Below are 71868 nucleotides of genomic sequence, written 5' to 3'. Positions count from 1 at the left end.
ATGAAAACTGCTGTATGGTGACATTTATGGCATCAGCATTATGTGTCTGACATCCTACAGAGTAGCAATTCCTTTAGAAAAGGCTTGTGTGTCTGGAAAGCATTTCCTCCCCTTAAACTCTTTAATAGGCAACGTTTGTTCAACACTTGGGCACACACATTGAATCCTTTACGCTGTCATTCGCCGGGGAGCTCTTAGAGGCACCAAGTAACTTTGAGCGGCGGCTCCTAAGCTCCTGGCATGCCAGGTCTCATGTGCCTTCCCACTAAACAGAGACATTAGCAAAGCCCAAGCAGAACTAGCTCTTACTCCCCAGAAGAAGGGTGTTCTATGCTGGGGAAATCCTGCTGTCACATCCAGCTGGAGGCCAGTCACTTGTGGTGTCCCTCAGGGATCAGTTCTGGGCCTCATCCTGTTTAATATCTTCATTGACAATCTGGATGAGGGGATTGAGTCAGTCATCAGTAAATTTGCAGATGACACCAAGTAGGGAGCAGGTGTTGATCTGTTGGAGGGTAGAAGGGCTCTCCAGAGGGACCTTGACCAACTGGACAGATGGGCAGAGTCCAACATGATGACATTCAACAAGTTCAAGTGCAGGGTGCTGCACTTTTGCCACAACAACCCCATGCAGTACTACAGGCTGGGGTCGGAGTGGCTGGAGAGCAGCCACACAGAAAGGGACCTGGGGGTACTGATTGACAGCCACCTAAACATGAGCCAGCAGTGTGACCAGGTGGCCAAGAAGGCCATTGGCATCCTGGACTGCATCAAGAATAGTGTGGCCAGCAGGAGCAGGGAAGTCATTGTGCCCCTGTACTCAGCACTGGTTAGGCCACATCTATCAGCCCTGTGTCCAGTTCTGGGCCCCTCAATTTAAGAAGGACATTGAGACTCTTCAATGCGTCCAGAGAAGGGCAACGAGGCTGGGGAGAGGCCTCAAGCACAACCCTATGAGGAGAGGCTGAGGGAGCTGGGATTGTTTAGCCTGGAGAAGAGGAGGCTCAGGGGAGACCTTATTGCTGTCTACAACTACTTGAAGGGTGGTTGTAGCCAGGAGGGGGTTGGTCTCTTCTCCCAGGCAACCAGCACCAGAACAAGAGGACACAGTCTCAAGCTGCACCAGGGGAAGTTTAGGCTGGAGGTGAGGAGAAAGTTCTTCACAGAGAGAGTTGCTAGCCGTTGGAGTGTGCTGCCCAGGGAGGTGGTGGAGTCACTGTCCCTGGAGATGTTCAAGAGGGGATTGGATGTGGCACTTGGTGCCATGGTGTAGTAGTCATGAGGTCTTGGGTGACAGGTTGGACTTGATGCCCTTTGAGGTCTCTTCCAACCTGATTGATTCTGTGAAATCAAACCTTTCTGAATCCATGAGTTTCGGAGGCTTGAAGAGGAAGCTATGACTCTGAGCTGTCTCTCTTCCCAGCAGAAACTCCTTCTTGCACAGTACACTTCCTTTCGTTGCATAATGCTGGTAGACTAGTCTAGATGTGACTCCTCTCTGGCAAAATTTGTCTTAGGTCCCAGTATAGGGGGTGAAGGGATAGCTGGAGACTCTGCTCTAATTAGAGAAGCCTTAGCTTCACTCCCTTTAAATAGAATTCAGGAGGAATCTGGCATTTTCAGGGCAAAGGCGGTGGGGGGGAAGAAATTTGAATTTCTAGAGGACTTGTCAAACATAATTAGAACTTGGCATATATTTGCAGGCATCAAATGCATGTGGAGACAGCTTGTGAGCAGTGTCTTGGGCCTGGCTGCTGGGCGGGCAAGGGCTGGGAGGAGGAGAGCAGCAAAAGATGCTCAAGAGGAGTCTGTGTCTGCCAGCTCTTGGGAGTCCTGTTTGTGTCTAAATAGGATATACAAGCAGTGAAAAATGTCATGATCGAGATTTCTTAGTGACAACTGCCAGCCTAGCAAAAATCAGAACATCCAATCAATTCATCAGGATTAAGCTGTCTGTGTCAGTTCATGGGCTTGTGACCTACAGAAAGAAAACTTCAACTCTTCCATTCTGCCAGTTCAAATAAATATTAAAATAAATAGATCATTGTTCTTTTATGCTTTTTAAAAACACAGCCATGCCTTAGCCAGCTGAAGGTTTTATTATAGAGCTAAAATAAGTCCTATAGGTCCGTTTGAAACTTGATTATGCAGGGTTAACCTGATCTGCAACTTCTATCTTGGGTTAGTCCTTGATAGAGAAGGAATTTGTGCCTCATGCACCATTTTAGCTGCTTGTGTATTTCTGTTGGTTTCTGATTAAGCAAATGTGTGAAATTCAAAACAGGAGTGCTGACAGCTATTGTACAGAGGGGGGGAATAGTGAAACATAGGCTCTGAAAATAACAATACAATGTCTTTCTGCACTTGTTTAGGTGGAGGCTGCCAATTGACAGCCGGTGGCCCAGGCTCAGCCTGTTCCTGAGTAGTTTTTCTGCTGTTATGTCGTAGTATAAGATTCCTTTTCTTTCTTTCTTTATTTCCCCCCATTAAATCATAGAATGGCTGAGGTTGGAAGGGACCTTAAAGATATCTACTCCAACCTCCCTACCACAAGCAGGGATGCCACTCAACTGGACTCGGCTGCTTGAGACCTCATCCAGCCTAGCCTTGAACACCCCCAGGAAGGAGGCATCCACAGCTTCACTGGGCAACCTATTCCAGAGTCTCACCACCCTCGATGTATAGTAGTAGATGAGTTGGACATCCTGACTTGCTTGGTTAGAAGTAAATGCAAACTTCTGTATGCTGCTTGGTGTGTAACATGGCTTCTGTAAGCACCAAAAAAGGGTGAACGGCCTCGAGCACAAGCCCTACGACAAGAGGCTGAGGGAGCTGGGGTTGTTTAGCCTGAAGAAGAAGAGGCTCAGTGGAGACCTTATTGCTGTCTACAACTACCTGAAGGGTTGTAGCCAGGAGGGGGTTGGTCTCTTCTCCTAAGCAACCAGCACCAGAACAAGAGGACACAGTCTCAAGCTGCACCAGGGGAGGTTTAGGCTGGAGGTGAGGAGAAAGTTCTTCGCAGAGAGAGTTGTTAGCCGTTGGAATGAGCTGCCCAGGGAGGTGGTGGAGTCACTGTCCCTGGGGATGTTCAAGAGGGGATTGGACATGGCACTTGGTGCCATGGTTTAGTAGTCATGAGGTCTTGGGTGACAGGTTAGACTTGATGATCTTTGAGGTCTCTTCCAACCCTATTGATTCTATGAAAACACTTTCTGAGAAATGATGTTTGCAAATATAAGTTATTTCTGCAGTTGCAGTAAAAAAGTTCTTAACACAGAAGAAATATGTAAACCAAGGAAAGATTTTAAAATAACAGCTATTAAGGTTGGTTGGTTTGGTTTTCCCCCCATGTTTCTTGGGGTTTCCTTAAAAAAAAAATAGGAATGTAAAGAATTCAAAGGAGATCAAAGACATCCACCACACCTTGGGTTTTGGGTGGTAAGACCTTGCTTCAGCCAGGAAGGCTGGTCACTTGCACCTCCAGGAGCAACAGTCTCAACTGTGGGCAATCTGCTTGCTCATGCCCACAAATGTGGTATCTGTCCCACTCTCACCTGTCAGCATTTCTGACCCTTTCCTAACCCTTATCAACAAAGGTTCATCAGATCTAAAGGGCTAATGTGCTTAAGCTGTCACTGTGTAATCTCCTCTCTCAGTTAGAGCATGGTCTCTTCCTGACATTGCCCTGATGTACCTGGGCAGAGGGAGGGCTGATAGCAGCTGCCTTTTTGTTGGCTGATGCCTTTCCTGGATGCTGATAGCTGCCAGCATTCCCAGAACAGATCTTGTCTGCACAGGGTAAAAGCCCAGGAAGGTGACTGTATTTACTGACTGCTTATCCTTATAGGATGCATCTGGAATTCTAAAGTGAATTCTTGATCCTCGCCTCTCCAAATACTACACCCATCTCATCTCAACCTACCCACTGAGCCTGGGAAGAAATTCCTGTCCATCCCACTGGGGTGAGTTGTCTGCCTTTAAGACAGGATTTTCCAACCTCCAGTCTGCCTGAAGTGCAGGGAGGATGATCAAACAGGAAATAGTTTGGGGTATTCTAAAATATGCCTGTGTCTAGAACTACATTTTTAGGACATCAAAAAGCGATGCTAACAGTTTCTATCATTTACCTTTGCTGAGACAAACAGTGAATCTTCCCATCTTGGAGTTACTACTTGTGGCTTTTATTACTGACAGTTAAATTTCCTTGTTTGTAAATCATGCCCTTTTGTCTTGTGCAATACTGTTTCCTTCCCCACTGGCCAGCTAACCACTCTTGTCTTGCCTGCATTCCAGCTGTGGTGGGAGCCCTTGAGCGGGGCACCTTCTGTGCCCACTCTTCTGTCCTCCTCCAAGAGGTCATAATTTCAATACCTTGCTTTGCTCCAGAGACAAAACACCTCCAGAAACATAGTTTCAGTGATTTAAAACACTGTGTGAGCAAAACCTCCTTTATCAAGGAGGACACTCTGAAAAGCCAAGCTTTCCTGAAAAGTAAAAGCCCTTTTAAAGTGTCTGTGGTGTTGAATCTCACAGGGACCTTGAGGAGACTATGAGTATTAGTTTCTCAGATGACGCTGGATGGGCTGCACTGATATGGCTGAAGCTAAACTCATTTCTGCCAGCCAAAGGTCTGGGCAGTTTCTATGCAGAAGCAGAATGTCCTCACACTTTGGCTCATGCAGGAAGGCAGCCCTTTACAGCAGACATGGAAGGGGAGCCCGACTGATGTAGATGCAAAAACAAATAGCCCTCCTCTCCTGAAAGGCTGCCCCGTACCCTTAATTACAAGCAATCAGTGCTCATACTACGAAGTTGTTAGAAGCAAACTTTGTAAATGTGCATTGTCATGGAGACAGCATAGATCAGCTGAAGGAGCATATGGTTCTTTACTCCTTCGAGCTATCACTGGAAGGAGTAGACTGAGGAATATATTTAGTGTTTTCTTTTCAACAGATGACTAAAGATAAGGAAATAAAATTAGTCTGAGAAAATCCTTCTCCTTTTCTATGGGAAGTTGGCTGCTCTTCACTCTGCATTAGAGAAATATTACTGAGATCTCTTGTTTTGTGGCTGGACGTTGATGGGCATTTTGGAAAGGTCATATCTGACCTCTCTTCACAAGCACACAAAGGAGAATGGGAGTAGTTTAAAATTATATGAATTTGCTGCTCTTAAGAGCAGGGCCTGAGTGTGATTTTTCACAGATAGAAGACAATTCTTCCTTTAAAGGTGACTCTTTTGATCATAACTGTACACTCACATCCACTTTAAGAACACTTCATTGCCTCAGGGCCTGGCTCAAAAGTCTTTCAACAACCACAGATGAGCCAGTGCTGGTATAGATGGAACAAGTGGTTCCCTGCAGCCCTGTGGACATGCCTCTTTCCTGGCCTGGCAAAGCCCTTGGCTGCCCCTGTGCCCTTCTATCCATATTGCCAGTTGATTTAATAGTGGAGTTTGTAATGTGATGTATCAGAGCCATGGTGGAAACAAGGAAGCCCTTTGTCCCACAGGGTTGGAGAGAGATGCACTGGGCTAAAAAAAGACAGTGAAAATGTTGATGATATCACCATTTCTCAAGAAAAGCTTTGTTTTAGAGGAGAAAAAGACACTTTTGTTGCAGAAACAAACAATAGTATCATGCAAAAATATTTTACCAGCCTTGCAGACCTCGTTTGCTACCCACTGGACCACTGTAGTGCACGAGAGTTGGATAACAGATGTGAACAACTAATTGCACTCCTTCAGCTGCCAGTCTTTAGACAGGATCAGCATTAGTGCATTTCACTTGCACTGAACAGTGGATTGTTCTGAGCCTTTAGGATACTTGTGCTCAGAATGTGTGACCTGACTGCAGTGTCCCAGCTGGAATTACTTGAGGGGAAAATATTCTCCTTTCCAGGCTGAGCCTCATGCTTCCTCCAGGAGTGCAGGTGGAGAAGGAAGATAGGAAATTCTTTCCACCTGGTTGTGGTCTGCTCAGGAGTAGTTCTAATCTTCCCCATAATGTAATGGTTAGCATGGTATCTTAGGAATTCCAAGGTTGATACTATTGGGTCACTCTGGAGGCAAGAGCACAGGCAAAGATGAAAGGGACATCAGCTGGGTGAGAAGCCTGGTGGGAACAGGGGAGGTATCATGTTGCTTAGGCCCCTTGATCCCCTGCTGCCATGACCAAGGATGGGCTGGCTGGAAAGACTTCAGTGGTTCATGTGCACCAGTATTGCCTTTTAACTTCTTCCATATTATCTATGTTCAGCAAGACAGCAAGTTGTCTCCTGAAGGGAACAGTGTCAGTAGGAGATTTGCATGAATATTTGAGAATTTAGTCTGCAGCTGTGCCAGGCAGTGTAAACAGAAAGGAGGTTGTGTGAATAGGAAAGGGGTCTGGTGGCAGCTTTTCAGCTGCTGGGAGGGAGGCTTGGTTTCTTCATGTTTCTGCTATTTTACTGGCAGGTCCATGACCTAGGGCACAAGGAAAGGTGACCAGAACAAAGTTGCTTGGACCTGCTTTCTGCTTCCTTTCTCTGGGTCCATGGTCCTGAGTGAGCTATCTCTCAGGGCAAGATCTTGTTTCACCTCTGAGCATGAGTCTGTCAGACTGGAGGGGTGGGGGAGGAAATTATGTCCCCCCACACACATCCTTCCTATAATTGAGCACATGCAGGTTTGATTTCACTGATAATAAATGCCTGGGTGAATTGTGACCTCTTCCTACTTTCTCCCTCAAAACTGTACCCATTTTGCACCTGGAAAGGTCTTTTTTGACACAAAACTATCTATTTTGGTTTAAATTTTGCCATGGTGTACTAAACCAGAACACAAAATAGGACATTCATACTCCTGCAAAGCTGAGCAACAACAAGAGAGGAGATGCTTGAATTAACATGGCCAAACAGTTGAATTCCAAGCATCTGAAAAACGGTGTTTTTAATGGGATATACTGAACCACTTCATAATGGGGGTGTACACCCCAAAAATGTGCATCCTGTGTGACATATGATAGAACTTGACCATTGAAACCACGTGTACAGTTAGCGATATTGCCTCAGTAACACCGAGAATGACTTTTTGCTGGCGCTTCATCCCGTTAAATTGAATCTTTCCCAAGGAGGAAAATCTAGGAGGCACTAGTCAGTCACTGACTCACTATCAGCTGCCTCCTTGCTAAAGCCTGAATGTATTCCATAGTAAGTTATTTGTCACAGTGACTCAGCATTGTAGGCTCCTTTTTAATTTCTCTCTCTCACCACAGAGCCAAGAAAATCTCCCACCTCCCCATGCCGTATGCTACTGAGATAGCAGTTTGTATCATCAGTCAAAGGATAACACATTTAAATGTGTGTGAGGAGCCTTATAAGGGCATTAACACTTGCCTCCAGGTTGGACGTCACGACGGCGAGCCAAGGAGAGGTGCCAATAATAGACTCCTTGTGTTTGTACATGCCGCGGTGACTATTTGTGCCACTCGTGGGAAACGGAGTGATATGCCAGACGGCAAAGTGTTTCATTTATCCAGAGTCACGGGGGTTGGTCCTGAGTGAGTCTTCTCTCAGACATGCAGCCCCGTTCCTGGAAAGGTCAGCGAGTGGATGCTGCCAGCCTGGGGGCCAGCTGCAAGACAGGAGCTGGGGACCGATCCCACACCCTCTCCCTTCACCAGGTAGCTCCCCTTCAGCCCAGAAATGGGAGGATTAAATGAGAGTAACTCAGAGCTGAGGCAATACCTGTGCCTTGACTTGTGTGCCTACACTTTGATTTCCCCTGTGTAAAGGGGGGCAGTAAGATGTGCCATCCTCTGCCAGCCACCCTGTGCTCTTCATACCCAAATGCTGGACCCGTTAATTGCAGGTGTTCCCCAGCTGGTGCCTCAAGACAGTGGGGGAAAAGCTGTCAAGCCCAAATTCCTGCTCTGATTACGTCATTCCCTAAACTACTGCTTCACCCATAGGGGATGGGGGAGGACAGTTGTGCGATGTGAAAAATGGCTGGTGGTGCCTGTCCTGAGGAAGAAACAGAGACAAACAAAGTAGCGCTGCTGTTTCTCTCTGCCCCCTACTGAGCCAAATACTTCCTCATGGCATCATCTCATGTTTACTCAACTAATGACCTGCTTGCACATTACTTTATCCCTCAGGCCCTATTGGCCACAGGTGTAACCTGTGGAGAATTTGTAATTCAGGCAAAGAAGCTACACACTTTTGTACTGAGAAATGCTGTTTATTTGCTAGGAATTGGTCTGTGTTTGGCCAGGGTGAGCAGTACAGGAACCAGATCAAGTAACCAAGAGCTGCAAGGGGGAAAGGTGGCTCTTATCCCCACCTGTTCTGAATGGGGAATGCCTTGCATAGATTACTTCTTGTATTTTAGTCTAAACTAATATAAAGTACTCAAAGCTCTGTCTAAGGATGCCTGAGGGAAGTTTGAGTCAAATCCATCTGGATTTTCAGTTTAAGAGTATGGCTTTCAATCAAAAAATTAGTGCTGCTGAGGTCCAGACAAAACCTATTTCCACTTTGCACCCTAGTATGAACTGGGTTACATCAGTATTTGGAAGCCTACAATTGAAAGCCTAAACAACACTGACCTTATTCCCAAGCTGCTTTAATAAATCAGTTCTTCTCACAGGTAGGAAAGCACTGTTCCTGTGACAGAGTAATCCCACCTTAAGCAACAGCATGTCCCCCTCTGATCGGTTTGTTGCCCGTAGGAAAAGCCCTGCACACCCTGCACCCAGATGCACTTGTCAGTACAAACAGAAGTGCCACACACAGGAAAGCCAGGCACTGGCTGCTACTGTGTGGCCAAGAGTTTTGCACAAACAAAATGATTGTGACTTATGCTCATCGTTTGGGCTCCCGCGCCGGCCAAGCGGGTGGGTGGATGGCTGTGTTCCTCTCCCTGACGGATGGCAGGGCTTCAGCTGCCGGAATTTTAAGGACCTCTTTCTGTGCTGGCAACTGCAGACAGAGCTCTTGCGAATGACATGTCATCCATCACACAAAACCTCCCAAATCACCTTTGTGTCAGGATGTAGTGACCAGACAGCTCTACAGAGTGCCACATATGCTATTTCCCCCCTGAATCCTTCTATCTCCTTCCTCATTACTTGAGGATTTACTTATGAAGATAGTTGCAGCGGGTGCAAAGGCCAAGTGTAATACCCTAGGGGTTAAAAGCTGATGTTTATGTAACACCAGCTGGAAAGGGAGGTGAGCTGGAAGCCGTTGGAAGAACCTCGTGGTGGGTCTGTGCCCCAGCCCAACCCATTTCAGAGGGGGTTACAAGCTCTGGAGAAAGCCTTCCAAGGCTGAGAAAGGAATAAATAATATGTCAGCCTGGCAAATCCAGGCTGCCTGTGCTCACCTGAATGGTAGCATGTGTATATATATAGCTATGGATGCATGTGTGTCACTGCTGCATTTTTTCCATTGTATATGCAGAACACTTTTGGTGCCTGTCCGTGACGCTGCATACCGCAAGTGTCTGGCGATGTGGTGCTGTGTGTGAGGTTAAGAAGTGAAGCAAAACATCTGAGGCGTGTTGCTGAAACACTAACCAAAAACAAAACAAGAAAGTCTGGTCCCCGGGTCATTAAAATGTTAGAAATACTCTTATTGCAGATCTTGGAATCTGTTGTTATCCAAAGCCTCCTCTGAAGAGGAGGGGAAATGGTGAAATTGAGGGTTTCACCAGAACAACAGTTCTCAGCTGATGGACAGTTTGGAGCATCACAACCCACAGCATCACTGGCTTCGTTGTTTCTCTGCAAAACATTCCTCAAGCCACCAGGCAATACAATGACAATATCACTTTCTTTTCCTGTCTTTCAAATGCTCCATCATCTTATTCTGGGAATCATTGTTGTTACTAAGAGTCTTCTGTGATCAAAAATCCCAGCTGAGGTGACATTTTCTAGCTTGTCCTTTTTTTTTTTTCCCCTGATCCTTCAGATGGAAATGTATAGAGCTTAGGCACTAGCTGTGTAAACAGTCATCTTGCACATAAAAAGGCAACACTGCAGGAAATCCTTTTCCAAAGAAAATGATAGAACAATGTTTCATGTCATGTTACTGCAGGAACTTTAAAGATGTTGTTTTTTACTCTATCCTAATTGCTAAGCATTTATTTGATACTGTTCTATTTTATGTGAGTTCCAGAATATGTTAAACGTTTTTCTCTGGTAAGTGACTACAGACACAGTAATCACTTGGAAGATGGTTCTAGTCTCTCCAATCAATGAAGGGAGAAAATGTCATCCCTGCAGTAACATTCTCAGAAGTAAGGCTTGATTTTATTTACATGTGGGGGTAGAAGTGACCCATTGCTGAAGTGAAAGTGGGAGTAGGAAAATGTTCTGCCCGCACCTTAGGTTTCAGGTAGGGATATTTCCATACTGAAACTTCACTGGTGGTTCTGTCTACTGATGCTGCCTCTCCAAAAGATTAGACCTCAAGAACAAATAGCAGGATTTCCTAATAAAATGGGGAAAGTGTGCCACAAAGATCCCTGGAGGTGTTCATAAAAGGACTGGATGTGGCACTTGGAGCCATGGTTTAGTTGTCATGAGGTATTAGGTAACAGGTTGGACTTGATGATCTCTGAGGTCTTTTCCAATCTGGTTGATTCTGTGAAGATGCAATAAAATCTCAAGTGGTTCAGCGGTTCCTCAAAATCTCTCTTTCTCCCTCCCCCTAAATGATACATTTCTGATTAACTTTGAAAGCCAATGGAGACTAGTAGGAAAGTGGTATCACAAATGACCCTACAAATGCCCATTCTCTGAAGGGTGTGGGGTTGTTGCATGATGTCCTACGAATTCATGATAACCTAGTTAGTTATTGCCTGGCAGGAAGAGGCAGCCTCCAGCAGCTCTGACAGTGGTGACTCTTGTCTTCCCAAGCATTCCTCAGAGACAGCAACACAGATGCCATGGTGGCACAATGGATTTCACATCCTCCCTGGAGGAAAACATCTTGGCATTGCCTCTGCAGCGCTAGGAACAGGACCATTATCTGGTACCAGCGTTCATCTCCACAGAGAGTGCACTAAAAGTGTTGTCTGTATGATTTGCGGTGACAAAATGGACATCAGCTTGTGAATGCAACCTTGCTTTTGAGCTTATGTTCTGCAGGATGGGCAGTCAGAAAGCAGGTATTGCAGCTCTCTGTTTTCTTTTATTTTGATTATGTGAGTGTTTTTACAGCTACTAAAAACTGAAATCAAACAGACAAATCAACAAGCCCTGAACAACCCTGATGGGATGCTGTAATGGCCACCTCAGCAGCAGCATGGCTCAGTCCTTACAGCAACTATGAGCTGACACATCTCATTAACCCAGTACTTGCAGGCTGGAATGGCTCACAGCTCTAAGGGATTCAAATGAGGGCAGAAAGTCCCTATTCCCATGGAATTTCTTTGAGGCTAGAAGGCAGGTATTACCTTTCCTGGAGCAGTTCTGTCACGGAGTGGGCTCTACATGAGGGTCCCTTGAAACGTCCCTGCTCTACCAGGCAGCAGCCACCACAGGGCAGGTCCCTCCTCTAAAATAAAGTGCATTTCTTGTTGTGCAGAGGGCTGTGTGGCAGGCAATGTGAAAGTATCCAGTGTGCCCCTCCCTTAGTTCTGTATTTCTGGATGTAAGCAGGCCACAGCTTACACAGTGCTGCCCATTCTAGCACTTTGCACTTTTATGTCTCCACCTAGCTGAAAGCCTCAAATCCATTTTCTTGAATAAGCACCCCAGAGAGGCAGCTTTTCCATTTCAGAAATAGAGGAACCTAATCACATAGATAAGGAAACTATTCATCTGCACGTGCAAGTGTTGTATGGGATGACAGAGCCCAGGTCTCTTAATTTCTAGTTATACACTCCAGCCACAATCCTGAAGGGAAGCTTTCATTTTTCCATGACCTGTTGGGATTGCTGCTTTCAGACAGAACCCAGCTGTTTGTGGTAGAGAAGTGCAGCTACAGAGGGAGCATCAGACTGTTGTGTAATTCAAAACCATTTTCAACCTACCACATTACAAAATTGATTGGCCCCACGTTGGGCACCTATAAATTTTTGTAAGGCAGTGGGTTGAAAATCCACACCCCCACCCCACCCCCCAACATTAAATTTGCCAGACCAGCTCAGTCAGAAACATACGGAAGCTGTATTTACAAGCAAAACTACAATCTACAATGAAATGCAATGAATATGTACAAAACATACAGTATTTACAATATTTACAGGTCTTTACAGTTAATGAACAGCACAAGGACCCCCCCTGGCCAACGATCAGGGGAAGCTAATAGCTTCCCTCTCCCCTCCCTGCCCCTTACCCTCCTGTACAAAAAAAGGACAAGAGAAAGGAGCAGAGAGATGTTAGAACTTAGCCAAAACAATGCAGCCAAAGTCAAGCAGAAGTGAGTTAGTATCTCCTAGCCTCAGGATGTGATAAGAGAGGGGAAGATTGTTTTGGTACAAGTAGTTTAAGTCCTTTATCTAATGGGACTGTTTAGAACTATCATTTTCCTTTGTTCTAAATGATGTTCAAGATCTATGGAAATTTTTTAAAGGCATAGCCTAAAACTACCCCATGCATACACTGAACTTTTCATCTACATGAGCAGAGTGGGTGTAAGAAGGTCTCTGTGAAAGTGAAGCAGTGAGAGGCTGTGGCCATGCAGGGATGCCAGCAAGGCTGGGGAATGCTTCACAAATAGTGGCTGCTTACAGGGCCCTGGGTCTAAACTCAAGCTTCTTCATGTCTGTGACATGGCAGCCCAGCACTCAGGAAGGCAAGATTATCCTAGCTAGAGATGAGCTTAGAGACAGATCCCTCAGCCATTGAAAAGCCTTCATTTCAGATTGATTTTTCTGTGGGTGAAGCAGGGTTGCTCTCTCACATGGCAGTTCTGTTCTGGGGGGTGGTTGGTTGCTCAACCCTTCCCCATGAATGCTGTCACTTTCTAATAAAAGCATTGATTTGTAGATTTGGGTTGGAATACCTGGGACAGCTGTCTCTGTGCCCCAAAGTCATAAATCCTCATGGTCCTCCTCATCTGCCAGTCCTCTGTGATTAAAGCAAGAGCTCCTTGGAGCAATGAATCACCAGGACTCATAGGTATTCGCTCGCCGTGTCGCCACTGCAGCCCACTCTGTGTGTTGCCCAGGCACTGTTTGCCTGACATAAACAATAGATAAGATGTCAAACATGCAGAATTGCTCTGGAAGGAAGCAGCAATGATCTTCAGAGCTCCAGGTTTCTTATTTCCTTTTAAGCTTTGAAATTAAATGTGGGGGTTCTCTCAAACTAACACAAGCACTGGAGTGGTTGGCAGTTTCCTTTATTTGTGCATATAAAACATGTTTTGGTGCAGCAGGGAGAGAGATGCCATTAATACCTAATAACAAGCACACGAATTACTACTGGATCTTGTGTAAGTAATTTAGATCCCCTTGGTTTTTTTCCACAGCATTCTCTTTTATTTATCAATTTCTTCCCTGTGTCTCCCGGTTTGCCTGCGTCTTCACTCATCATTCATTTACAAAGCCATTCAGAGTATCAGAAACCAATTTCCTCTATGAGCCTGGTCCTGTGACAAAACAAGGCTACCCCGCATTCAGGTGATGTTACAAAGGTGCATGCTGCTTCAAACAGAGGAAGGTGTAGCAGGAGGTAGATTAAAACTGAAAAGAAACTAAAGTCTGTGTTTCTTGAACTAAGCCTTGTCTTCAGCTCAACATCCCTCCAAAACATACAAAGGGAATCACGGAATCACAGAATGTCAGGGGCTGGAAGGGACCTTGACTGATCATCTAGTCCAACCTCCCTGCCAAAGCAGGATCACCTATACCAGGTCACACAGGTACTCATCCAGGCAGGTCTTGAATATCTCTAGAGAGGGAGAGTCCACAAAACCCCTGGGCAGCCTGTTCCAGTGTTCTGTTACCCTCATAGTGAAAAAATTCTTCCTCCTGTTTCCATGGAACTTCCTATGCCTCAGCTTCCACCCATTGCCCCTTGTCCTGTCATTGGGCATCGCCAAGCAGAGACTGACTCCATCCTCTTGGCACTCACCCTTTACATATGTATAAGCATGAATGATGTCACCCCTTAGTCTCCTCTTCTCCAAGCTGAAGAGCCCCAACTCCCTCAGTCTCTCCTCATAAGGAAGATGTTCCACTCCCTGAATCATTTTTGTGGCTCTGTGCTGGACTCTCTCAAGCAGTTCCCCGTCTTTCTTGCACTGAAGGGCCCAGAACTGGACACAATGTTCCAGATGCGGCCTCATCAGGGCAGCGTAGAGATGCTTTTCACTTTGCTCTCCTGAACAGGTCTGTAAACTGTCATGAAATCACGTCATGTAATTTCATGAGAGGCTGAATTTGGACTTGCACTTTTGTTCTCTCCTCACTCCTGAATCCTTGATTCCTTTCTCCAGCCAGGCAGCTTAATTAGCCCGAGCCCACCCAACAAGTAGCTGGCTAGCAGCTACCCATCCTGCGCGTGCTGCTCTGCCTCTGAATCACAGCCTTGACTGAGATCCAAGGGCTCCGCTCCACTCTCGCTCCGAGGCGTGCGAGTCCCAGCGTGCAAGCGCACTGCGGGCTGCTCGCCTTTCGCCCCCAGCTGCAGCTCACAAATGTAAATCACCAGGGCTCTTGCACAACCGTTACCTGACATCTGTGCACATCTGTGGGGCTCTTCACTCCTGCCAGTGTTTGCTCCGCTGCCTCTGCCTGCTGGATCCCCATGGTGGCAGGACCCCCACGTGTGCCCAGCAGACGGAGGACTGCATCCTCCCAACATCTCTGGGAGGTAAGGAGCTCAAGTGGCTCTTCATGTCTTCTCAGAGGTAGGATTGGGTGGTGTGTGGCTTGTCCTCGAGGGTATGGGGAACTGTGAAGCAGGTTGGGTTTAGGGTCTTCATGGGGTGTCCAGGTTCCTGTTGCTTGCTTCTGCCTCTCTCTCCAATATCTATGTCCTCCAAAGACCATGTGTGTGTAGGAGATGAAGGTAAGGGAGTCTTCAGATTTGTACAGCTGTGATGGCTTCTACATCCTGAGCTGCTCTAAGTTTATTGGGAGAATCATTGTAACTTCTTGGTGCTTGGCTACTGAGAGTGGTTAAGTGAGACTGACGCTTTCGCCAATCTCACCATAGATTGTGTGTGCAAAATAATGATTACATATTATAATTATTTCTGTCAACTTCATTATTTTGATATGATAAGACTGAGGAAAAATGTTGCCCGTGCATTTCAGATCCTGTCCTCACAGTCTTGCTTAGTCCTGTAAATGAACATCAGCCATGAACGTGAAAGGGTCACATCCATAGGAAGGCATGGAAAAGACATGGAGCACTCCTGACTTTTTCACTCTATCTCTTAGAATCTTCTCAGCTGTGTTCTTACTATAGCACCCCTCCTGGCAACCTTCCTCCATTGTATCTCCAAGGAGAAGGCCTCAGATAGCTCATTCCAACTTATAGGGCATCAGGAGCTGAGGAAGGTCATTTCCTGTGCCATTGCTCTCAGCCATGCTCTAATCTCTAGGCTGTTGTTCTCTAAATTGCCATATTTCTGTTCTGGTTTAGAGTCAGCCTCTGTGTGCATGAAATTATGTCCAGGTGCACATAAATATGTGTCATTCCAGTATGTGTACAGAAAAGATGGGGAGCACTAGTCTAACATTATGCCCAAGCTTTCACTCAGGGACATGACACTCCTATTTTATGTAGCCACAGTCCTCAGATCAATAAAAGTCTTTTCATTTGCCAGAGGTCTTCTGCCATTTCTGCAGATGTTATCCCATCTTCTCCTCTGCCCAGCATCCCTGAGGCTGATGGAGATGTGCAGTGGGGAAGGGTGGCCACATCCTACCTGTCTCCCCTCCCGTGAGCAAGCTGTAGGACTTGACAGAGCACAGTGCACGACCACCAGACGTGTCTCCATATGGTACTCTTAGAAAGTGTTGTCTGAGCTGCAGCCTTGATTGTTCTGGGAGAAGGGGAGGGTTGGAAGGGATGAGGTCCAAGCAAGAGGCTCCGATTTTAATCTCTTCCTAAGAATTTTGGTCGGCACTAAAGGCAACACCTGGAGACACCTCCTCTTGCCTGCAGTCCAGATGTACCTGAGATATTTGAGCTCTTGTGGTACCAAGTGCTGCACCAAGTGCCTCCCAAGTATTGCTGTACTGAGCTAGTATTGCACTTCCCACTGAGGCTTTCTGGATAACATTTCTCCCAGGCCACATTGCTGCCCTCTCTGCTGCTGAACCCAAACAAACACCTTTGAGCATTTCCTACCTTCCAGCCCGAAACCTGCAGAGCAGGTGCTGCCTGCATCTAATCCCACCCTGCTCCTAGTGCTCCAACCCGACCTTTTCCTTGGGAGATGCTGCTCCCGCTGGCTCCTTTGGCTGGCCCAGGAAGGATTGGTTTCCTACCATGCTTCATAAAATGCAGCATCAGCTCCCAGGGCTTAATGCCCACCCTGACATCAGGGCACAGTTATTTCAGGTACCACCTGCTGTTCACGGTGCCTACATAGCAGCAGTGGGAATCACTTAAGACATCAAATGTCTAAAATGGTGCATGTAAGGATGGAGAATGTCAGTGACAGAGGACAGCACCTGGTACGTACTTGCTTCATCTGACTATGAGCATATCCCTCTCTATACTGCTGGATTTCAGAGCCAGTGGGTTGTTCCTCAGCACTTTTTGCCTCTTTCTGTTGCTAAATGTAAATGACTGAACAAGCTCTGCTAATGAGTTTGCATAAAAACCTTTATCATAACAAAAAATTAGGTAGAAAATGGGGTTTAATTACCTTTAATTATCAATATGGACAAGCAATTGTTTGAACAGGTTTTATTTGGTTTTCATCCCTAGTATTTCTCTAAGAGGCCTGAGGTAGGTAAGACAGATCCTGCTCTGGTGCAAGGTAGCTCAGCTCCACAAAGCCATTGAGCTACATCAATTTAGGCATCTATGAATCTCTCCTGAACATTTCAAATCCCATTCAAGGCTTCCTGGGCACCTTTACATTGTTAATTAATTATATATAATTTTTGTTTGAATCATTTCATCTCACCATTGGTTTTGCTTGTGTTGCTCTACTCTCTGGGAAGACCCTTTAGCCCAAAATACATTGTTTGAGAGAGGTTTGGTGATACAGGAAGGTGTCACATTAAGATACAGTAATTTATAGGTTGCTGATTGAGTTTAAATAATTAAGAAGTACTGGTATTCTATGACTTTCTTCTTACTTGCTTGTGATTAATCATTTGTTTTTCAGACTATGGTTTTCCATCTAGATTTTACTCCACGTGTTTTATTCCTTCAGAGTACTGCCACATATTTCAGATTAGTGGGGATTAGTCCCAAGCAAGGAATGTTGAAAGATTTGTGAGAAACACAAGAAAAAGATAAATGTGAGATTATGAGAGACACCATCTTCACAGCAACTGCACCTTTAAGCCAAGAATCAAACCCACTGAAAGGCAGGGAAACCTTAGGCCAAGTTTCATTCCAGTCTCAGGTAACTGCACAGACCTCAAAGATTGAAATTATTAATGATATTCATCTTGAGTCTTCTTGACAAACAATTTGGAATTATATTGTAGTTATCTGAATCTTCACACCTCCAGTCCCTGGTAGTATCTCTGTTGTCTTCTCCTCATGGAAAACAGGCTCAAAAAGTGAGTCACCCATAAAAGATCAGAAAATATTGGCATACATCATCTGCTCTTCAGTCCTGTGCTTTGTCCCAAGTGCTGGTTGATTAAAAGTCTGATTAAAGAGGGAAGGCTGGCAGCACAGCACGGCATGTCATGGGATGGCTGCCACAGCACAGAGGGCCCCCGGCATCGCAGGGCACACAGGTGAGGCTCCCTGCCAGCACTCGCCCAGGCACATGCAATTCCCGGCATGGCACACCCCAGCACCATGGGGATGTGGGGGGACAAGCCATGTGCTCATCTTGCTATCCAGCTCCTGTAGCTCTGGGGCTAAGTAAGGGCTCAGAAGGGGACCCAGCCACAAACAGAGAGCAGACAACCAGGTGAGGAGCACAACCACTGTGGGCTCACAAGCAGTGACATCCCCTTGTCTCCATGTCCAGGTCTAGAGCACAGTTCCTGTGAGGAGTAGCTGAGGGAATTGGGGATATTTAGCCTGGAGAAAAGGAGGCTGAGGAGAGACCTCCATGAAAGGAGGTTGGAGAAAGGAGGGGATTGATCTGTTCTCCCAGATAACATGTGATAGAACAAGAAGAAATGGCCTCAGGTTGCACCAGGGGAAGTTTAGATTGTGTTTTAGGAAAAAAAAATATTATATTCATGGAAAAGGTTGTCAAGCATTGGAACAGGCTGCTGAGGGAAGAGGTTGAGTCACCATCCCTGGAGGGCTTGGGAAGATGCATAGATGTGGTACTTAGTGACATGGTTTAGTAGTAGATTTAGCAGTGTTTGGTGAATGGCTAGACTTGATGATCTTCAGGGTCTTTTCCAAGCAAAATTACTCCATGATTCTACTCTAGAATGTCCCACTTCTTCCATAAAACCTCTTCCAGTTTCCCTACCCCAGGCTGTAGGCCATGTAAATGCAGAAGAAAGTTCTTCACTGAGAGAGTCCTTGGCCATTGGAATGTGCTGCCCAGGGAGGTGGTGGAGTCACCATCCCTGGAGGGGTTCAAGAGGGGATTGGACGTGGCACTTGGTGCCATGGTCTAGTCATGGGGTCTGTTGTGACAGGTTGGACTCGATGATCTTTGAGGTCTCTTCCAACCTTGGTGATACTGTGATTCTTTGATTCTATGACCCACAGGTGAACATTAACCTTTAAGGCAGACAGTGTGAGTCTGAGAAGACTTAAGAGCCGGAAAAATCTGACTGCTCTTCTCTCACTGTTCTCCTAAGTCCTCTGCCTGCTTTACATACAAACTGAACAACTAAAGTCACTTTACCCCACCCCCCCACCCCCCCCCCCCATTAATAACTGCTCCTTTCCAATGTTATGCTGTTAGGTGATATGAATGAGTGCACAGACTGGATATTATGGTAACAAATATTTGACGTGGCTCTTTTCCCAGTGTCGGAGTAACACACCCGGCGGGCACAGAGCAGTCATTACATACTTCTTAGAAAAAAAGTGTCGGGACTGCCAAATCTTGACCGGCATTATTATTGTGGGCAAACTGCTTAGAGACTCAACTGCAACATCAGAGTCATTTACTGGCAGTTTAAGTGCTCTCTGCCTCAGTTTTTCTTTTTTCTTTTTTTTTTTTTTTTCCTTTTCAAAATGGACATTAAAAGTGTCTCTCAAAGCTGTAAAGATTAATTTGGGTTTCTGAAAGGTTCGCTATCTTTGCCTGAACTGAAAGAATTCTGAGTGTGATGCTTGTAGTGATGAGGGTTATGTGCTCTGCAGGTCCAGGGATAAGTTATTTGCATCCTTTTGTGGAAATGAGGGTTTGTGATGTTATTCCCCACCAGCAATCAGACTAGTAAACTAAAATAGGACATGATCTAACCCCCTGCCAAGAGAGATAGGTTCATTAAATCAAGCAGATTTGGTTTGTGTTTTCCCCACATCTCTATGGTTGTACAATTTTCATTGGGGGAAAACAAAAAAATCCCAATTTGCAGCTGTGCTTCCAAGTATTTATTCTGAGCTAAAGGAGCTGTATTGCTCTGCATTTTACCTTTGTTTCTGCAGAAAGCCGGGATGTGGTAGTTTGTGATGTTTCCATTCTGAAAGATCCTTAACATTAACCAGTTATTTAGAACCAAAAGCCTTTGCCCCAAGATACATATGGTTGCACTTAAAATGAAATCACCACTTTATGTTAGAAAATATTGTTTTCATCATAAAAGGTAAGTGTTCCCAGAAGTGTATTAAAATGCTCAGAGATACAAAAGATAAATATTGGAATTCAATCTTGGGTACCAATGTGAAAATATTTAAATACACTATAAATTCCACAGGTCCAGCGCTGTTCACTGAAGAATCTTTCAGGTTATTAAAATATTTTCTGTACAATAAGACACTAAAAGTAATCATGCAGTTTGTGTGCTGTTCAGTGTTAGAAACACTTCTAGGTATACTTGTTCAATAAAGTTCCCTGGGTCACAAACAAAAGTTACTTTGGCTCCCATGAGGAGCCATTAGGAGAGTTCATCAGAAAAGAAAGTGGAAGAGGAAAAGTGTAGACTACTTAGTTCAATTCCAGTAGAGGTGATGAAAGGCAGGAAGGACATATGTGGCTGAAGCGGATTAATTTGCAATGACATCTTTGTATGTAGGTTGCATGTAAGGAAGGTACTGAGTCGTAGATCCCATGCAGAACAACATCTTTAGGGTATGCGGGCAGCATTACGGGGGCACTAAATGAAGTAATGGCTCATCTTTGCCATTCTAACTCCAAGTCTTGGAAAAACAAAAGGCAGTTTTGTCATCTCTGCTGGAACAGAAGACTTGCTAATTGCTGCTCAGTGGAAGTTTTGCTAATGGCCCACCTCTTTGCCGGGTTATCAAGTAGAGCAAAAGGAAGGATGCTGCAGCAGTACGTGGGTTGTAAATGGAACAAAACCAGACTCTATGATGCAATTAGACAGTAGCAGTAGCAATAATATTTTTACCAACAACCTCTAACACTGCTGAGCTTGATGTGTTTACATCAAAATTCGAAATAAGCCTCCAGCAAAATTTTACTTTAGCCTTGCCCATCTTTGGGCAGCTTGATTCTAAAAGGAAGGGATCTCAGCTCTGCCACTTCAGATTGATTAAGAACAACAGGTTTAATTCACCTCAATAAGCAGCACATCTAAAGAGATCTACTTTGGTAGGTGTGTAACTGCTCTCATTAACAGCAAAGAATGACCCTACCAGAAGTGAAGCAGCAGCCACAGCACTACCTGAGGCAGCAACCACCCAAATCATCCTAAAACCAGGCAGGTAGTTAAAGCTGTGTGCCAACACCCTTTAGTTCAAACCCACACATGCAACTAAACAAAATGATTCTTTTTTTTTCTATGAAAATTCATCTGTGTTTTAGCTGAAGGGTCTACCAGTAGGCTCTGAAACCTTCTCATTTGGCATCAGAGGTCTTAACCCTGAGTACCACTGTTTTCTTCAGCAGCTTATTTATGAAGTTCTCAGCCTCACTTGCCAAATTGAGATAGTGAGACCATAGTGTCTAGCAGGTTTTTTGTCCCCCAGGGTTTCATATGCATTTTGCAGTAAATGTTTTCCAGGTACCTTGTGTTAAAGGATCCTTGCAGGAATTCTTACGCAGGAGAAGCTTTATTTATTTAGGTCAACATTAGCACTATTTCCTGGCTGTTGTGAATACTGTCTCAGGGGAGAATTTGTTTGTCATTTTAGTCAGAAAATGACAGGATAAAAATACACTGGACAGCTGAAAACATAGCTGGTGTGGGTTTTTCCAGTTAACTTGATGCAAGAGCCTGCATGGAGGTTATTATTTCACTAAATGCCCTCAGCTCAGTGGTAGCCTCACAAAAGTTTTTCTGCATTTCTACTTTCCTGTAGTGTTTTTCTCCTACATAACAATTGCCCTCTTCTTCTGTCGTCATCTCACCTTTTTTACAAAGAGAGAGAACATAGTTATATTTGAAAGAGTTCATCATATAAATGCCAGGACAATGTCAAGGGTTGATCTTACTCAGAGCTTGCCAGCGTCCTTTAGTAATCCTCACACGATATGTACCCACTGCTCACTCAGTGTATAATATCTCCAACGTATTCTGCTCCTAACAATAACACGTTTCCATCATGCTCAATGTGGTTCAAATACACAGCTGTTACTGAGAAATCACATGGAAGCTGATAGGGCATTTGACTGTCAAGAAATAGATTAATAAGGTTTGGGAGAGTTTCCTTTTAAACATTAACTTAGAAAGGAACTGAAGTATGTGTTTACTTTTCATTCATAAGTACGATTAGGGCTAATCCCCCTCAGTTTTGGAAGGGTATTTCTGTACTGGAAGTGCTGGGATTCTTTACCAACTCGGGAGTGCGCAGAACAGCCTATAAAGATGTGATGAGGTGGCGGTGTGGCTTATTTTGTTAACAGATGTGTTGTATGTTTGCTCTTTTTAAATGAAATTGAAGAAAGAATCAGTGGTTGGTGTGTCCAGAAATACTTTCCCTGTGGTTACATGAAACAAGATGTAGCCAAAAGAAAGGGTCCCTCACCACGTCAATGAATCCTGTAATCAGGTTGCAATAGTAACAGATTACAGCTGTCAAGTTTCCTTTTTCTCCAGGTTCTGATTTCTCTCCCTATCTCTGGTTTTCTTCTAGTAAGAGATACTCGGTGGCTCATTTTGCTCAGGTCACACAGGAGAACTTACATGGGCCAATAGTTTCCATTGCATTTATCTCATCTCCCTCTTTTTTTCAGCTAACCTAAACAAGTGCCACACAAGCAGGTAAGACATAGTCTGAATGGCATTTGTATCTGTGGTGGTTTGAGAAAAACAAAGCCCTCGCTCCAGAAGTTTTCATGAAACATGCCTTTTCCATAAATACCAAATATCATCTAAAGAAGCCTTTTTACAGTAGTTGATGGCAAATAAATACTTAACACAAAGCTCTCAGACTTGTTCTCAAACTCTCACTACAGCTCTGGTGTGCTGTGAAAGCAACGCAGGAGGACCTAGAGCCAGTTGAAACTGCAGAGCAAAGAATTTCCCCAGCATGAGCAAATTGGTTGTTGGCACAATGCTGGAAGACCCTGGTTTACCTCTGTCAGCTTTGTTCCCACTCTAGCCAGCACTGTAGCCTCTGTAGCACAGGAGCACTGTCCAGGGCACACGTCTCCAAACAAACACCTTGGATGATGGAGACCCTGATGTTACCCTGACTTATATCAGGTCTAGGTGTTCTCGGATGTTACACACTTGAGCCACCCTAGCATCACCCTCCTGGTTTTACCAAGCGTGAACATTAAATTGGCACAATTTGTGATTCTAAAAGAAGTCAATGTGCAAAATGCCATCTGTTGATGCTGCCACTGGAGCACCTCTCCTCGAGCACTGAGCTGAGGTGGACGTGAGCCAAGGCTCTGAACTGGCTATTGGGCTCACCGCCTCAGCTCAGGGGTCTGACTCTTTTTTCCCTCCAAATGTGCATTTGGAGATGAGTCCATGCTGAGCCATTCTCTGAGGTACAAACACAGCAAGCACATTTGCTGCTGCCTGCCTACTCCAGAGGATTTCCTGGTGCTTTCAGGAGACTGAAATCTATCTGAAATGTTCTAGCACTTTAAAGGAGGACTAGGCATTGGTGGGAGGCTTGTTTAGTATCTGAGTGGGATCATGACTACGATGTTCATCTGCATGTCACCAGCATGGAATATACGCAGTTGGGAGCAGTTTGAAGATGAGTAGGCACAGAAAGAAAGGAAAACTCTTCCAGGGAGGGAGGAGGCAGAGTGAAAGACTGCTAATGCTTGCAGCATGACGATCGGGGAAAAGATGGAGATCTCAGAGTGGGGTAATCTCCAGGAGGAGGAGATCAGGCACAGAAAATCAACACTAAATGGGAGACTACCCTAAGTATGTACTGAGAGAATGGTGTTTACCCTCCAGGCAATAGCAGGGCAGGTGCCAAATCCGCCTGTTGAAGAAGCAGGAGGTTACCAGCCAAACTAGCACACAGTGACCCCGGGGGACCTTTCTTTCAAACACACCATTCAATTGCTGGCATGGAGAGAAGCTGGCAGCCTGGTTTCACACCAGCAATGATGTCATAGTTCTTATTTCAGAAGCATCTCCATAAAGCTGACAGCTACTGTTATCGTCTGATTCTGTTCAGATTGCTGATGTTTGAGGTGGGTTTCAGTGATCTCTGGAGGAACAGCCCATGCATGATGAATGTAAGGTGTCTTAGTGTGTGCTTAGCAGTCATCCACATGCTTTGGTAGCCTTTCAAGTACACGAAAAGGCCAATCAATTATTGCTCATTGTTTTCAGAGATGTTTTAAGGCAGGGAATGAAGGTTTGTGGCTCGCTTAGTATTTGGAGTTGTTGGTGGGTTGGTTCAAGGCACTGTGACTTTCTAGCAATGCTCCTGCAGTATTCTTCACATTCTTTTGTCTGAGAGAGGGGAAAATGTATGACTGATTCCCGTTTAATTAGGCCTCATCTGCTAAACAGTTATGTCACTATTTACATATGAGTAGTCCCACCGAAGTCAAGTCCTACAGTTGTATACTTCATCTGGTAACAATGTAAACCCAAGATAAACAGACTTGGAACAAGAGATGTTCATTGCCTTATATGTATGAACTACCTGAATATAGCAAGTGCTGTGCCGCATCCCTCTTGCAAAAGCTAAAGGCTCTCCTGTTTCAGCACCCTATATACAGATCACCTGCTTATTAGTTTTGAACCATGGACCAAACTCTGCTCACTAGTCCAGACTTTCGCTGACATTTATGACTCGTTGAATGAGTAACTTTGAATCAATCGTGCCCCTCTACGGTAACCAGGAAAATAATCCTCCGCACCTACTCACATCAAGTGATTTTTCATGGCTGGGTCTCCCATGGGCCCTTCTAAAGGTAAAATCCATAGTCAGAAACAAGATGTAGGGAAAGGAAATAGCTGTAAACTCAATAGATATTTACCTTTAATGTTATTCTGTCCCCTTTCTAATGCCTTTCTTGCAGGTATCTCTCTCCCTTGTCTATCAGTGACTCTCCTTCATCATTTTTATACCTTGACTGTTGTCCCATCCTCAGCTCTGGTCCGTCAGAATGACTTGGGCCATTCTCTCACCATGTGAACTGCACAATAAGGAAAGGACTGTGATTACTTCACACCACCTTCTCCTCTTCTGCCAGATAATTTCCAGGTTGCATAGCATTCCATATTGCCCTACCAATGACCTTTTGTTCTTCCATACACTTTGGTACCATTCTCTTGATAACCGTGCCTGGTTGTTGGGGTTTTTTTCTCATTAATTATTTCATACTGAAGTGATTGAAGCAATGTGAAGCAAACTAACTTCTCAGCACACATGTGCTTAGTTTGGTCTAACAAGGGTGAGATAGGATATCAGTTTTCATCACTGAAGGGGGTGGAGTCATGTTGTGTTATCTTCCACAGAAACATGGACAGGGAGCTTTTCTAGTTAGCTCTCTAAAGGCGTATCTTTGCTTGTGGTTCTGTCAGCATGACCTTACCCCTTAGTATTACTGGAAAACCCCATCAATTTGCTCTGGAAATTGCAGCTGGACAGAGCCAAAATGGTAGTGTGTCCTGTTTGCTGTGATCTTGCTACATCAGTATCATACTGTGACCGGCAAAGGTTTCTTCTGAGTACCTCTAACTGAGACCTTCATCAGAAAATTAAAATATCTAGAAATTAATGAGAAGTAGAGGAGGAACAGTGCTGTAGATAAAAAACTTTCTTACAAGTGGTGCAGCTGTAATTACCTTCTCAACTAAAGACTGTTTCTTGAGCTATGAAATATGCATGTAGAAATATATTTTTAAAAATTTAACTGATAATGCATCTTTATAAAATTCTCTCTATCCAAAATGACTGAGGAGGTCCCTTCCAACCCTAACAATTCCATGATTCTATGACTCCATTGAGTCAGAAAGTCCTAAGTCAGACTTAAGTGTGTAGTCAAAATATTAACCATGTGACTTACTAGCCAAAGTAGATATTATGTTAGTTATTTTACTCCCTTGAGGGAGAGCCAGAAGGTACTCGTTCAGCAGAATGGGAGAAAGCAGAACTCATTGCTTGCAAGACAGTTGTTGAAACATTTGTGCCTTTTTTTTTTTTTCTTCTTCTTTTCTTTAATGTCATTTAAAAAGTTGTATTCCCGACTAGTATTAACACTAACTGTCAGTGTTTCCAACTGTTGGAAGAAAACTTCAGATTCCTGACTGAAGACCAATACTTAAGGATGGGGCTCGGGTGACAACTGATAGGGTGATCTATTGGGTGCAGCCTTACATCAGCAACAGCCTTCCTGAACGGCTCTGCCTGTTGCATGTCATAGAGCAAGTACGTAATGCCGGGGAAGCGGTTCAGCAGCTCTCTTCAGGGCAGCTTTCCTGGAGACCACTTGATTTTTGTTTTCTAACACCTTGCCCCCAGGGCAGCCGAGGCAGGGAAGTACCAGCTGTACCAGTCTTAGGGCAGCATCTGCTGGTTATTGCATGGATCAACATAAATGGTTGTCATGGAAGAGGCTGCTTGCTTTGGCTCCCAGGCAGAGGTACCTGGGACTTGGGAGGCGGGGGAAACGGGCGCTCCAAAGAGAACCGACCCGTAAATGCGATTCTATCCGTCAGGAGGGAACGGGAGCAGGCAAGGAGCTGCTTCTCTTGGTCTTGGTTTTCCTCTCATGGGATGCAGCACCCACAAACTTTGGAGGGTCCAGGTTCAGTTGGCTGTAGTTCGCCTCCACAGGCAAAGAAACCTCCCCACCACCGACTCCTCCCTGCCCCACACACACTCCGCGACGGGGTTTTCAGAGCCGGCTGAGGCAGCCGCTGACAAATAAACCCGAGACAGGAGACAAAAAGCGGGGCGAGGACTTTGTGAGAATTGGCAGGAAGAATTCCGAGGCTCGACCACCTCTCTCAAAGGAACAGACCGTACTTGTGCCCGGGCGGGTGTTTCTACACCGCAAACGGGGCGAAACAGACCGAGCGATAGAATGAACGCCGCGGGGGAACAGGCTGCTGGGACAGGGGCGATGTTGGGGCCCCGGGGGTGCTCGGCAGTGTGGGGCGGGTGGACGAGGCTGGCGGCGGGGACGGGAGGGCTAGGGGAAGAGGACGAGGAGAAGACAGGTCCCCAGGATGAATCTCACGCCCCCTTCCCTCCTCCTCCCCGGCGGCTGGGGCTCGGTGCGGGGGTGGAGGGGCAGCCCACCCCCGGGGATGCGCCTCCCTGCGAGGACAGAACAAGGAAAAGTGTGGTGGGAAGTTGCGGCGGGGGGAAGGCAAGGGCTTCCGAGGGGAGCGTCTTGGCGACTGTGCCATGTTCCTCTTGTGGCAGGAGCTAGTATTCAACAAGTCCCTGGAGCACTTCCCGTGTGAGCGAGAGTGAGCGTGACATTTAAAAAAAGCCAAATATTTACTTACCTGTCACCAATGCAAATCTCCAGAGCCAGCTCGTCTTGCACGACCCCAGGTGCGAGCCGGGAGGTGGAAGGAGAGCGGCCGGGAGTCAGGGCTCAGTGCACAGCGCCCGGCCGGGAAGGACTTTCCTCGGGAACTTTCTGTCCCGCTCCGGTTTCCTGGGAGGCGGCTGCGATCACGTTTTATACCGTGTTAGTTGGTAACCCCTCTCATTCATTAAGATCACGTAAGAACTCAAAGGGAAACGTGACTCTGAGCTAAGGCGTTTGCGTAAATCTATAGGTTTTTAAAACTCCCTGCTAGTTGCATTCTGTCTTCTGTAGGCACCAAGGTGGTGGAGAGTTTAAGCTTGCGGATATTGCAAAGGGTTATTAGATTCATAAGTCACACCAAGTGGTGGGCGATCCACTGAGCAAAGCAGAAGTTCTCACATGATGACTTCAAACAAGACACATTACCTTCCAGCATCTGTTGGAGAGACTGGATTTTAAGACACTTCTGTCTCAAGGACAGCAAAGAAACAATGGTGAGTATCAATAAAAAAGACTATTTTTATGACTGGATGGGGTGGGGGGAAGACAAACAACAACAACAAAAAAGCTGGAGATGTTGCTTAACGACAGTGTCTAGTATCACGATCTGGGCTTTCTAGTAGTTAATACAGCAAAGTGTGCAGCCCGCGGAGGCCAGTGGAATCGTGCTTTAGACAGTGTAACTTTAATTGCGGCGCTCTTTGATTTAGGGCTGCGATGCAAACACCGCGTTGGACAAACTTGGAGCTGGCGGCGACTTGGCCACAGCCGGGCGCTCGCTCCTCCCGGCTCTTTCCTGCCCTCTCTCCGAGCGGGCGCGGAAGGAGGGAGGGAGTGGGGAAGGGGGGGACACCCTCCGCGCCCCGCAGCGGAGCGAGGGCCAGGCATTGCCCCGGTGTGTGGAGGGTGGGGGGGCGTGCGGAGCGGAGCTGCCGCGGCACGTGACCGCGCGGGGGCCGGGGGCGCGCAGCGGGGCGCGGCGGCGGAGCGGCAGCAGCACCCTGGACAGAGGCGGCGGGGGCAGGGGGGCGGCCCGCGGGGGGGCGGCGTTGGCCCCGCACCGCTCCGCGCTCCTGCGGGCTCGGGGAGCTGCTGTCACTTGGTACCGACTGCCCCCCCCACTCCCTCCCCGCCACCCCCTGGTCCTTCCCCTCCCCTCCCCGCTCGCCGCCCTCTCGCCCCGCTGGAGCTGGGCGAAGTTGAATTGCTGGCGGTGCGGGCTGGAAGAGGGAAAGGAGAGGAGGGAAAAAAAAAACAACAGACCAACAACAAAAAAAACACAGTCTTGCAAGCTCCGGGGGCTGGTTTGACGGTGTCAACTTTGGGAAATGCCAGTGTTTATCTCTGCGATCTAGCCACTGCTCGTGGTGTTAGCTGGGACTAAGGTAAGCGGAGGGGTGAACCCCCCGGGACCCCCCCTCTCCGTGGCGCGCGGATGGGTGCCTGCTCTTCGCCTAGTTTTGTTACCTTGCTTGGCTGCCCGGGGTGTGGAGGCTAGAAAAGGTAGGAGAAGCTTTGATGAGATTGCACTACGAGTTGAGTTAAGTTGTGCCTGATTTAATCTGGGAATCTCGTCTCTCTATGTGCGTGTGCATGCTTTGGGCAGGGATGGAACTGATCTTTACCTAGATAAGCAGATGCGACGGATTTTTTTCTCCTAGCTTGCAAGTTGATTTTGCATAGCTAAAGAGATGCAGCTGAGCTGTGGCACCGTGCACAACGGATCTTACATAGATATAGAGACGCAGCTGATCTTTACCTACATGGAGATGAGCTGGTTCCCAGCTTGAGGGATCACTGATGGCCCCTCTGTGCATGCAACCTACGATTGAACGGGAAAGCCGTGCATGTATTGCTGATGATCCAATATCCGCATCTACTTTGCTATAATTAAAAAGGGGGGGGAAGGGGAGGGGGGGGAAGGAGGAGGTGTTTGACAAGCCTGAAACCCAAACGCAGCCCCCCACCTGGAGATCATTCGGATAAGCTTTCTGCTCATCTCCCTCTCTCTAGTGCCTTCCCCCCCCCCCCCCCCCCCCCCCCCTCGCCCGCCCTTCCGATTCTTCCTACGTAGAAATGTAGCTAATAATATTTAGTCTCCGGGCTAAAAATAAGCTCTGGAAAGTCAGCAGTTTGGCGGAGCAGCGGCGGTAGCAGCAGTGCTCGCAGGTAGAGAAGCTCTGGGGGTCTTCGGCTCTGCACGGCTACTGTGCATTCATCCTCCAGCCTTCCCACCCCGCACCACGCTACCGGGGAGGGGTGAGCTCCCGCGGAGGAGGGTCCGCACGGAGCCGCGCTGCCTCCTCCGCCCCGCTACAGCCAGCGTGCGCCTCCCCGCCCGCGGGGATCCCGGCCGCCGGGAACCACTTCTTTTCCCCGCCCCAGGGCAGCCGAGGGGCGGCCGGCTCCAATGCCCCCCACAGCTCCGCCACGGAGGGCGATCCCTGCGGCAGAGCCGGCGGCGCCTCGCGGCCAGCACCGCTGCGGCGCCGGGCCCCGCCGGGGAGGGAGCGGGAGAGAAGGGAGGGATGGATGTAAGGAGGATCCCGCGGCCCCGCCGCCCCCACCTCCCGCTGGGCTCCCGCTCCGGCTCGCACGTAGCGCCGCCGAGGAGGGAAACCCCCCGGCAGGCGGGAGGGGGGGCTGGGGGCTGGCACCGCCGGGGCCGCCCGCCTGCCGCGGGGGAGGGGGCGGCATCCCCATCGCGCAGCCCCGGCGGAGCCGCCGCGCAGGTTACTGCGCGCTCCGGACGGCCCAGGCCGGGGTCCGGGTTCCCCATACCGCTGTGTCCCCTCTCGCCCCCGCCGCGGTTGCTACGGCGACCGCCTTCCCCCGGGGGGCACCGTCCTGCGGAGATGGGGCGCGGTGCCGCTGGGGGGGGAACGGAAGGCCGCCCCTCTGCCGCGCTTTCCGTGTTCCCCCCCGCACCCCCGGGAGAGGCACGTCGTCAACAGCCCCTCCGGACGGTGCCGCTCGCGGCACCGGAGCCGGGCCGGGCACCGGCGCACACGGCCAAAATGGAGGTGCCGCAGGACGGCACCGGGGGGAACCGCCGCGGATCTCCCACGAAAGTCGGTCACCTGGCATCTCTTCCGCGTTAGTATCTACCGGGGAAGGGGCTTGGGGTCGGGCTTTTCGTAATGATTAAATTAAACCAGGCCTCTTCCTTTCCCGGAGATGCGCTCACGGCGGCCTGGGCTCTGCGTCGGGGCCCCCGCCCCCGGGCCCGGCGGCGCTGCTGGGTGGGAGCCGGAGGAAGGGGCCGGGCTGCACCCCGCCGTGTATTTTTCCATTTCCATTTAGAGAACTTGCGTTTGCCGGGGATACCTCTCAGGGGGCGATGAGAGACATTTCTCGGGAGTTCTAAGGCAAGGAAAAAGTAGCCTGAGAAGAGACGGGTCTTGGAAGCATCCATCATCGGCAGGCTGGCTAGAACTCAAAACACACCTAGGCTGCGTTATCACTTTCATTAAATTCGTAATGAAACCTTCTCTGACCTTTCTTTCACTTGGGAAAAAGTCAGATTCTAGGGCTAGTATTTGAATACATCTACTGTGATCTAGTGGTGATGAGCCTTACTAAAACCCATCCACTTCCCAAGATAAATGGTTCTGTTATACAGGAGGTTGCCAAGAAGTGTCTATTTATAGGAGGTTTCCACTCCATGGATAATTGTGTATATTTTCCTATATTTTAATTTTACACACACTACTCTCTTACCAGCTCTTTAAAAACTTTTGGTTCCAATACTTCCCTTTCTGCCTCTGGTGCCCTGCTTGTGTTAAATTCTACTCGTTCTCTGCAGAGACGCATGGGACGGACAGCTGCTAACAAATGACACTGGGCCATACTTGGTCACATTTGCTCATGGTGACTCATACCTTAATCTGCAAGTAGCTTTATTGATTTTAGTACCTACTATTTCTCCAAGAGCTGTCACCACTTTGGTGGTGGTTTGTCACCGCCTTTCAGCTCTTATGGTTATGATACTGTAAAATGTCCCTTCTCCTTCCAATCTCTCCATCCTGCAAAGTATGGATATATGGCAGTCTTTCTTCCTCATTTTTTGTAGTTTTCCTTTTATTTTACCTGAGTCTATGAGTATTGTCTTCAGTGCTTTGGTGGCTGTCAGATGTACATGTCCAGCATGAGATGTTTTTATTTAATGTGGTACTTGATGTAGGCATGGTCTTTCTTCAAGTTTGTAGTTCTCTGCATCTTTCCATTTGGATGACCACTTGATTTTCAACATATTTCAGTGATCTACTATTTCAAAGGGTCTGATAGTCCTCACTTTATTTTTGGTGGCCACCATTCACAGATATGTATGCTGGAGGATGACATCTAGCATTTCATTCATCTGAGGGGACTGGATGCATACATTTGCCTTTATAAGTCCTTTATTTTGTTTCTTTATCACACCTATATTGTTGGGCTCTCAGACATGTCCAAAGAAAATGCAGGCTGGCTGCCATTTAGCAACCATACATTGCTTCCTAAATACAGTGGCATTCTATTGCCCTGCCATGAGAAATTCTGGAAAGGTGGATGAATCCTGTGGGACACATTTTCCTCAGAGCTGTAAAGTCTTAGCATGAATCACTGTAGTAAATCACTGCTGAGCACTTGAAGATGTAGCTGCTAGATTTTTTTAATCAGATACACAAACAGAGCATCCATAAGATTTCAGGAGATCTAGTTCATTCCTCTAGCAAAAAAATAGTCACACCAAGTTCTCTAAGCAGCAGCTGTAAGAAACAGTGCCTCTCAAAGTTGTTGAAATCAGTAGGTTCCCTAGACCTGGGAAAAAAGTAGCACAAGGTAAAATACATATGGATAGCTGCGAAATCCCTCCCCTTTGAGCTAACATTGGATTTGGGCTAAGAATCTGGGGCTAGCAAAACCAGGCTTGTCAAAGTGGCCCTTAAAATGGAGCTGATGGCTTTGGAGGCATGAAGAACTAGAAAGAAAGAGCAGAGAAATGCAGGACTAGTTTTGTAATCCTTGTCATTCATGGCCATCAAGTTCAGCTAGTGATAAGGACCACAGTGTATGGACAGATGATACATAAAAGCCCACTAACGCTCATATGTCTGGAAGCAAGAGTTTGAAACAAGCATGAGTATCCCATGTTTCCCTCCTGTTTGGGTTTCCAGCCATTTTTACGCCTCCTTTCAGTCTCTCTCCCACCACGTCTTTAGGAATACTAAAATGCCCTGGCAGGGAAGTGTCAGGGGACGTCCCACAGTACCCGGGGTGCATGATGAGCAGTTTCACATGCAAACCGCTCGCCAACTCCAGTGAATCCCTACACCCACACACCAGTGAGGTGCAGGGCAGAGCACCGACATCTCCCATTAACTCAAAATATCTCTGAGACATAATCTTGCAAAATTATAGCCAGGAAAACATACCAACTGACATGGAGTTCACATAACAACTACCCACCCATTTCATTATTTCACAAATGTGTGATTCGTGCTTGTGAGCTGTCACCGTTAACATTTCCATCTGCCTCAATATTGCTTCTATTCTTAGTTGCTGTGTGATAGATGTAGGTGTATGAAAAGGATTTTTTCCCCCCCTCCCTGTCTCATGAAACAAAACAAATGAAAGCCACATATATGTATCCATGTGTTTCATGAAGGCAGCAAGAAACAGAGAATTCAAAGAATCGCTGTGGTTGGAAAAGACCTCTGAGATCATCAAATCCAAGTTATCAAACTCTATCAGGGCCACTACTACATTGTACCTTGAGCACCGTATCTAGACAGCTTTTAAATACATCCAGGCATGGTGATTCAACCCCTTTCCTGGGCAGGCTGTTCCAGTCTTTGAGAACCCTTCTGGTATAAGAGTTTTCCTAATACCTAACCTAAACCTCCCCTGGTGTACCTTGATGTCAGTTCTTCCTGTCCTATCAGTTGTGACTTGTGAGAAGAGACCAGCACCCATCTCTCTACACCTCCTTTTAAATAGTTGTAGAGAGCAATAAGGTTTCCTGTACTTTGCTTTAGACTAAACAAGCCCAGCTGCCTCTCATAAGACCTGTTCTCCAGACCCTTCACTAGCTTCATTGTCTAATCTCTGGACCTATTCTGGTGGTCTTAACAGAGGCACCAACTGCTCAACACAGGCACCTTAGTGGCAATCCCATTGTTAGATGTAGAGATGGAGTAAGAAGTACGTATCTGTGGCCTCTCAGTGCTTTTAGAGTATGTGCTCAATGGGGAAAACCATAAAGAAGTCAAAACCTAACCGCAAAAGTACAACATTGCTTTGATCTCCTTTTGAACATGCACTTTGAGACCTGTTTTCCTAATCACGTAAGTATGAGAGTAATTTTACTTATCACATAATCCTAATTGGTCTTTTCCTAAGGCAATCTCAAAGGGAAAGTAGCTGTGGCACACTTCAGTATTCAAAGGATTGGGTCCTCCACTGTAGATGTTTCCAAATGGGGAGCTTTCAAGGTACTCATCACTTGGACAAACAAAAAACTTTGCACAGCTCAGGCAACAGTTGCATTTCCCAGTGACTCTGTGCTAAACCTGGCTGGAGAATTGAAGAGACATTTGACAACAACTTCCAGCAAAAGTGAAGCCTGTCTCCAGTGGCTTTGTTCCTGTTGCCATTTGAACTTGATGGCAGAGTGCAAACTCATAGCCTCCTGATGAAAAATGTCCCCTGAAGTCGCTAATGGATGTGACGTGATTTTTCACCCCTGCTACAGCTTGATGCTTCCCAGGAAGGCAGGGATTAGCCAGGTCTGCTCTGTGGCGTAAGCTGGGCTGCAGGGGTTTGGCCCTGGCTCTTTCTTGGTTAGTGTAAAGCGTTGGGGCCTGGCTGTTAGCCACAGAACCAGCTCTGCTGTTGGTAAGTAGTTTCCTCACAGTCCCAGGCTGTTATATGCTCTCCTGTGGGGAATCTTAGCAGCAGGATTGTAATGGACCATGGTCTTGCCAATAGTGGCCAAAGTGTATACTTTCTCTACCTTTTTTGTGGTCTGGTCTGTCTGCCTTTTCTTTTTTCATTCCCAAAATAGCCTACAAAACCCCAATTTAACAAGCGTAAACTGTACACTCTGGCCTCCAATTTATTTTGACATTTGGCAAGAATGATTATGCAACATGTTCATTAAGTCATAACATTTTCACTACTTTCCCATTTCAGATCCTTATTGATTGTAGCACATGTGAAAATAATGAACTTATTCATTCTCCAAATGGACAGTAGACCCCAAAACTCCCAAGAAAGTGCATTTTTTAATGGATGCAATGTAGGCAGAGACTTTTAAAGCCCTATATCTCACCTGACTGTAAAAACCATAATGGTATAGAGTAGAGTAGAGTAGAGTAGAGTAGAATAGAATAGAATAGAATAGCATTAACATATTGGAAGATACCTTTGAGGTCATTGAGTCCAGCCTATCATCCAACACCATCTAATCAACTAAACCATGGCACCAAGTGCCCCATCAAATCTCCTGCTAAACACCTCCAGGGATGGTGACTCCACCACCTCCCTGGTCAGCCCATTCCAATGGGCAATCTCTCTTTCTATGAAGAACTTCTTCCTAACATCCAACCTAAACCTCCCCTGGTGCAGCTTGAGACTGTGTCCGCTTGTTCTGGTGCTGGTTGCCTGGGAGGAGAGACTAGCCCCCACCTGTCCACAATCTCCCTTCAGGTAGTTGTAGAGAGCAATAAGATCTCCCCTGAGCTTACTCTTCTCCAGGCTAAGCAACCCCAGCTCCCTCAGCCTCTCCTCATAGGGCTGTGCTCCAACCCTCTTCCCAACTTTGTTGCCCTTCTCTGGACACATTCCAGCAAGTCAACATCTTTCCTAAACTGAAGGGCCCAGAACTAGAAACAAGACTCAAAGTGTGTCCTAACCAGTGCTGCGTACAGGGGCAGAGTGACCTCCCTGCTCCTGCTGGCCACACTCTTCCTAATCCAGACCAGGATGCCATTGGCCTTCTTGGCCACCTGGGCACACTGCTAGCTCATGTTCAGCCTACTATCATCTCTGAAAGGGGTGAAGAAGGGTTTATCATCCACTAATATTTTTATGGAGTTGCACAGATAAGGAGGGAAATTTCCCTAGATAAGCTGCTTTTCTTCTTAAATAAAACCCCTTCCTTCTGATGAGCCTTTGTGGGACTCAGGAATAATGCAGTAAACAGGGATGGTAATAGATAATTAGATGGACCAGCAAAAAAACACTATGAAAGGGGGGGCTGGTAGCACAAGGATTACAGAAGGTGTGTGGGCATTTTGACATCCAGAAAACATTATAGATCTGGTCTCAGTTACCTCAGTCTCATGATGATAATTAAGAAATGTGGGTGTAGAAAAGCTCTTTGCATGGTTTGGTTGGATTATTGCCGCAGTTCAAAACACAATTGGCACAGACACCCACATTGGACATGATTGCCCTTTGATGAGGCAGATACTGACTTTTTAAAGCTGACAAAGTTAAAATTATGTCTAAAGTTTATGGGGCCACAAGCTTCTGCTGAGACTCCATTATTATAACAAATGGTAAAATACAAGCTGAAGCAGTTGAAAAAAACCAAAAAGTTAAGGCATGTTGAGGAGGAAGGGAACCTGACAGTGGCAAAGCTTTGGGATTAACTCTTCTCATCTGTTTGGCAAGAGAAGAACTTGGGCAGTGTCCAGGGGATGTGCTTGGTACTCATGGTCATACATCCTCTTTGAAGACAAACTGCAGGGAAGACCAGTGAGCCTGGCTCCTTACCTACAAAGTCCAGTTGCTATGTAGCTTGTGTATTGTATGACAGATCATTCCACTTCTTTTACTTTCATTTGGTCTTTAACAATACAAAGATGTTACCAAACTCCCCTCTGAGCACAGAATAAACAGAAAAATGCCATAAGTACAAGAAATTATGCTCAAGCTTCTTTATAAGTAGAAAAATATCATAAATAAGAATAGAATAGAATAGAATAGAATAGAATAGAATAGAATAGAATAGAATAGAATAGACCAGGTTGGAAGAGACCTTCAAGATCATCATGTCCAACCCATCAACCAATCCAACCCACCTAATCAACTAAACCATGGCAGCAAGCACCCTATCAAGTCTCCTCCTGAACACCTCCAATGATGATGACTCCACCACCTCCCTGGGCAGCCCATTCCAATGGGCAATCACTCTCTCTGTATAGAACTTCTTACTAACCTCCAGCCTAAACCTCCCCTGGTGCAGCCTGAGACTGTGTCCTCTTGTTCTGGTGCTGGCTGCCTGGGAGAAGAGATCAACATCCACCTATCTACAACCTCCCTTCAGGGAGTAATAAGAAAATAAATTATCTTCAATCACCTTAATAAGTAGAATATTGTTTTTCAAGAAACATTTGGGAATAGTAAGAGAATGATGGGCACTGTTCATGTGTAAGACAGGGCATAACAGTATGGCTTAACATACTCTTGCACTGTGTTATTCTCATATTAGAGTATTCACTTCAGCCCTGATCCTGCATTTAGGTTCCTTTATTCTTTTCCTTAAAACAACAGCAATGGAAGAAGGTTGTATGATGATTGGTTATTCTGCATCTATCACTTAGCTTCCATTCAGATTTTCCCTGAGGAGCCAGAAAAGGCCAAATATTGACACTGCAGACAGAGTTGCAGAAGTATTTGGCATTTCAAAATTCTCTTTCTCCCCCCGAATACTTTCAACACAAACTCAGTTCCACATTGTTTTTGCTGAGTGTTCAAAGAGGCTTTCAGTATTTCCCTCTAAAGCTATCATCAGAAGCCTGACAATGACATTTGATAAAATACTCAGATTCGACCCAAAATGTATTATGAAAAGACAATGCATTTCAGGAAAGCAGGTGGTAACCAAAACAAGGAGGGGGGAGAGGCGGGGGGAAAGAAGGCAATCCATTTTCTAACAGCAGACACCTTTTGAAACCTGACCAACTCTATTGGGAATGGGATGCAGTGAGAGTCAGGAGCAGGGGTCAAGAGACTGGAGCTGCTTAGGTGGTTAGTTGCCTCTGTCAAATACATGTTCATTCACATCTGCCAAAAGTTTATAAAACCATCTGAGACGATATTTGGCTGAATTTTGTAAACAGGTATCTGGTAAAACAGTATTGGGTGGGAAAACAGGCACCCTAGCAGGCTTTAAGCAATAGTAAATTCTGGCTTTGGAATTTTCCAGTGGATGGTGATACATCCCCATCCCTGGAGATATTCAAACTGAGGTTCAACAGGGCTCTGGGCAACCTCATCTAGTTGAGGATGTCCTTGCTGACTGCAGAGGGGTTTGGACTAGATGAGTTTCAGACGTCCATTCCAACCCAGACCATTCTGCAGTTCTATGATCTCAAATATTTTTGCTTCTTTACACGTCACTTGCTGCAGCCTGAACTGTGATACCCCTTATTCTGTGGCTGAAAATGTATTGCATCAGAGAAAAAACCCAAAAGATTAATGTATCTATTGCTCATAGAGTCAACCACACAAGGAGTGAATCTCACAGTATTTCCCATATGAGTCTCTTTTCATGTCCCAAATCTGGTTTATTTGACTAAGTTATTCTAAGCCTTTATACCACACTCATCATTCACTGTGGTATTTGAACACCTCTCTAAGTGATGTGACTAGTTATCTGTCACATATTTTTGCTCTCATCCTCTTCTGAGGGAACAAGTATTTAAGTCTAGGGTTTTTCCTCAGGGCTTTTTATTGTGAGTAAGTCTTTCACAAAGACCTTGGTGGCACAAGAGGTAGGGGCTTAATCATGGATTCACCTGATTCTTCTCTTTCTCTGTGGTATTCGCTCCTACACCAGCAGTCGGTCACTCTATCCACCACCTATTCCCCAGGCAGATCTGATTCTCGTGCTTTTTCCGCCCACCACCTGTTGTTTTCCTCTTCCTAAATCCTTCACCTAGACTCAGTCATCAGCTGCCCAACTCTGGCCACAGCCCAGGATACCCACTGCTTTTCTTGCCTCTTTTTTTGAGCTCTTGCAAAGACTCAAATGTCTCTGCCTTCAGAGGGGCTTTTAATCCCCAGTCTACAGCCTTTGGTACCAAATAATTATTTTTATCATCTACTTTCCTATCAAAGATTTTTCCCAATCCTTCACAGCAGCATTCCCTAAAGAAAATTCTGCTGGCTCTAAAATTTATGGAAACAAAAATATCTGAGAAGAAGCCTAAATTCTTTTTAAGGCAAAGCTAGAAAGTTAATTTGGAATGGCCAGGATTTATTATTCCTTTATCCATAGGTATTTTCCAGACAAAGCAGGGAGGAAATTCAGACTAATATGAGGCATACACATCAACCCAGGAGGAAAGATGAAGACAATGGACCTTTCAAAATTGTTTTCTTTTGGGTCTGTACTGTTCCCTGGCAAGTCAGCCCATTGAATAGCAATAGGGCAAGACCAAGGCAATGTACTGACTCACCTCCTTGACCACCAGAGGCCATTTGCCAGCTGCTGCTTGTGTGTGACAGCTGCCCAGGGCTCTGTTTAGCAGCAAAACTTCACAGCTCACCTCTGGCAGGGCTGTAAACACCATGATGATGTGCTTTATGCCAGTTCCCTCTCAGAAACAGAGAGCTGAGCAGACCTCAGTGCATGGTCCTCCAGGACACACTGGGGATGATGCAGCCACAGGGCTGAGTCTTATTTGGATTATTTTGTGGTTTTCTCTCTCTCAGTTTGGGTTTCCAGTGTGGCTTCAAGGTTGGGTAAACCATCACACCCTGAGAGCCCATGTCTATGATCAGCCATCCCCATGAAGCTCATGGAGCTAATTGCAGGTGGACATTGCTCTCTTCCTGCATACCAATGGCCTCCTGCTTGCCCTTGCTTCAGACCTGCTTGTGGTAATGAGCCAGTGCTGTTCCACCAGCCAGAGAACTGGAGATAAGAGGGATGGGGAACTGTACAAGGAGGTGGTTCAGGGGGCACTGAGCCCTTGATATGAGCAGCCATGGGGACGAACAACTATGAAGAGCCCCTGGAAGAGGAAGTGGGTTGTATGACATGAAGAAAGGAGCCCCACAGAGGGGGTCCCTGGGGGCAAGAAATTAGGTGGGTGTCTGGCATACTCTGGGTGAGCAGCCTGAACACTTGGCATCACTTTGTTAACTTCTTCTCAAGCCTTGTCCCCAATTCCACCTTTGACTCCTCTGAGAAAAAGGCAGTCTCTCAGTTGCAGGAGTTCAGAACTTTGGGCCAGGACACAGTACCACAACTGTGGGATCAAGCTGTGGCCATGGGCTTTCCCTGCACCCCTAAGTACCACTCCTGCAGTGGCAGCCCAGTAGTACCCTCAAAGAGGAGGTTTGGACTGTAGCCAAGTTCCTTTTCCTTTATCTGTTCTCACAGCACTGACTAGATGAAGATCTGGTAACACAGGTAGGCAAGTGATAGGGAAGGAAAAGTATAGGGTTGTATAGTTCAAGCATATACAGAAGGGATGTGCTTTAGGCACCTGAGAACATTCCCAAAGCCCTGCTTATTTTACCAATAAAATTAGAAAAATGTGATGGAAGGCTGTTAACATTTATCTGAAGACTCTACTAGGTTACATATAAAGATTAATTTTAACATACCTCTCTCTTTGGGAAATAAGGAGAGAGAAAGCACTGGACCAGAAAGCAGCCCAGATCAGGACCCTACAAATACAGAGAAAACTTTAAATGCCTGTTGGGTTAGCCCTGGCCTGAAGAAAGTCACTGAGCTAACCAACTGTGTGTCTGGAGTGTGGCCCCCTGGAGCTCTCGGGGACAACCATGGACCTGCTACCAGTGAGGAGATGTGAGAGTACCAGGATGTGATGGGCGAGCAGAAATCATGGATAGCACTGGAGCCCTGGTGGGCCCATTCTGGGGGAGCAACCCTTGAATGGAAAGAAACAATACATCTTGCCTGGTCTGGGGGAACTTGGTATGAAAGGTCTATCTTCTCAGCAAGCCAGCTTAGCAGCCCTGTAGCTGTCTGCAGGTGCATCCTGCCTGCTGTACCCAGAACCTTGATCCGGGAAGCTGTTGGCCACCTTCTGAGTCTGTGCTTTTTGTAGGATGTTAGTAAAGATCAATGGTTGCCTACAAATCAATTGGTTTGGTTCATAGAATAATAGAATCAATAAGGTTGGAAGAGACCTCAAAGATCATCAAGTCCAACCTGTTACCCAAGACCTCATAACTACTAAACCATAGCACCTAGTACCATGTCCAATCCCCTCTTGAATGCCTCCAGGGATGGTAACTCCACCACCTCCCTGGGCAGCACATTCCAATGGCTAACAACTCTCTCTGTGAAGAACTTTCTCCTCACTTTGAGCCTAAGCTTCCCCTGGTGCAGTTTGAGTCTGTGTCCTCTTGTTCTGATGCTGGTTGCCTGGGAGAAGAGACCAACCCCCACCTCTCTACAACCTCCCTTCAGGTAGTTGTAGAGAGCAATAAGGTCTCCTCTGAACCTCCTCTTCTCCAGGCTCCCTCAGCCTCTCCTTGTAGGGTTTGTGCTTGAGGCCTCTCCCCAGCCTCATTGCCCCTCTCTGGACATGTTCAAGAGTCTCAATGTCCTTCTTAAATTGAGGGGCCCAGAGCTGGACACAGTACTCAAAGTGTGGCCTAACCAGTGCTGAGTACAAGGGCACAATGACTTCCCTGCTCCTGCTGGCCACACTATTCTTGGTGGAGGCCTAAGACTAGTTTGTCAAACAGACAGGGAGAATGTGTTTTTCATAGACTTGTCTTTCCTTTCTGTTGGCACTCAGGCTCAGCCTTTTTTCCCTGAGTCTCTCTCAGCCCATCAGCATGTGGAACTAACACAACGTTAATGCTAAAAGGGTGAGAGCCTGACAAAAGCACAGCAAAGCCAAACTGCAAAAGGAACTATGTTATCAGTTATGCTTCCCCAGCTCTGGTGACTGGTGCAAATTTCTGGCAGTTAACAGGGTCTAAATTAAGAAGCTAATCAGAAATAGGCCTCTAAATAGACTGGTTCTTATTTACCTTCTTTTATCTTGATAAACCTTTTATAGAATGTTTTTTAACAGCTCTCTTAAACACTTGTAATAAGAGGGAATAGCCAAAATGTCATAATTTCCATATGAAGGAGTTTCTCTCAGTGCAACTCCTATCTAAAAAGCCATTTTACCCTAATATGGTCTTAGATTCTAAGTAACATATTCTGTCGCAATGACTTTTGCATCAAAACAATTTTTCTCTTTCACATCCGAGAAGAAATGTTGAATATTTAAATTCCATATCCTTTTTGATCTTAATTCCCAACACAGAAGAGCTCTTTAGGCCTCATCAATGTGCTTTAGGTGCAATATCAGAGTATATTTTTCATATTACGGGATCTAACCCAAATTAAGGAACCAAAGGGGAAGAAGCTCTAGATGGCTGGAAGGGAAAGGGATTCTGCTTGGAGCTGGGTAAAGCATCAAACAGAAATGTAATGGAAGTCTAAAACAAGGGTTTAAATGCTTTGCTGCAAAATCTAGCACTTGGCTCTCTTCTGATTTAAATACTTTGCATTCCTGTTGTCCTCAGTGGTGTTTATATTCAAATAAATGAAGGCACTATAAGGCCACAAGTACAACTGTGAGTTGCAATAAATCATAGCAGATTAAACAAGCTAACTAATGAAATATAAAGAGGTGTTTAAAGCCACCACTCCCTTGCAAGCATTATGAAAAATAAACAGTGTCCAGGAAATAAATGTAGATAATGTTGTTTATGGATTTATACTCCAGTGGCACAAGTCCTGAGCCACCAAGAAAAGGCCTCACTTAGTGTCTCATCAAGGCCAGAGGTTGATTTTACTTGAGTAGTCTTTGAGTCACATCCAGCCCTAAAAGTAGAGAGGCCTTGGGCATGTTGGGCATGCAACTGCTTTCCTCCTACTTGAGGTTCTGGTTGCATGGCTTTTGTGGTGATGGCCATGTCCCTAGCATCGGATGGTCCTGCCCAACCACCACCCCTGAAGAACCACATTGTCCTTGTACAATCTGGGACAGAGAAATCAATATGTTTTCCCATTTGAGAAACAGTGTAGAACTTGAGGAAAGTTATTTTAAAATATCTTAAAATTTGTATTGATTTTCTGAATCAATATTTCAGGATTTTTGAATTCCAGAGTAGCCATACCTCCACCCTGTGTTTCACTCCCCTCTCTCTGCATCTAAAAATGATAGTCTGAGCCCATCATGTGCTGCAGAGAGAGAACCCACTATGCATTCTGTACTGCACTTGTGAGGAGGCAAATAGTGTTTTAATAGGAGTGCCACAAGCACAACTATACAAATACTAATTACCATTTAAAGCAGTTCTGCAGTGCAAGTCAAAGAAATCACTTCATCTGGCCAATGCACAAAAATAAAGACCCCTGTGCAGATCCTGCTCCCTGGGGCTGGGCTGGATGTTATGATGGAAGGGAAGAGAGAGCAGGAACTCTCTTTCTTGGCATCTTGTGCTGTGCATTAACATTCTCCGAGGAAGAGGTGAGCTCACAACCTGATGGTGGCCCAAATCTCAACCCTTTCGCTGCTGTCAGTGCTCACACACCACCCGTGTGCTCCTCCTCCGTGGATAAACACCATCCCTTTTATCTGAACAAGTGGAAACCACCAGACACATGGCTGCCTATTAATCTCCAAAGTGGAATGTAGTAACATTTATACACAACATGGTTCCAGTCATTAAATTAGTGGAAGATTAACAATCTCAAGTGCTCAATAAACAGAACCGACAGCAAACAAATGAAACGTGTTAGTCAAGGGAAATTTTGGCTTTAATGCAACTAATCCAGTACTTGTTTCTTGAGCCACAAGTCACAGTAACTGGAGGAGGAGAACATAATGTGGTCTGGGTTTCATTTTGAGGGCTCTATTTATTTTTTATTGCTGCACTGATGATTTTACTTTGCAATTACCAAAAATATCTACTGTTCCTCAGATACTTCTCTCTTTAACGCTTTAGGAGGTTAACATGAAAAACGTTTTGAACTCTCGAGGTGCTTCTCAGGTACAATAGCGCCATTAAAATATATATACCTTGAATTCATCTTTAAACACATCTGCTCATTAAAAGTATTGACGTGGCTGTTCTTTAAAGAGGGACAGAGCCAAAGCACCTTAATCTCCTTGGGAAAATGAAGACAGCTATCTAAGTGCAGCATAAAATGCCTTAATATGAAAGTAGTTCAGGGCAGGAGAGCTAGAAGAACTGTTTAATGTTTACACATGCTTTTCATTCCCAAGGATCTCCGTGTACCCAAGGAGGATCCCTCCTGCCATCTCTGGGCCAGAGCAAGGCCCCTTGGGCAGTGGGCGCCCAGGCACAACTACCAGCCCCCTGGCACCAAATGCCATCCTCCATCTCCCCTCCCCTACTGTTTGTTTTAGATCTCTTATTGCCCATCACCCTCTGGAGCTGCCGTACCTGGCAAACAGAGTGCTTGAGCTTGATGTCAAGGGAGATTTTAGTTACTTAAACAGAAATAAACTACAAAGGAGCATTCACAGGGCTGCAAACCTGGGGTTGAGAGGCTTGTTTATTTTTAGGACATACCCCAAATAAGCTTTGTACAGTTATGAACTGAGCAGGTTTTGGTAAGGCACTCTGACAGGATGCCTGGCTAAGTTTATTAAACCCCTGGAATCTGATCCCTTTAAATATTAAAAATAATCCACTGTATTGCATCTAACTGAAACCCAGTGAATACTTAGAGGAAAGGAGAGATGAGTCAATCTCAACACCTTTCACCCACAAGTGCACAAACAGTTTTCTGATCTTCTTTAATCATAGAGCTCCAATGGCCGGATTGGTCACAGGAGTGCATCTCCAGCCATCTAATCTTTCTGCATTCGGCTCGAGTTTCCCCCATCCCAAGTAATCACACACAACCTCTTTGGGGGAGAGGGGATTTTCTTTTCCCTTCACAAGTCTGCAGCTCACTCAGAGCCTGCTCTTCTGTTGTTGTTTCATGCTGTCTTTTCTGTTTGCTGTGATGGAGCCATAGCCAGGCTGTGCCTTTGTTAGCATGGAGGTCAGGGGTGAGTGGGAAAAGGCTTGGGCACCATACGCCAGATACTCAATACACTGGATACGCTCAGACACCACCCAGATACTCTGCTCTTTGCTCAGGTGCTGGGTGTTCAGAATGACAGCAGTAAGGCAGAGATACCTGGGAGATAAATTCCCAGTTTTAGCAAGTGTTGAAGCATCAGGCAATGATAGACCCAACTTTTAATTTGGAAGCTGGATCAGATTTATCCTCTCTTTTCATCGTTCTGATCTTCTCCTTTTCAGCCATGCCACTGTCCTTGACAGCCACCTTCCACCCCACAGCATGGCACCAGCTTGGCATGGCTCTGCACCAGCTGCAGGACTAAGTGATGAGGATGAAGGGTCTATCCCAGCTGCTCCCAGCCTTTCTGCATGGGGAAGAGGGATCTCATGTCTAGTTTAGGAGTCCCATTGTCTGAGCAGCATGTGGAGTTCATGCGAAACCCCAAAAGGGAAGGCTGGAGATTCAAATAGTGAGGAGTGTGTGTGTGTGTGTGTGCATCATTCAATGTATGTGGTAATTGTCACATGTAATTCATATTCCATTTCTACCTCAGCTGATGCCAGTAGAGACAACTTCATTAGTGGTGGCAAGGAACAAACAGAGGAGGGGTGTGCTCACCAAACAAGTATGTTCATGAGCAGCTTAATAAATTTATGTATAATAGGCACACGTGTTTCCTCATTTGCAAGAGACTAATCTGCACCTACCACAGAGCTCTGTTGCAGAAGCAGTTTCATGTGCATAAATTGTACTGAAATCCCTGACTAGAAGGCATGGGACAAGATCCAGAGTACAGAGCTCCCCATGTGATGGAAAGCTGGCATACCTCTAGCAGACATGAGAAGAGACCAATTATTTTAATTGTTTTTTTGAGCTTTAAAATCACTTTTGCTGTAGCTGCAGGGTGACAATTCTGAGTTATTAGGTGATCTTTTCTTCAGCAAAAATGTTGTGGTTTCAGTGCCTGTGATTGAATGGGTAGGTTCCACCACTTTATCCTGTATGCATGCAGTCTACAAACTATATCTAATGAAAGATATCTGTGCCTGTATTCCCATCTTTCCTGTTTCACATAATACTTTCCCTGCTAAAATGAGGCCAAAAGGGCCTCTTAGCAGAGGTTGTTCACTGAAGGCAAAATTATGCTCGATATTAAGAGCAAGTACTCTTTGCTATTTAAGGCACAGGCTGTATTCTGGCCACCCAGCAAGCTACTTGCAGACCAGTACCAGAGCAACTCTTTGTGGGCTGAACACAACACCTCAAGGCTGTGAGATCCAAGTGCCAGCAACCCCATAAACACACAACACATACCCAGGAGAGGCCGTGGCCACAGCTTGGTAAACCCCTGGGTGCAAAGGGTCAGCTGGGGAGGCTCTCACCACCCTCTTTTTCTCTTCACTTTGCTCAGCCATTGCCTGGCCTATTACAGAGACGCTGTTTGGGTGAGCAGAATTTGGGTTTGGTCCTTGAGGACGCTGAGGGTTTTCTAGTCCTGCTGATGTTTGTGTGGAGCATTAGGCTCAGCTGTGTGTGCTGCCATCACTGAATCCTGTGAGAGTGCTGTCACAACCCAGTCATCTTCTTACAAATGCCTGCAACCTCCAGTTGTGTTTATAATCCACTGCAAATTCTAGCATTGCTTGAGTTGGGAAAGTTTATTTCTATCAACTTTCCAACTCTTTAATGTGAAAAAGTAGCCAAGATAGGTAACTAGGAAACACAAGTAAGCATAATTAAACATAAAATCCTTGTAGTGATATGAGAACTGATCTCAGCCAATTAAAATTAGTAATAGGAAAAATACTCTAGTGTCAAAACCCAAGTACCTCAACAGCATTCTCATTTCTGTAATCAGGATTGGTTTATATTTCCTGACAGCCAAGTGAGAAGTGGCCCAAATTGTAGCTTGACCTTCTTCTCGTTCAAAAGCAGGTCACAATGCTACATGAATGAGGAGTGTAAAGACACATTCATGGGGGGAGACTGGATCACTAGTTGTGTATTGACTAACTATGGACCTTGTAAGAATGTTGCTTCTTCCAAATATTGACCTTTTTATTGCTTCTCTTACAATTGCAATGGGGAAATTTAAGAGCCCCACAAACTACTTTATCATATGATTAGTTTATCAGTAATTTTGGACCTCGTACATCAATCACTATAATGCATAACCTCCACTGAGACACAAAACAGATGTGCATGCTTCTGCTTTCTTCTTTATAGTACCTACAGTATCATTAGTGCCTATGCTGCAGTTTAAATTGAATTTAGCAGAAAGCAATGGTCTTACCCCCCTGCAAGCCATCTGATAGTGCTGCAGGGATAAATCAACATTATCATGATTGACGACTCATGCTCTTTCTTACTCTTTCCTTGTTGCTGTATGGAAAAGGTTGAAGTGTGATTTGTGTTTGCAAAGAATTGCTTTAACTAGTTAGGTATAGGGAAAAGATGCTGAGCTTCAAGGTAAATGCTAGGAGGTGAGCATGTCATGACAATGCCATGGAGAGGCAAGATGCTGAATGAACCAAACCAAAACCAGCAGCAAAGGGCTTGTCTGCCCACCTCTTCCCCACACAGCCTGGGGTGTGGCTTTCCTTTTGAGTGCGACTCAGCTCTGACGCCTGTGAAACCCAAATGGGGAGAGCTGGGAGATGTTCTTTTTCAGACACAACAGGACTGCGGTCACCTGGGAATACATAGGAAATACCAAGATCATTGCATCCCATGTAACCCACAAATTTCAAAAGTAAAGGTTTATGTATAGCTCCAAGCTTGTGCTAGGTGTTAGGGACAAAGGAGCTGAGCTCTGACCAGGGCAGTGGCTCCACATGATGACTATTAGTTGCTTCACAAACTAATACCTTGTAGGCAGAGCCTTTTGGGGTTAGTTCATACAAAATTCTCCTTGAAGTCAGGATCTGATTGAAAAACAAAAACAAAACAAAAACCAGAATCCAGCTTGCACGTCCATTAAAAATCCAAGCAGATCATTATTTGCACTACTTTTTCATTTTCCCAGTAATCCAGCACTGGTTGGTAATAATCCCCAAAGGGCTGATTACACTGGCAAGATACAGCAGCTCTCTGACCACACCTCTTCCCCGGGAAAATCTCTACATCAGGGCAAAAGGCAGCATGTTTCCAGCAAAGCAAAATGGGAATTTCAGTGCACAGTTGCCTGGAATTGATGGTTCTCATGTTCTCAGCAGAGCTAAGCTGAAAGAACATACCACAGAGCGAGGACTTGTCGGGCAGTCCGTAACATGCTTCCTTTCCAAAATTAAAACCTTGTTCTGATTGCAAGCAGACTTTTTAGGAATATGTGCCTTCTCCTTCACTCCTGAGAACAAGCCAGCAGATGCTTTGAGGTCTCTAAAGCATGAAACTCACTGCTGCTCATCTGCATGGCTAGTGTACCAGGAGAAAAGTTCTTCCTCCAGGTGTGAAGTGTGTAAGGTATTACATTACAGCTGATTGAAGTAGCCTCTGCTCCTGCTGTTTAAACTTGTTTGGTGGATCATCCAAATATAGGCAGGTGTCTTACGAACACAGGAGGTTACAACTGTTCTGTCACATCACTATGCAAAAAGGCTGCTGAAAACAGGCTTCCCTGGGGAAATCAGGCACCCACACGAGTCCAGTTGTACCTGGCAAGCTGACCAGTCCAACACAGTAAAATAAAATGCAGACATTAACTTAGCAAGTTCCAGTTTTATGATGCCTGTGTTTGAAATTTCAGTCTAATGTCCCCCTGCAGTATCACTGAGGTTATACCAGTATATTAGAGCCGGGAAAGTAGTGGTGGATGTATTCCTAATGGCAGAACTTGAATATTACAGACACAGCTGAGCAGGAGCTGGCATGAAGAGCCAAGCCTTCATTAGTGACTATCTCTCAGACAGCAAGAGCTGGGCATGATTCCTCAGGACCAGGATGTTAGTGAGGACTTTGGAAAACTGTCTGCTTTCTTGTAAACTGAGTAGATTTGGACTGGAAATCACTGGGACAAAAGAGGTGGAACTGTCTTTACAGCTCAGTGACACCTTTAGTTCAAGCACATGAAACCAAACCCCAAAGTGTAAGAAAGGTGGTAATTGGGCACTTCAACATGGGTTTTAAAGAAGTTCTTGAAGCTGCAAAGGATATTAGCCACCAGGATTGTTTCCCTTAATATATATTAAAAGCTGGTTTATATGGAAGGCCTTAGGTGTACTCAGGTTTCAAACGCCTGGGATGTTTTATTGCTTTGCTGATCTAATAAATGCAGGTGTTTCATAGTGAAAGCACACGGGTAATCAGGCTGGCTGTGGGCAGCAATGAGTTGCACACATTTCTCCTTATATGAGTGAACGGCCACAAGTGTACTGAAGTGACGGGCCTTTGGCATTAACTGCGATTAGGTGGCAGCCAGGCTGGAAGGTGTGGAACGATGATTGTTTTAACCAATTCATAAAGGTGATGGGATTTCTTCTGAAAATCAACCACCTCCAGTTTGACCAGTCTTGGGGTGAAGTGGCTGGGTCCCACAGCTGGCTTGCACTGTGAGATGTGGCACAAGGTGCTGTGCCTGGCTGACACATGCTCCTGCTCACCGCAACCAGCTCAGCCGGGGTACGTGCCATCTCTCTGTCTTTACCAAGATCAAATGGAGCTACTCAATCAGGCGATGCCATTATTGCCTCCACCATGCAATTTCCACTATCAATAATTTACTGTATTTGCTGCGCAGGCAGAAGGGGGAAACAAGACAGATTTTTGCCAGGGGGGACGGGAAAGCACCCCGCTGGCAGCCGGGCAGAGCCAAGCAGGGCGTTCCACCCAGCATCCCGCGGGCACCGCGGCTGCCCTGGGCGCAGTCGGCCGACTGTGGTCCGACGGGCGGCTGCGACTGTCGGTCCCTGCTGTCAGTCCCGGTCCCCGGCCGGGCAGAGCGGCCTCCGGGCACCTGAATTGAGCACCCGCGCCCGCTGCGCGCCTCCAGAAAGTCACCGGTGTAACGTTACCTGGGGCGCTCATTAATAAGCAATGGCTGTTATTATCTTGATTGCATTCTTAATAGGCAAACTACGGAGAGGTCAGCGCGGGAGCGATATTTAAATGGATCGGGCTTGCTTAATACCCGCCGGAGTAAACCAATATCCCGCGGCGGGCGGACCGACCCCCCCTCGCTCCTCTCCGCTCCCCGCCCGGCCCGGCCCGGCCCCTCTGCGCCCTGCCCGCCGCTCGGGGGGCTCCGGAGAAGCGGGGGCCGGGCCGGGCCGGGGCGGGCGGGGCGGGGGCGGTGGCGGCGGGGCCGGGGAGGCGGTGCGGAGGCTTTAAGCGGGGCAGCGCGGGGCGGCGCGGTGCCTGCGGCTGCCGCAGCCGCTGGCCAGAGACGCCCGGGCGGGCGAGGGGCGAAGCTGCTCCGCGGGGAGGCGGCGGGGCCGGGGCGGGAGGCTCCCGTTGGGCGGCGGGGGTGGGGGATCCGGCTCCGCTGCCCTCCCGCCCCTCATAAAGCTTTGATGAGACACTTGAGCCGCCGCCTGTGTTGCCGGGGCGGCGGGAGGCGGCCGGTGGGACTGGGCGCCCGGGTGAGGATGTGACTTCCCGGAGGGGATCCGGCCAGGCTTTGTGTGGACGACGAGGTACGCGGCGCCCCGCCGGGAAACTTGAGGGACCGCGGTTGTGCGGGCGGCTGCGGGGCCGGGCGGGCGCAGATTTGTGAGAGACGTCTGGGGAGCGGGAAGGGCGGCGGCGCCGACAGCGGCGGCGGGGCGGGAAAGGCCGGGCAGTCCCATGCCCCTTTGTTCCCGCACCTGTCCGGCCGGTACCCGGCGGGGCTTTTGTTGGGGCGGGCCGAGGCAGACGCGCTGTCCCACGGTGCATGGAGGAGAGCGCGGGGCCGGGCTGCCGTTGGGCGCCAGCGGCGCTTCCCCGACGGCGGCGGCGCGGGGCGAGGCGGGGCCGGGCGGGAGCGCGCTGTCCGCGTGGCGGCGCCCTGCGCGGGGTGCGGCGGACGGCAGTTGGGCGGCGGGCGGCGCCCCCTGGCGGCGAGCGCGCGGCGGGGCGGCGGCCCCCGTTTCTGACCCTCCCTCGGCGGCTGCGGGCAGGGGACCGGGGACTGGGACGGGCGGGGGGCCCGGGGGTGGCGGGGCCCCACCGTGGGGCGAGCGCAGTGAGAACCGGGCTGTGGTGGGCGGGGAGGTACTGGGGGCCGGGCGCCGCCCCGGTGCTTGCGAGCGAAGTGCCGTCAAGGAGCGGAGCGATGCACTTGTTGAAGCTCAGCCGTCGCTGGAATGTGAAGCACGTCGGGCACCCTCACCGGGATTCCGGTGCCATGGGTGCTTTGTCTTCTGCCTCTCCCTACTTCCACCGGCCGCTGAGCGCGGGGAGCCCACCGTGTGCAGCGGGGAAGGGAAGGAGCTTGGCGGCGAGAGCGGTGCCCGGTGCTGTTGGGTCTGCTCGTCAGTGCGCTGGGCGGAGAAGGGAGAGGTCGGATCCTACCCACTAATTTGGATATTGTCTTAGGGTAGAAAACACTCTCCAGCCAGACAGGGGTTGGCGTTGAATGGTAACTTGGGCTGGCAAAGGTTTGGTTAATACTTTGGTAGCCTTGTGCTGTCCCACTGGATTTTTTTTCTTTCATGGGATGAAGAGCATAAGGTGTTACAAGTGTTGGGTCACACTTGCTTTGCTGCTTTATTTTTAAGAGGTGCTATTGGTGTCTTGGTTTGCACATGACGGTTAAAGTATGTACTTCTCCTTTCCGTTTATGGTTAATTTGCTGCTCCGAGGTTATGACTATTGTGAGATCAATAGTCATTGCTTATTTATATTTCTAGTAACACAGTTCTAATGAATGCAAAGAATCTATCCCGGTGATACATTTTTATTTATTTATTTCTTCAGCGAGTGTTTCTGTAATCTTTAATTCATGGTGTGATAAGTACATAAAATGAATTTCCTCGGTTGGCTTTAGATACGAGCAAAGGGCCAGGCAATCAGCTGCCTGCTTGCGGGCAGAAGCAGCTATCGCGTCACTAAGCTGGAGTGTGGCTGTTTGGTAGCAGAAGTGAAGGGTCTGTTCGGTTTGTAGGTGCTGGCTGTCCCAGACAAGAAAGTCGCCATACCGCCTTTTGTGTCAGGTAGTGCCTTGGTGCGATCAATGGCTCCACGTGCAGAGCAGGAGTGCAGCCTGCGAGCACGTGGGTGACAGCTTGGCCCGGAGTTAGTCTAGGTATGGAACAACGTAAGCAGAGGGGACACTGTTGGCTCTAACCAGGCTGTGAATCCCGTGGTTTGGCAAGAAAGAGGAGGTAGCAGCTGTCAGGGGGATGCTATAGCTCCCTGCGCACAGAGCAGCAGGGTACTGGCTCTGTAAACAAACCCAGCGCAAGGGAATGGGAGAAAGCAAACTGACATTCTGTGTGCTCTGGGAGCAGCAGGATCGAGTGCCATCCCTCACCTGGATCGCGGGGAGAGCTACAGCTCTGCTTCAACTCTAAATGCCTTGAAGGAGCTGGTAAACGTTTCAGCTATTGACTTAACATGAATACATACAGAAGCCTTTCCACAGGGCTCTGTAACTCGCAATAATTTTCTGCTGTAGTACTACCACTTAATGTTCAGCTTCACTGAGCCTTGGCTGGGAAAACCCATTTGTAAGTAGTGTGCCTTCTGTTCACGCCACCAGTACTCTCTGCTTTCTGGAGCTGCAGGCTACATCCTGTCTTTATGTGGCTGTGGATTCGGGATAAACTGGGCGAGAAGGATCAAGAACACTTTATCTGAATAATTCAGACAAAACACTGGGGGGGAATGGGAAGGTCTTTTACCTTGGAGGGAGTGAGGCTAAACTAGAAAAAGTTTACTTTCAAGCAGCATGCTTTTGAACACGGAGGCATTGTGTTGTAGTATAGTGCTATGTGAGTACTACAGCGTGCTGGAATACTACGAAGCGTAATGCACAAATGCAAAGGGTTATACTTAAAAGTCCTTGCAGTACCTGTAGCACTTTCTGCAACTGTTACTCTGCTGTTACAGCGAGGAAAACATAAGAAGCTGCATGTTTAGCTCATCTCTGCTGAGGTGCAGATGTAAATGCAGGTCAGGAGTTACTTGTCATTAGGAGACCTTCTCATCCATTCTATGGGTAAGCCTACATGAAGATGAGAATTCACTGAGTGAACTGAGTATGGTGCTGTTATTAAAATAAACTTAAAAAAAAAATGTTTCCCCTATCTGCCACCCTGGTTTGTATGAAAGGCTGAAATATTGTTCTAAGAATGTGCCCTGTGCCTACACTAGAAATCTCACATTAGGTGGTGTGTGAATTGGTCGAGGCTCCACTAGAAGAGGATATATGCTTTTAACAGGCTAATTGCTAACTTGTCTTGACCTGTTTTCAAGCATGTGTTGTGAGCACTTGGTTCCTCCTAAACAGCAAAAAGGCTTCTTAATTAGGAAGCTCTCAATCATTTCTTAGATCAGTTCATAGACTGCCTTGGTAACACTTAGCTGTGAACACCCTTTCAAAGGAGCTTTTAAAAGCACTGAAGCTAAGCTTGGCATATTGTAAAAATGGAGTGGTAACTTAATAGCCTACTGTCTTCAGTTCCAGCCAGGAGGGTGCTGTGTGTACCAGCTTTTTCCTCATGGTACATCATTGGGAAGCAGTGCAGGTGTGTACTGAACAAACTGTCATGGGGCTGGTAGGCTGTGCCCACTGTCTGTCAGCTCACAAATCTTACTTCTTTGCTTTCTTATCCATACTCATTGTCCAGACTGTAAAGTTCTTTGGGACAGAGATTGTCTTGCTTGTCTTTATTCCTGGAACCTGACCAGAGCTCCTCAGTAGTCCTGTAATGCAAACAATAAAAAACAGATTTCAGTGCACAGTGCATACAGGCATAAGGAACAACGTAAGCAGAGGGGACACTGTTGGCTCTAACCAGGCTGTGAATCCTGTGGTTTGCCATGGTACTTTAAACTTGCATTCTATCAACGTAAATTCTTATGCTACTCAATTTGGAAACATGAGAATAAACAAAAACAGAAGAAAAATGCCTCAATTTTGGAGATACATGTGTGAGTTAGGAGGGCAACCATTATACTATGGCCTCTGTTCTCTGGTACAATCTTACTTTGACTATGTTGCTTACAATTCTAGGTTCTGAGCAGTCCAATGAGAAACACTGTTTGCAGGAGTTGTCCATGCAGAACAGCACAGTACTATATATGAAGTATAGGTGATCTGTAGGGTCAGGCTTGTGTTTTCCTCCTAGTCAACATTTGGGACCTAATACAAGGCAACTGGTGGAGTTCAATTGCTAAACCAAACAGTGGCAATGAACATGGAGCAGTCTTAAATACTGGAGATGCTGCGGACTACAACTACCTGAAGTGTGGTTGTAGCCAGGAGGGGGTTGGTCTCCTCTCCCAGGCAACCAGCACCAGAACAAGAGGACACAGTCTCAAACTGCAGCAGGGGAAGTTTAGGCTCAAGGTGAGGAGAAAGTTCTTCACAGAGAGAGTTGTTAGCCATTGGAATGTGCTGCCTGGGGAGGTGGTGGAGTCACCATCCCTGGAGGTGTTCAGAAAGGGATTGGACATGGCACTTGGTGCCATGGTTTAGTAGTCATGAGGTCTTGGGTGACAGGTTGGACTTGTTGATCTTTGAGTCTTTTCCATCCTTATTGATTCTATGACTTGACTGAATAGGCAACAGTCTTACCACAAACCAGCCAATCTCCTCTCAGGCACCATTTATATACCCTTTATAAGTTGTGAAGGGAGGGTTGGCCGGAATGATGCTCATTGGGCATGATTGTAATCCTTTAGTAATACTGATTCTAGTGGTAGCAGAACATCCCCATTACCACATAATTTGGGCATCACAAATGGATACAGCTGTCTGAAGATGAGTACCATGAACAACCAGAGAAGGCAAAAGGAAACTTCGTTTAGTGAATTTTCATGCCTCAGTGACAGCTGCCATAAGGCTGTGGCAGTTGTATGCTTTCCTTGGTAAGAATATTGTATCTTTCAGAGAAGTCATTCTTTGAAACCAGTTAATTAGGACAGTTATTTCTGGCCGTGGCATTTCTACAGAACAGAAGGCACGATTGTTCTTATGTTTGTTTCTCTGAGTCCTTTGATCGACTAGAAGCTCTCAATGCTTTACGCTATAAATTACCTCAATACTTCGGCAGTTCTTCTCTTTTCTTGTGTACTTGGTTAGGAAAATGCACAAATCCTTGTGACTCAGCTTCAGACTACTATAAATTAGGAAGAAATGGGGCGGGGTGGGGTGGGGGGTGTCACACTTCAAATTAGGAAAGGCAATTCTAGGAGGATGGGAGGGATGCTGGTTGCTAAATTTGAGATAAGCATCGCTTGGTATCTCAAAATCTGAGCAGCTACCGCCACCTAGAGATGCATGAACCAAATGCGCTGCTATGGCTGGCTCTTGCAAGGGAAGTTGCACAGATAAAATGAGTGAGGCTGCTACCCCAGTCCTCCTTGCTCCACAGCAGTAAGTTTAGTGCATGCATGTGGGCGTTTTTAAAACCTTTAACTGGGGTGGTACTTGCAAATCTTCTTTCTAGCTAATTGTTCCACGTCTTCCTTGTGTGGCTTAAATAGGTAAATAAGAAGCATTGCTCTCAGTAAATCATTTGCTGACTGGATTTTTAGACTACACTGAAAGCTATTTGCAAGTCAGTTTTTTACTGGAGTGTTACTGCTGTCAGTGAGACTTGATGGTGTGTCCAAGCTCACACCAAAAAATGCCATGTGGAACGAATTCCTTAAGGATTTGAGTTGGGGTGGGGGGTGTTCCCTATCCCATCACTGAAGCATACTTGGTAGGTGCTGTCCTTTAGTAGATATTTGGTGGAGCAGGAGAAGAAAATGCTGATTTCCCATAATGTATTGACTCAGCAGCCTTTAGTTTGGGAAAATCCTGGATCCAGTGAAAGCAATTTCAAAATTAAGTATAAAAATTGAAGGGGGTTTGTAGGTATTTGTGGCTGCCTCAAATCTAACAACATGGAATATGCTTTTTATATCAGCCCCTTGGTTCTTAGGATGCAGATACCTTTTTCTTCGAGCTCACAGCTTCTGCTTTTTGTTTTGTACATCAGTCTCTGGCTATAGTAGGTTCTTCCTCTATGCTGGGAGAGAAGAGTAAGCACTGTTCTCTATTTCATTTGTGAGGAACTGTTTTTGAAGACAACTCTGTGTCTTTTTTTACCCACTGAACTCAAGCTCATGTTTTTCTCATGCAATTATTTCTGCTTGAGTCATTTTGGGGGCTTTTATAAAAAGCCATATCTTACGGCTATCAAATGCCCAGTGGAATAAAACTCAACTAAATCTCTGTGGGACTTTAACTTCCATCTCACAGAGCCTTGAAAATACAAGCCACTAGTTGACTGCACGTACTGCATATCTTTCCAGGTGATGGTTTTGATGATTCTTTAAGATACCTGAAATCTGTCAGTGTAAAGTATATCAGGGTAAGTGCTTAATGTATAGCTTCAGAGGGAACAGAGTTTTCCTGGGGAAGCTGAGGAGCTGGGATACAGGGATATTTACCATTCAAGTCTGGAAACAACTGGGAACTGTTTATGCCAGATCAGGGTGTAGGAGAGAGCTGTTGTCTCAAACTAGCATTTAAAAAACTACCCTTGGCTTATCTGGAATTCCACATCCAACATCAGCCTTTCTAGTAGGTGTACTGGGCTACAGGTAGGCTTGTAGTCCTTTGCAAAGATGTAGCATAGCAGAAGATGTCTGAGAAAAGATCACACTAAGCAAAGTCTTCAGCAAAATGCTGCTATATGCTTTTTATTAAGTCAGCATGTAAAAGACTTGGAGCATGTTGCTCTAGTTATGGCTGTAACAATAAGAACAGGACTAAGTCCCCCTCTTTTTTTTTTTTTTCCCCTCCCTCTAGAATCCTGTAATACACATAAAAGAGAGTTAAGCTTAATCTTGTGCCAATGCATGTTGTGCATTATCTGATGTGATCAAACCACTGCTTGCTTTAAACATAGCAGCTCCTGGAGAAATGCAATTTTGTCTAGATTAAGGAATTAAAGGTTATGATCTCTGGATTCCTTAGTCCGTTATGCCATTTAACTTTCTAAGCTTGGTGCAATGCTTAGTATCCATATGGTTTAGTTTACCTTTCTTTACACTGGCTGTGGTGCTCTCTGAGTGTTCAGTACTTGATATACTGAGATGAAAATGAATTCTGAACTTTATTCAAGAGCTGGATTAGTAAGCAAACCACCCCCCACCCCTCCCTTAGTCATAGATGTCACTGCACCACAGAAGTGTATTGACATTGTCGAGATCAGCCACAGGACTCATTTTGCAGTATTTCTAGATAATTGTGCCTGCTGGCTGCCTGTATTAAGACTTGATCTTCACTTGCTATTTACATTCCTTTCGAGTTGATAAACCAGTTTGACTGAGCCATAAAGGCAAAGAGAGAAATGCTACTTGATAGAATTTGTACTGAATGCCAGTGTGAGTCTAAGGGGGAAGCAAAGCCACTAACAAGTTCAAGCTGGCAAGGGTAACAATCAGAACCCATGCTAGGTAACTGGTGAAGTATGAACTTGCTGCTGAACATCGTGACTGCCCTTTATCTTTATCATGGGTTGAACCAAAGCTAGAAATAAACATACTGGGAGTTGTCCAGTTTTGCTCTTCCATATATAAATGTTAGCGGTTATGTCAATGTCATGATTTTTTTGTTGTTAGCAGCTAATGTCCTGCAGGCTGATGAAGAGGGAGGCAAAAAAGAATCATAAAATCATGAAGGTTAGAAAAGACTTCTAAGATCATCAAATCCAATGATCAGCTCAACACCATGCCTACTAACCCACATCCTGAAGTGCCATGTCTCCATGTTTTTTTAACACCTCCAGGGGTGGTGACTCCACCACCTCCCTGGGCAGCCTGTTCCGATGCCTGACCACTCTCTCAGTAAAGACATTTTTCCTAATATCCAATCTCAACCTCCCAATGGGCATCATGAGGCCATTTCCTCTTGTCCTATCACTAATTACTTGAATATTGAATGTCTCGGTTCACATTAAAGCACCAGAGTACTTACTGGTATGGCATTGGCAAGTTGCTGCTGATTGTTTTGATGTGGATGGTGCTTTCTTCATCCCTTCTAAGCACTGAACATCTATATTACAAGCAGGAATAACCTTGCTCTTCTCCATTTTATGGAAGTTAAGGCTGACCTTTGGTCCCTGGCAAGATGCCTGGTTTGTGTTTGTGGGGCTGCTAAATACCTGCGTGGTGCAGTAGTAGTCCTCCATGGGAATAGATCTTTCCTGAATTTCGTAGCAAATTTGCTGCGGGTAAAAGCAGCCTCTGGATGAGACAGGAAGTTGTATTGCATTTCAAATCAAACCTCTTTAATGGTGAGGAATGTTTCTATTTTAACACTAGCTTTGCTTTTCTTGTTGTTCTTTGTTACATAATCGTTGTGCCCACAAATTAGAAGCATCAGGCTAAAAGCTGAAGAATGAGGGAAGAAACAAAAAGCCATATGGCAATAGCAGGAGGTCCTGCCACCCCACCTTAGGCTCGTGACAACATGCCCTACATTTAACCTACAGTCAGGAACTAATTAACAACACAGATGGAAGTGAGCTAGCATATGTATTCAAAATAATACCCCTAAGGTTTTAATCAGCTGCCCTGCCTCTTTCTGGGTTAGACATCAAAGTTACCATAGAGAGATTTGCAAACTACATGGATGATACTCATGGCTAAGGCAGCTTTGTGTGATGGTGGCTGAAGAGAGACTGGGGGCAGGGGTTCCCTTGTTCTCTGATTGAGCAGTGACTTGATGAGCAATCTGGGTAAGTGGTCTAAATATCTTTGTGCTTCAGCCTACCCAGAGGGCTGAGTATGTTGAGATTCTATGTTTGCAAAGCACTTGGGAAGCTTTGATAGTGCGTTCTCCAAAAAAAATGTTACACAGGTGGAGAATCACAGCTGCGTAAGTACTGGGTCTCTCAGTCCTTCCTACTTCTAATGGCTTTTACCTCAGGAACTACTAATCATCTCTGATCAGCTCTGCTTTTGCTTTTGAGCAGGATGGTGCCTTCTAGATAATCTATTGTTGTGCAGATTTGGGAGAGGGAGGACACTTGGCTGTTTTCAACAGCCTAATTGGGTAACTTAATGCTTCTCGATTTAACTTTCTCTTTCCTCCTCCCACCCCTAGCTATTTGAAGAGAGGCTCTCCTTCCCTGCAGGGCAGGAGGCTCTGCTTATGTGAAGGGACAGCTATTGACATTTTTCGAGAGAAGTGTTTATTTGATGACTGAAATCCCATATACAGACCTACCCTTTGGAGCTTAAGGGCTCTTGCAGGGAGAACAGTCCGCTGGCAGCCAAGCCACTTTCTTCAGCAGGAGTGTGTGCATGAAACAAGACACCCAAGCGTGGAGCGGGGCTGGATTTTGCATACTTCTGTTCATAGGCATGTCTGGGCTATTTATGTGCTTATACCGGTGGGGGAAGGGAGGAGCTAGTCTGCACACCTAGAAAGCATTTTTCCTTCCTCTTTAAAGGGTAATTATTACCAAACATGCTAGCATCCCTCAGGAGTCCCGAGTGTGAGGAAGCTGTTATGCTGAAACCTGTGACATTTTGTTCTGATACAGGTATTAGCTATAGTTTAGGGGGTGGCTCCCTCTGATTTTATCATCACTTAGGTACTGGGTCCACCTTTGCACCTGAGGTATAAATCCATAGGTTTATACCAGGCAGTGACTGTGTCCACCAGAATTTGGGTCCACTGGCGCATAGTGCTTCAATGAACCTCAACAGTCATTACGGAAATTATGTAGTCTGAAAAGTCATGAGCCAGGTAAACTTCAATTTTCAATTGAGGAGGGGAAGGACCCAATGTCCATGTGACTCACAAGAATCACAGTGTAATACTGCTTTCTGGTAGGAGTTACACCATTATATAACTAGGAGAAGGCAGCAGCTTGCTGAATTCAGTTTTCCTGCAAGGCTCTTCTTCACATCCCATGAAATGTTCGTACCTTGAGCGTTACAACTACTGAATCCTGTTTTCAGCCACTTGCACCTTTACCAGATCCTCACCTCTTCTAACAGTCCCAAACTATTTTCCTCTGTGTAGCTTGTGAAATGAAAGCACCACTAAACAGTATTTTAAGTCTGTAAGTGGGTAAAGCCCTTACACTGGTGTTTGCCTGACTAAGGATGGAGGAGAGAGAGCTTATTTGGGTGGGTCTCAGCTTCTTGCATGCCAGTTACAACACATGACTGTGGAAACAAAAGTTTCATAGATAATACTATCCCTGTATTGAATGCAGCTAAGTTGGCCCTCAAATTTTTAAGATGGATTAGGATAGAACCAGGCATAAAAATAACAAAAGTCTTGTTTTGACATGAAACCACCTAGAAGGCACTAGAGCGGTGGGGGGAAGAAGCTGAAAACCATAATGCTTTGAAATCTGTGATGTACTGCATTGTCATAGTGAAATATCAGTGGAAGAGCACTTCTTGCCAGAGTATTTTCAGTACAGTTATACTAACATATTGACCTAGTTCTGCAACAGTGGTGTGCCCAAAGATAAAGCTGCTGTCACAGCAGGACACATGCAGGGCTGGCTGCCCACTGAGGTGGGTTAGATTCCTAATGAGAATTACCATTTTTCAATGCAAGTTCCTCACTATTCCATTAATGGAGATTGAGGTGACTTCCAACACTTACCAAATATGTGCTCCTGGTCTGGTTGTTCCCATGTAACTTTGGACTTGAATGCTCCCAGAAGCTGTTTGATACCTCAGTGTAAGCTTTTTATTCCTTGCCCCCTCAATGGAAAGCATTTCCATGGAGATCTCATGCTAACAACTGGACTGAGCGTGTGTGAGGAGAAATGTGCATACGAGGGCATGCAGCCAAAAGATGACTGATAACTCCACTGGCAGATGCAGGTATATTGTTAATACCTGTCAGGGCTCTGACAACAGGCATTTCCAGTTTCTGGTTCACGCACATCACAACATTCTGATCTGCTTCATTTCAAGGACTGACTATGGCTAAAAGCAAGGCATTCTCTTACAGCAATGCCACACACAGTCAGGGTCTCAGCAAAGGTAAGAGTCTTGCAACGAAGGGGTATACACGGCCCTTCCTTTCCTCCCTTACCCTGGAGAAAGCAGTGCCTGCCCAAGCCATGGGTAACTGCTCCATCTGATGCTTATGCTTTTTAACCATTGGTTTTCCTTGGCAAAGCTTCACTTACGTTCCTGTTGAGTGCATAATGTTCTATAGGTTCCAGGAAGCTTGCCACTTGCAGCAGAACCGATGGGTGCGTGGGATGTTTTACATGCTGTTCAATAGTTTATAGGCACTTGTAAGATCCAAGCTCAACTGGTACAGCAGCTTCTGGGCCGTTCCAGGGCTGCTGGACACATGTCACAGTGCAGGGGATCCAACTCACGCTCGTTTGCATGCAACGTACTCCGTTCTGTTCCTGCTCTCGGGTGCCAATTATCCTTGAGTTCAGTGGGGGCTTCATGTGTGTACTTGGCAGAACAGCTTAGTCCTGTGACAGTTCAACACAGTATTTCATACCAAAGGACCTTAGTGACATGGAAGACAAACCACAGATGCTGCTCAAAGGTCTGAAGTTCTGCTCTAACATCCTTCTGCGTGCAGGTTGAATTAGCATTCTGTAAAGCTCTAGTAGCATCAAAGCAAATTATTTCGGAGAACTGTAATTATCTGCTCCCATGGAGGAACCAGACAGTATCTTGGCACAGAGTAATTATTTCATGGAATGGTTTTGCATGTTTTATTGGGGGTTTAGGTAGTCTGTTCTATAAGTGAACTTTCTTTTTGCACAGATTGCATAATGTTACTTCTGAATGACTGCAGTAATGGCATGAATGTATCTCTACATATACTCTTGAGAGGTTAAGGTGCATTTCCAAACCTGAAGTCACTTTTGAAACTGGAATTTGCTTAATGGCTAGGTTTTAGGGTTACAAGTCATGTACTGTATAGTATTTCTGATATTGCAATAGGAGTGCAGCATGTTACCCTGCCCATAATACTCCTGGGCAATACTAAACCCGCTGGTAATCCTTTTATTTAAGGAGGACTTTCACGGAATACCTTGTTGTATTACAACATAAAATCTTAGCAAAAAATGTGGCAAAACATTTTGCATATCCAGTGTATAGTGGCATATACCACAGACATAACCTTCTGGAGCTGAGCTTCTTTGTTTGCAGGAGGGATCACAACCCCCTGTGCAGTCTGAGGGCCCCGTGTGCAGGATGCTCTATGAACAGCTGGAAAGGCAGTATGTGTGTCACTGGCTCAACAGTCAGTTCCCATTGTCAAAGTATAAAAATAGTGCACATCTGTTCTCTTCCATGAGTGTTGTTTCTCTGAAAGCTCTGATACCATCTGTGAGTCTGGCCTGCTCTTCCTTCGCTTGCGCCTACTGCCAAAACTCATCCTGCCTATTTCCTGGTATGGGCAGAATGGGTCTGAGATTCATCTGATAGAAATCCTGCTGGGAACTCCTTGTAGCCCTGCACTTGGCCAATTTAAGTGTAAGTGTGCGTGTAATGAGGAGGCTGCCTGGTCTGTGCCCGCTAGAGCAGCTGAATTCTCTCACTCGGCGCTTTGAAGCAGTTGTGGCCTTTGCATGGCTGGCTGAGTGTCTGGAGAGGTATGGTGAAAGTTTGTAGGAAACTCTGATGCATAACTCTGCAAAGGATCAGGGTTGTAATGTCACAGCATTGCTATTTTGCCATTATTTCCTCTGGGTTTTTGCCCACCTCTGCTTGACAGAAATTGTGGGGTTTGTATGCGTTGGGGAGGGTCCAATAAAACCTTGGAATCCCACAAACCCCCTTGTAGTGCTTTAAACAGATGCATGCTTCTCCAGCGCCACTGTAGTGCTGGAGTTTCTTTGCTCTCAGCCGTACCATAGGCAATATTTAGCAACATAAGATGAAAGCAAATTTCTCATCTTAAAAGCTGTCGTTTATAAACCAGCTGTAAATTTGCTTGCTATTTATCTTAGTCTTCAAAATGGTTCTTCATCTCTGACATCTCTGGCGTTATGGCTAAGTAGATTTTTATAACCCCAGGAAAGAAGAAAACAAACCAACATGAGAATGAAAATAAAATGGGCTGCTTCTTCTTCCTGACATGAAGCACCAACTCACAAGAATACAAATTGAGCGTGGGTGTGTATTGGGGGGGGGGGGGGGAGGAGGAGGGTGTTGGGGTAGGGGGGAGGGCACTTTATTTTCAGTAATACAAAGTAATTATATAGTATGCTGCATAAATAGCCTCTAGGCTGAGCAGAGTGTGTCAGACACCCAGTAATGCATGTGTTAAAGGTTAATACTGTTTTGTTCTCAGTAGGTTTGGGCTTTGCAAGTCATGTGCTGACATGCACCCCGGTTTGGTATCTCTTCACACGCTCCGGCAGTGATGCGTAGAGCAGGGACTCATGCCTGTGCCATTCAGTAGTATTTAGTAAATTGAACTTCTGTAGAAAGGTCTTAGAAAATGGCAAGGCAGAAAATGAATGTCATCTTGCTGCTAATTTTGTCTTCCACCACACAATCCTCTCTGGAGATTAAAGCAGTAGGAACCTATTCACTACTGAAAGTTATTTCAACTTTCACGGCTTCTATCGGGACGCAGAGGAGCAAGTGCGTGCTCACAGCTGTTCATCAGGGCTCTCTGCTGGAAGTACAACCTGTTAAGCTGCTAGGTTTCTGCTCAAAATATCTGAGAATAACAAAATAAAACAATTAAGTGGTGAATCCTCATTAGATACAAACACTGAAATAAATAGTATGGCTAGGTAATTGACTGCATATGTAAACTAGCTGTAGATAATTGACATGACCTTCATTTAATGAGCCTCCTTCCCATTAGTGGAGAGGAATACCACAATTATGTGCCCTTATTCTAGCTGTAATTGTGTGGACCTTATTGAAGTACAAACTAGGTCACGTCTTCCCGAGATCTGGTCCATGGTGGGTGACCTCTTTTCATTACTTCAGCTTTGCTATGCTGCATGAGAGAAGATGTTCTTGCAACCATGAGAATGGATGGCATTTGGGAAGCTGATCTGAAATAAGATTTCTGATAGGTGTCTTGTGTGACCCGAGGGAGTAGTTCAAGGCTCAGTTTCAAGGAGGCTAGCATATATATGCTAGGCAAGTTTATGTGAGTTATACAGCAGTCTATGGGACAGCAACTGAACCAAGATTCCCTCTCCTAGAGAAGTCTTTGATCTTTTATCCCCAATAACATAACTGAAGGGCAGCAGCCTTTACTTATTGTTTCTAGGAGGTGGGGAGTAAAGACCTGGACCTCTTACAGCTGAGAAGGAAGGGGACAAATGTGTAACAGGACTGCAGACTGAGGCTGCATTATCAGTGGCTTTATTTTGTGTCTTTCTGCCTGCACCTCTACAGCTACACTTTGTCTGTTGTTCTTGCACTGATGCCCTCAGAATATAAAGTATCTGCAAAGTTACTGCAGTTAAGAAATACTCAGCACTGTTGAGCCACTGTGGGAAATAGTTGCTCTGTGTGCCAGGGTACCATCAGGTGTAGATGTGTGTAGGAATGCTGAAGCATCTCCATCCAAGGCCTTATAGTGGCAAATGTGCCCAACATGGGAAAGGGTGATACCTTGCTCAGTAGCATCCTGGGAAAACAGGAAGATAGAGCTTTCTCCCATGTTCTTACCCAGGTTCTGCTTCCATGTGAGGTGGCATGGTGACTGCTTCATAGGATCAGAAGGGTGTTTGTGATCTGTTAGTATTTGGGGTTTAGGGGGCACTTAAGGTAACAGAACAAGCAGTTAATCTTTGCAATGTAATGAAGGCTTGACAGCTGGAGAGCAGGGGAAAAGGACTGGAAGCTGCCATGCAAAGTGTTTCCAACAACCTTCTTGGTGCTAGGTAGGGATAGGGATATTAGTTCTGCCTCCCTAAAAAAGAGATGAGATGTGTTCATTTTGCTCTGGTAAGAATTCACCTGGAGTACTGCTTCCAGCTCTGGAGCCCTCAACACAGGAAGAACATGGACCAGATGGAGCAGGTCCAGAGAAAGGCCACAAAAAATACTGGGGGGGCTGGAGCACCTCTGCTGCAAGGACAGGCTGAGGGAGCTGGGGCTGTTCAGCTTGGATAAGAGAAGGCTCCAGGGAGACCTAATGGCAACCTGAAGGGGCCTACAAGAAGGTTGCAGAGGGACTGTTTCTGGAGGCCTGCGGTGATAGGACAATGGGCAATGGTTTGAACTTAGAGGAGATTTAGATTGGATGTTAGGAACAAGTTCTTTACCATGAGGGTTGTGGAACACTGCAGCAGGTTGCCTGGAAAGTAGTTGAGGCCCCATGCCTGGAAATATTCAAGGTCAGGCTCAACAAGGCTCTGAGCAACCTGATCTAGTGGAGGATGTACCTGCTGACTGCAGGGGGATTGGACAAGGTGATCTTTGGAGGTCCCTTTCAAAAGCAAACCATTTTATGATTCATGAGTCACTGAAAGGTTTTGTTTCTCTACCCATGAAGTGAGATTTAAATCTAATGTACTCTAGCATGTTAAACTGGTAGATTTTGAGCAGCTGCTGCTAGAAACTGCTGTGGCTTCTAAAATGAAGAGCTTTCCTATGCAGTAGGATATTACTTCCTCATATTAAATCACTTGATATCACTCTGCTGCCAAAGACAAGGACTGTGTGTATTGCTCAAGTCGCTGTCAAGATAGAGGAATCTTTGCTTGCACAGTTCAGCTTAGTTTGGGATTCATTTATAAAGAAGGAGATGTTTGATCTGTGTCTGCTAGCAATATTCCACATCTGTGCTATTAGAGCTTACTTTGACATACTCTTACATTGTTTCAGGAGGATGAGGGGTGGATTTTGGGGGGGTCGTCACATCTTCTTGTGTGTTATCAGTATGTTATGTGGATAATGGCAGTCTTAGAGCTGTTGGTTTTCAGAGCCTGGTTGTACATTTTCTTGGTACTCCAGATAAAAGCAGCAGTTGTGTGTCATCAGATGGGATGTAAATTGATCAAGCTTGACAGAAGTTTCCTTCCTTTCATTCCTTCTTTCCTTTCTTTTTTTCTTTCCTGTGGAAGGCAAAAATTGATTAAGGATGGATTAATATAACATGAGATTTGGTGACCAACCAGTCATTGGCAGAGGATGCAGAGGACTTACTGAAGTCAACTGGTGAGGTTTCTCTGCATCTCTATCTTCTGTCATCATCCTTGCAAGAAAAATGTCCATGCAAACAAAGTACACAGCCACTTTTCTCCTAATTTCACATCCCTCCAAGTTCATTGCTATCATGAAATGTAAACAGCCCAATGAGAACAATGATGGATGTGGCCTGGTCCAAGAACCCTTCTATGTCTTGTTCACTTGCCTAACCTGAAAGGCAGGTGCCAACTGGGGTACTTAGCTGATGGGTGCAAGTTTCTCTTTATTTTGTGCTTCTTGCCTTGTGTCCTCTCTCTTTTACACCTGGGGGCCCTTTTGGTGAGCTATGGGCTCAGACTGAGTCTGTCTTCCAGTGCTGAGATGTTGGTTGGGACCTCTGGGCACTACTCTAATAAAAATAACAGGAACTTGAGTAGGAGCCAGAAGATCTGTGTTGTGTTCACTGCTCTGGTGGTCAGTGTGATATGGGTGTTTGGCTTTTTTTGTCCTTTTAAGTTTTATATAAAACAATTCTCAGAAGAGGGAGTGTATGAATATTGTTATTTTTGTTGCCTGTTCCACTGGCTCTGTACCTGTATGCTTGCTAAACCACCCCTTCTCCCTCTTGTCTTGTCTCTCCTTGTTTGATAAAGGAAGACTAATAACCTTCTTCCTTTGGTTGTAAATCATCTCGAGTGTCTCTCTCCCTCCCCTTTGAGGAAGAAATCTGGTATTACTCCCTGTAGAATGTTTTTAAAGATCCTAGGAAGAAAAATCTGCAAAATATTATTGCTCTGCATGGTTAGAGAAAACACTATGTTCCTGTGAGTCACAGATGTCAGGTTTGTTTAATTGTAATAAATCTATGCCACAATAACACTTTTAAACAGGAAGAGAGGTGGAGGGATGAAGGAAGAGTTGTGCTGGGGTAGAGAGGATTCTTAGCCAAAATCTTGTTTAGGGGGAGGCTGAGGGTGAGGAGGGCATGAACACAAACCCAAACACTTCCCCCCCCCCCCCCCCCCCCCCCCCCCCCAACTTCATGAAGTAAACTGAGGGCTACATTTTGGGCACTGCTGTTCGGGTACATATTTCATTTATTTGTGTGTCTTATGATAGATTGTCTTTCCGTGTTCATGTCTGAAGAGTTTCCCACAGCATATTTGCAGGAGATGAAGTAAGGCTTTTTACATAGCACCCTGTTGGCAAACAGAAATAGCAGTTACTCCAATGAGCACTGCCAAGTATGAGGTACTTCCGAATGAACTTCAAAAGCTCTGAAACAAGCATTAGCTGCTGCTTCAAAAATCTGAACAATGCCATTGCTTTCTAGCAAGCAGAGATGGTGAGAGCCGGGATCGGAAGGAGGAAAAGTAACAACTGGATGTGATGGATGTTGTAGTAGCACTTGGGATCAGACAGAAAATATAGCTCTCTGTCACTGCAGGATTGGAGGGGGGCATGTCTTATAATAGTACCTATAGTACATCTTCTGTACTCAAAGAGGAAACAATTTCTACCCTGAGCATACAATCTACAGAGACTCAGCAAAGTGCTTGGATAGAAGCAGTCTAACCTAAGCTGTTGGGAGTGCTGGGAATCACTCCTGTCAGCTGATGTGCTGATTCCAAGTCTGGTGAGGAGTTCACCTGTCAATGTTCTTTTCTGGTGTTTTCCCTCCACTCCCCAAAAGGTCAGAGCCAAGTGTACACATGAGCCTCAAAGCACGGCCCACAGCATGCACCACAACTTGGGTGAAGGAAATGGACAAACTGTTTCAGTATGGCAGTAGGGCTTGTGCTTCTGGTTTTGATGCTGGGCTCAGGACTTTAACTGAGTTTCAAGAGATGCTTTCCTCACTTGAGAAGGGGCAGTATAGGGTTCTGGGAAGGTACAATACAGTGGTTCTGGTACTGTCATTTCAATACAGCTCTAATCAGCTCCATAATCTATCAGGTCACTTCCATGGCATTCACACATTCCAAGCAATCTGTCCAGCTCAAATTTAGTATACTGTCCTGGACCATTTTTCTTGTTCTATATTTAATCATACATACCTTCCACCTTTAGATGAGGAACTGACCTTCTGACACCCCAGAATTGTATGGCCTCTTCCTGTGTTTTGAAGGTGGCTTTCAAAATGCTAATGCAATTTATCCTGGTGCTGCAGATCAGGGTTTTGTTGATTTGATTTTTTTGTTGTTTGGTTGGTTTTCTTGTTTTGTTTTCTTGTTGGTTTGTTTTTTTGGTGTGTGTGGATAGAATGATGAAATATTTTTGGCATAGAGAGATCTTAAAAAATTAAATGTTTGCATTTGCACTTGAAATGGAAGTCTTGCCTTTCACACTTGGGAAGCTGTCTTTTATTGCTGAAATGTTGCATTGCTAAATAGCAGTTCTGCTTCTGCTGTTCCTTGAAGTAGATGTAATCTGGCAATAAATAAGGGAGTTTGCATAGTATCTAATATAATACTTACTACAGAATGACTTTGGCACATAGGAACTCTGGCTTGCTGATACCAGTGTTGCTTAAGCTTCAGCATATGCTTCATCTGAAACTCTAAATCAGAGAACACCCTCGTACAAGGGTATGCTTTATCGCCAGTAATGAGTTGCAGCTGCATGCAGCAGGAGTCTGCAGAAAATGCATAATGTGTCATGACAACTGGGGTGAATTTTTATTATTCCATCCCTTCTAATGTTCTGTATTTTTTCTTTTTCTTGTCCTTAACAGTTCCACCAAGTGAGAAGAGTGATGACCATCCTTTTCCTTACTATGGTTATCTCATACTTCAGTTGCATGAAAGCTGCCCCTATGAAAGAAGCTAGCGTAAGAGGACAAGGCAGCTTGGCTTACCCAGGTCTTCGGACCCATGGGACTCTTGAGAGCCTAAATGGGCCCAATGCTGGTTCAAGAGGACTGACATCACTGGCAGACACTTTTGAACACGTCATAGAGGAGCTTCTAGATGAGGACCAGGACATCCATCCCAGCGAGGAAAACAAGGATGCAGACTTGTACACATCTCGAGTCATGCTAAGCAGTCAAGTGCCTTTGGAACCCCCACTGCTCTTTCTGCTCGAGGAGTACAAAAACTACTTGGATGCTGCAAACATGTCCATGAGGGTCCGGCGCCACTCTGACCCAGCTCGCCGCGGGGAACTGAGCGTCTGTGACAGCACCAGCGAGTGGGTGACGGCAGCAGAGAAAAAGACTGCAGTGGACATGTCCGGGGCGACCGTCACGGTCCTGGAGAAAGTCCCGGTGCCCAAAGGCCAACTGAAGCAATACTTCTACGAGACCAAATGCAACCCCAAGGGGTACACAAAGGAGGGCTGCAGGGGCATAGACAAGAGGCACTGGAACTCCCAGTGCCGAACTACCCAGTCTTACGTGAGAGCTCTCACCATGGATAATAAAAAGAGAGTCGGCTGGCGCTTTATAAGGATAGACACTTCCTGTGTATGTACATTGACCATTAAAAGGGGAAGATAGTGGATTTGTGTTGTATAGATTATATTGAGACACACACACACACACAAAAAAGTTATCTATTTGTATATATACATAACAGGGTAAATTATTCGGTTTAAAAAAAAAAAGAAAAAGAAAAAAAAGAAGAGAAGAAATAAAAAAAGAGAAAAAAAAAAAGGGGGGGGGGAAGAATAATTTTATGGACTGCATGTATAACTGAAGTTTATACAGTACAGTGGTTCCACAGTCTATTTATTGAACATATCCATGACCTGAAGGGGGAAACAGAAGTCATTTGCGCACAAGTTTGGAGAGAAAATAAACCAAACCAAACGACAAAAATCCGACAAAAAAAAAAAGGGGGGGGAAAATAAAAGGAAAAAAATATAAAGGGGGAAAAAAGGGAAAAAAAATAAAAGGGAAAAAAATAAAAGGGGGGGAAAAAAAGATAAAAGACAAAAAATAAAGTGAAAATTAAGGGGGGGGAAAAAAAAAGGAAGAGAAAACCAAGCGAAGTCTGTGTTACATCCTTCGGAAACATTGTGGTTTGTCGCCGTTGCCAAGAATTGAAAACACATAAAAAAAAGTTGGAAAATAAAAGAATAAAAAAAAAATAATAATAATTTAAAAAAAAATAAAATAAAAAATTGCATGCTGCTTCAATTGTGAATTGATGATAAAATGTCCTCTTTCAGAAGAAATAAATTGAACCAAAACATTCCGTTTACATTTTAGACAGTAAGTATCTTTATTCCTGTTAGTATTCTATCTGTTTACTGCTTTTAACTTCTGATAGCGTTGGAATTAAAACGATGTCAAGGTGCTGTTGTCATAGTTTTACTGTTTCTCTTTTGCTTTTTGAACTCCCATCAGATTGAAAAAGGGTGGTGGTGGTGGGGGGGAAATAATCTTTTACCTTATTCTGGATTACAAACCAAATTATTTTGGGGGGTTGGGGGTTTTTTGGTTGTTTTTGTTTTTTTTCTTGTTGTGAAGGTGTTTGCAATAGCAATCCAACTACTGATGAAAAAAAAGAATAATAATAATAAAAAAAAAAGAGGCAACTGAGAAAGATTGGTGATGTTCCACTTCACATTGTTGAACTTCAGGCTTAGAGACAGCACTTACTTAACTGTATGGCAACATGCCTTTTTATTTTGTTGTTCTGTTTCATTTTATGATTTCCTGTCTTTTGAGAGCTGCATTTGCTTATACCATGTTTGTTTGTGTTTGGGGTTTCCCTCCCCCCCCCCCCACCCCTGCTCCCTTTCCTCCCTCTGGAAAGATGTTGGCTGTGATCTTTAAAGTATTTCACTAAGCATACAGCTGGAGCTTGTCGTATAGGGAAAAAAATTCTGTGGAAGGTTGAGAGCAAAGACTCTGTGCTTGAATCAAATGTCTTGGTGAAGCACCCTAGAAAAAGGGTCTAGAAAGATGATAGTGGATCTGAAATCGGGTGGGTCGTGGGACTGAGTAGCTCAGCCAGTTCAGGGACAAATAGCGTTTTGTGTTGGCTGAGGCTGTAAAAATCATAGTCAGTGCTGTATGTGGCCCTGCGCATCCTGTGAGAGTAAGGACTTTGCTGTCTACACTGCTGCCCTTGCCTTCCGCAGCACTTCTAGCAGCCCAGGGCCAGCAGAGCATCGTGAGCAAGCTGCAGTGGCATCCCTGCCTGAAGGAGCTCTGGGGAATAGCCAGGCAAGGAGGCATAAGGGAGCCCTTCCTGGAGCTGAGAGCAATTAGCATTTATGTTCATGTGGCTCTACCTCTGCTGTCAGCCTTATTTTATGAAACAAATCTTGGCATAAAAATCATCTCTTGACGTATGTGAAGAGCAAGTGCTGGAGGAGTTGCCTTAACGTTGCTTAGGTTCTGATAGATACATTTAGCCCTGTGCTACCCCTCCAACTTCCCTGACAGAAGTGTTTCTAAAAAGGTAGGTTGTAAGCCTGAGAGCTGTGCACAGCACTTGCTCTGACTACAGTGGGCAGAGAGGCAGAAATAGCTCATTAGTGAGCTCACTGAAGGCAGATGCTATATTTGTAGTTCCTGTAGATGAAGAGAAGTATCTGAACAAAGAGTAAAACACTGCAAAATAGACCTGCTGCTGAGTGCTGCAGAATATGCAATAGCCTGTCTTGCTGTTGAATTTAATTAAAAACCTGGTCTGGGCAAAGCTTATCTGAAAATGATTCCCCACAAAAATTCTCTTTGGAGAGCATGTTTAACACTGTTTATGTCATTGCTAGTAGAAATCCTGGAAGCTGACTTCAATATCAGTGATTTCTTCTACTGGAGGTAGAAGGGCTTCCTCTTCTCTGGGATAACTGTCAAGGGAGAGCCATCTCAACTGTACAATGACAACCTTTTACGTTGGCCATATGTGCATGCTGGACAGTGAGTGAGAAGTGAGGGTGGTGTGACCTCCCTGAACTGCAAACTTCAGCCTTCCCTATCAATTGTAGATATTCAGGCTCCCACATGGAAATCACAAATTAAAAACACTTCCAGAACTGTGTCAAAGCTTCACATGAAGTGTTCTTTATGCAAATTAAACATTGATAGAGGGGAGGGGATGTCATTCCACTCTTGCCAGTCCCTGGCTGTATCTAATTCTTTGCATTTAATAACCCAAACATGGTTCAGGACCTATTCTCAGCAACATTCCTAAATACAGCAGAGAGATGGTGTCATAGTGGCTCCCCTGAAAACCTGGTTTGGTTGCTTAGAAGGGGAAAGGATGATGATAATGAGTGAATAACAAACAGATCACTCAGCTAGACTGGAAAAAGAAATGAGAGCTAGGATGTTGACAGTAATGTAATTCAGATAAAGGAATAAAATAATTCCCAGTTCAAGTAAATTGAATCTCCAAGAGAACTGTTAGCGCCTAAGTCATGCTC

The 71868-nt window shown here is 45.8% G+C and overlaps 1 protein-coding gene across 5 annotated transcripts; it reads left to right on the top strand.

Annotated features, from left to right (window-relative positions):
- Nucleotides 1–27467: 27467 nt before the first annotated feature.
- BDNF (brain derived neurotrophic factor) lies at nt 27468–69077 on the top strand. Of its 5 annotated transcripts, none has more exons than XM_054171605.1 (2): nt 27468–27652; nt 68225–69077. In XM_054171605.1, exons 1-2 carry the CDS (start codon nt 27650–27652, stop codon nt 68984–68986), a joined length of 765 nt encoding a protein of 254 aa, XP_054027580.1. In that variant the 5' UTR covers nt 27468–27649; the 3' UTR covers nt 68987–69077. The 5 variants fall into 5 exon arrangements, with proteins under 5 accessions (XP_054027580.1, XP_054027581.1, XP_054027585.1 ...); XM_054171606.1 differs by lacking the exon at nt 27468–27652 and adding an exon at nt 28383–28543; XM_054171610.1 differs by lacking the exon at nt 27468–27652 and adding an exon at nt 28636–28661.
- Nucleotides 69078–71868: the final 2791 nt, after the last annotated feature.

This window comes from Dryobates pubescens, chromosome 22 (assembly GCF_014839835.1).
Source record: "Dryobates pubescens isolate bDryPub1 chromosome 22, bDryPub1.pri, whole genome shotgun sequence".
In the NCBI taxonomy this organism is placed as follows: domain Eukaryota; kingdom Metazoa; phylum Chordata; class Aves; order Piciformes; family Picidae; genus Dryobates; species Dryobates pubescens.
This window is presented reverse-complemented; position numbering and strand designations above follow the sequence as displayed.